We start from the raw sequence: 72,089 nt of genomic DNA on the forward strand, positions 1-72,089 counted from the left end.
ATGATAGGTCGACACGTGGCACGGCCCAACAGTGGCCCATTCCGGTGAAAAAGGCCGGCCCAGTAAAAAAAGCAGGCCGGACCATATAAGGCCTACTTGTGTCAGGTCCATTTAAGCCCATGGCCCATATGAGATGTGCCAATTCGGCTTGTCAACGGCCCGTTAAAGATTTGACACCATTGCAGCTCATCGTCAGTTCGAGCCCGTTAACAGCCCGCAATATATTTGGGCTCAATATTGGCCCGATGAGATTTCTGCCTGTTAACGGCCCATTCAGTGGATGGGCCAATTTTCACGATTTACATCTTTTGGCCTTTTAGCGACCCATTTAAATGTTGGCCTAATTTCCGGCCCGGTGTGTCTTTCAGCTTGTTGACGGCCCATAAATCAGTTGGGCCATTTTGTAGTCAGACCTGATTTTCGGCCTTTTAGCGACCCATTTAAGTGTTGGGCCAATTTCCGGCCCGGTGTGTCTTTCAGCCTAGTGACGGCCCATATATCTATTGGGCCATTTGTAGTCGGACCTGTGTTTTGGCCTTTTAGCGACCCATTTAAGTGTTGGGCCAATTCCCGGCCATGTGTGCCTTTCAGCTTGTTAACGGACCATAAATGAGTTGGGCCATTTGTAGTCGGACCTGAGTTTTGGCCTTTTAACGGCCCATGCCCTTCATGGTCCAATACCAGCCCAGTTTCTCTTTCGGCCTGCTAAAGGCCCACAACACAGTTGGGCCATTTACAATACAACCTGACTTTCGGCCTCTTAGCGGCCCATGCTCTTCATGGTCCAGTACAAGCCCGCTGTCTCTTTCGGCCTGCTAAAGGCCCACACTATAGTTGGGCCATATGTAGCCCGAACTTAGTAACGGCGTGTTAACGGCCCCTGAAATCAATTGGGCCCACCTGTTGCCCGCTTCGATGTCGGCCTATTAACGACCCGGGAGTTAAGAGGGCTGACCATTAACTTTCGGCCTGGTAACGGCCCATTAACTTAATGGGCCCACTAAAGTTCATACATGTCTTTAGGCCAAATTAGATAATTTGAGCCCATTACGACGAGCAATTATGCACAGGACCAAAACCGATCAAGCAAAGGTACGGCATACAGGGAAAAACGTTGCACATACAACATATATTTTTTTGACAGAAAGACTGTAAGGGAACCCCCTACAGTATAATTGGTGCAACAAACCCAAATTGCAAGTACCATGTCTTGAACCTGGGTGGGTAGGAAGGCATCAGCCCCTTCCCACCACTAGGCTATGCCTTAGTCTGCACATACAACATATATTACAGGAAATTACATCCACTGGGCAATCAAAGATTGATGCCAGTGCAAATAAATGAACAGAACCTAACGATCTACAACGTCACAATATGCAACCTCAGCACGGATGACGCCCATAAGCATGTGGGCAAGTTCTTGCTGCTTTGCTACACTGTCTCTGAAAACATTGATCAGTTGTTGTGTCGCACGACTCTGCACCTCTGATTCCTCCACCATTTCCATCATTCCTTCAGCCATTAATTGGTTCACAAACATACATTTTTTCCGTTGCATTCGAGACAGAGGATACTGAACAGATTCAGATGGTGATTTTGGCAGGCTTGTATTATTGATAGTGGAGAGTGTCTCGACCACTGCATCATAACATAAATTAGGAGGGGAACCAAACAGATTAATCATGAGTTATTGGCATATTACCTCGACTAGATTTAATGGAAACAAACAATGGGGTTGCCTTGCTATTTTCAGAGTTTGTCTTCTTATCTTCAGCAGCCTGCACCAAATGAAGACACTAGCATTGCTATCATTGGCCAAGTTAGATAATAGGAAAGCAACATTGGCACAACAAACATTTGGGCAACTAGCCAACACCAAATTAACACAATATGGCACAACTATCATCAGCCAGGTAAGGTAAACGAAAGCAACATTGACACAATGAATGAATGGGCAACCAGAGCAGCACTACAATTTAGTAATGTGCATGATATGAGATAGTACACTCATGCAGCTCAGTATGCAAAACTACCACGCAGTTTTCTTTACAAAAATCAACATTGGCGCCTTTAACATTTTGCTACAACTAAATTTAGATCAGATAAAGGTTGGATTCATGCCGATTAACAAAATACATGCTGATGTAAAAATATAGTGATATACAACTGGTACTTACATCTGCATTGGAGCACAGAGAATTCCTGCAAGAATCTTTCTTCACAGACAATACCAGTGCAAAAATTCTTCTATCTGTTAAGCTTATTTTTTAAAAGAGAGATGGGTTAGAAACATGTAGAAAATATGATCAGCATGGTATAAAATTTCATGATGCAAGGATACGCACACGCTTCTTAGGATGGAGTTGACATATTTTTGCTGGACTGGAGCGGACTAGTTCTTTGGCCACTTGAATCTGCTTATTATCAGTAGGAGTTGGGTTTCTCTATGCTGGAGCAGTATCTATAAAAACTAGAGTTGGTTTCTTATCCCCTGGCATTTTTATCTTTTGCAAAGACCTGGTTTGTAACCCTTCAGATTCTAACATAGTCGTCTTCCCCTTGCATGCCTTGTATAGAAGAATGGTGCTTCAATTATAAAACATGCTAGAGTAGAGAGATGGACTAGGTACTGAAGAATAGAAAGGCATGACATATTGACATGTATTCCCTCCATCCGGAAAAAAATGGATGGGTCTAGGCGTATTTCAGTTCTAGATACATCATTTTTTATCCATTTCGGCAACATGTAATCCGGACGGAGGGAGTATGGTGTAAGAGCTAGGGATACGACAGGACAACACAGTCAAAAAACACTAGTTGAATGTAAAACTGTATGCTAGCGGAATACGTACAGAAAAAACTAAGGCAACATACACGTGTATGATTGGGAAACTAAGATGGTATTGCAACAGAGCACTAGAACAACATTTCAATGTAAAAAACATGGTATGGTAGACAGATGAAGTACATACTGATGAATAACAATGCATAAGATATTCAGAAGCATGATGTCCAAATTAAGCAGATGGCATTGCGATAGAGTAGCATGATAGTACTTGAATTTGAAAACATGTCATCATGAATGGAATAGGTACTTCAAAACAGGAAGGCATGACATATTTACATGCATGATCAGCATGCTAAGCACATGGCATTGCAACAGAGTAGATACACTCCAGGACATTATATGCATGTTGTACCCATATCACGGGCCAAGTTAGAGCAAGGACCTTGTGGGGTGAAGAGGATTCAACATCTTTCTGCAAGTCTTCTGAAGAAGTGCCTTTACATGTTCCATCATATTGGGTATCATTGACATCAAGTTTATTGACCTTTACATTGCTCCGTGAGGTTCTTGTGGATATATCAGTGTGTGCAATTATATCTGACATGCATGGAAGACAACTAGTAGTTAGATTTATGTAATGAGTGCCTGTAGGAGACGACAAAAATAGTAGGACTAGGGTTAACTAGCAACAACAGGTCTCAAAAACTAAAGGGAGAACACAGATGAAAGCTACAGACTATGTATCATTTGTACTCGAGATTAACTAGATGGCACACAAAAGTATTAAAGAACAACATAGGTAATACTAGAAGTGGTATAATACCATAATCACCAGCCTGTGCGATAGCATTGGCTGATGGATGATAACTATGGAACAGCGTTACCTAAAGAACAAGTATCTTAGATGAACTATGGAACAACGTTAACTCCTGAACAAGACCCGCAAGAGATCAGCATGAATATACAGTGAAATGTGATAATCTATTTTCCATGCTTAGATGAATAACAAAGCCATAAATGTTGCACACAAGTAAGATGAGTGTACAACCTATCTGGCCGCCATCCATAGGACTGAGCATCATGTGCTGACTTGTCGATAGCCCTGCAGTTGCTGTGGATGTCCATGTCAGGCACGCGCATTCGATGCAGGGAACTGTTAAGTGGGGACTATAGCTCCCTTCTGTTGTATGCTTCCCTTGTTGGAGCAGCTGTCGGAAGACGGTGTGGCTGAAGATGTAGATAACGCATAATGTTAAGAACGACACATCTCTTTGATCTGAAGAAATACACTAAGAGATCAACAGCAAGGTACGAGAGCAGTCACACGTCTATTGACTAAAGACTAAATTGGGGTCACACGATTTTATTTTATTTTGGTACTGTCCGATCTACGCCGGATGGCTTGATGGCCGTCTTGTGCCTCCTGGCTGACACTATTAGGAATCTTCCACGAAGAGCCAGCGACCAACGGCAGAGCAGCCTGCCTCCATTGTCCGTGACCCCGGCCAAAACCCCGCTCCCCGCTCCACCACACTGTCGTGGTTGCGCGGCCCCCGGGCCAATCCACAAAGACTCCCCTTCATCCAGATCCGGCGACGGCAGTACTTTCAACCCACGCAACTCTAAGATAGCCATCTAAGCGCTGCTTCCATGGCGAACTTGCGGCCCCGCACCCTTAGGTTAGACACCGGCCAACCGGCAGCCTAGGAGGTCCGCCGCCTCAAGGGGTGCTGCTTCCCATTGGGAATCGATTGGCCCAGAATAAAAATTTAGACAACTGACGCCTAAATAAAGTGATTTGAGATGAGGGTGTGACCTATCTGGCGGCATGGTGAAGTAGGCAGGTCCAGCTACCGAGTTGGTGAGGCCGACACAGTTGCGGTGGCGACCGGCGGCAGGGAAACAGCGATGTCGCGACGGTCGACGGTCGACGGCTACGGGGAAGCAGCGCCGGGACTCTGGACGGATCCAAAGTTGGAGCCGCTCCGGCGCCGTGAACAACGGCGGGGGTGAATCGGCTCCGGTACGGTTCACGCGGCCGTCGTCGAGGCAGCTCCAGCAGCACGGAGTAAGAGGCACATGGCCCAGTGCACGACGGCAAATGGACAGCGTCTTCGGCATTAGGGAGGAGGGCGGCTGTGAAATTGGTGCGGTGGCGGCGCCATGGAGGTTATTTGGCGCCCATGAGGTATGAATGTGGGGGAATTGGGAGGGGAGTGGAACCATGTTTTATAGATGCATTTGTTTGAAATGTGAGGGGGATTTATAGTTCTACCCCTGCCTTTAGGCTTCTCGGCTTGGGTCTGTGTACTGAGGGTCGGGGATAGTAGAGTAACTTTGCTTCTCCCAAAATAGTGGGTGGGAGCGATTTCGGGCGAGGAGGGCGTGATTTGAAATATAGTGGGCGCGAGCTATTTCAGGCGCGGAGAGCGTGTTTTGCCGACCATGGTTTATGAATTATTCGGCACATGTCATTTCAGCCAAGGAGAAGGCGCGCTTGGATGAAGTTACGAACCTACCCTCGATGTACAACGGGCCAACTAATGCGTGTCCCGCATAGGACGTTAATTTCGTGTCTCCCATTTATTTGCTTGGGTGAATTCCACAGAGCAGAGGATGTTTAACGGTTCCTTCAAAATTTGGGAGAACGAGCATCCACGTCTACCTTACCAAGTCGATTCGAATCAAATATTGAAATATTAGCTTGCCACTTCTTTTTTAGATGGAGAGATGACGCTCGGGAGTAATGTGTTTTTACATGCTCATTGCTAGCGATTTACTATATGACAAATAGTTGACCCACTCAAAAACGGGAATCAAAACCCAAAACGAAATATCTCGATTCAGTGAAATAGCTCGTTCACCAGGTCAAAATAGTGAACTAAATCCAAAATTGAACACCTCAATCGAGTAGCATGTTGTACAGTATTATAGTACTCCATGAACATGTTGAAAGTCAAATTAATGAACTTGTTTCATATACGCATATATCCATTCATGTGTGGATTGCAGACAACATGTTCTCCAATTTAAGTATTTGAATGCAAGTTTATATCGAAACATGGTTTATATGAGTCTTTGATGCATAAAACGCGACCTGCCCCTCTCCCGGACTCCTGCTCTCTCTCTCTCTCTCTCTCGCCGACAATCTTCAATTCTGTCGCACGCATCCAACACAGAAACCTTGTTGATCCCTCTCGCTTTCTCTCCATCTCTCTCTCTCTCTCTATCTCTCTCTCTCTTTGTGTGTGTGTGGGGGGGTCTTTCTAGTTCGCATGCATATATACTCCATCTATAGGTCTCTCGCACACTATGTATGATTCTAAAGTCCAAGATAGATATCTTGGGTGCACTCATCGTATGCACACAAATTCCTTGGCTCGTTGCCCGTAACTCTCTCACGCACCACTCTATCGTCTCGGAGCTCTTCCCCCCCCCTCTCTCAAACTCTCCATCTACCTGGGTCACACATACACATGCATATCTCACTCCCACTCGATAGGCCCATCTAAAACTCTATCTCTCTCCCTCGTTCTCTCTCCATCTCACACGCACACACACACACAATCTCATGCCTAGCTAGCCAAGTATGATGGTCTTTCACTCAATTTTGTAGGCACACACAGTCCCCCCTATATGTATATGACTAGCTAATCTTAGTCTCCATCACAAACATGTGCATGGTCTATCTCGATTTCTCTCGGGGCATGTTTCTATCGCGCACGCACTGTCACGACCGGTTTTTCAATAAAATATTTATTGAGAGACCGATCCCTTTTACGGACCAGTAAAGAAGAATTCCTTCTCACTGGTAGACAATATCTTGGTCACAGAAGAAAAATACCAGGAGTACTGAATATAATACAAGGTTGAGCGGAGACTGCTCAACAATTTATTACAAGAACGCCGATAAAACATAGCGGCGGATAGGGTGGCATAACTACTAACTCACGATAACAACGGTGGTGGAAATATCACCGCGAAGTGGGTGATATGACTCCTGAAAACTTCAGCTCTTCGAGCGTTGGAGTGAGGCTCGAGGAGACTTATTACGGGTGGCGGAAGCGTTTATAACACAAGTGACCAATATCCAGGATCGCACAGGACTGACTGGGACTCCTCTAGGCGTCGGATGCACTATCAAACTCTTCATCCAAGAGATCGCCATCGTCAACATCTGGACAAAACAACAAGCCAGGTGAGTACTATGAAAGTACTCGCAAGACAGTTCGGACATAAGATATCACAAATGTAAACATGAAGCATATGAACAGAATAACAAGTGCGTTCAGACATAGAGACAAATTGCATGGGGAAAATAACAGAGAAGTCGGCGGTAGTCCTCCCGAAATCCCAAAATAAATACTGGGTGCCAAACGAGGGTCTGAATGACTCCTCGAGAGGAAACTGCAAGAATAATAATACCGGTGCCAAGCGAGGGTCTGAATGACTCCTCGAGAGGAAACTGCAAGAATAGTAATACCGGTGCCAAACGAGGGTCTGAATGACTCCTCGAGAGGAAACTGCAAGAATAATAATGCCGCAGTCGGGCGTCAGGGCGACACCACATAAAGGGCTTATAACAGAAAATAAAAGACAAATATGCCACAGTCGGACGTCTGAGCGACATCACATAAAGGGCTTATATTGTAGCTCAATAATTCAGTAGCTCAAGAACATAAATTATTACAAGTAAGAGACAAATATAAGATTTGTCCATCCGCAGGAATAACGATTAAACTGGGTTTACCACTTGAGCTTGTTCACTGGGATAAATTTCCACGAGGATAGATATGGATATACTGATCATCCTACTTGATCATGGATACGATGACTTGGAAGGATTTGACTCTGCAGAGTTTGTACTTAACCACAGCCAACGGATTCCAGTAGTCACGGGGACTAGTTCCGTTTACGGTGTTTTGGAAGAAACACGTCTAACCAGTACACACCCATTCAACATTCTGAAGCCAGGGATCACCCTCGGCAACGTTCAAGAAAAACCTTGAGATGGGGAGGCTACAACCTCGCGTAGCATGGGATCAAATTTCTATACGCGCGCTCTAAGGGGGTGCCCCCCTCTCGGTCCCAACCGGAAACACCCATGCCCCATGACCGGATGACTGGCTTTAATCCAGGGCCATGGAACCATCATCCCGGCCCCTCTGTTTGGTGTGTACACGGAAAAGGTTACCAACTTACTAAACCGTATCCTGGCAAAAGAAACATGTGGTAGCACGGAAGGGGAAAGAACGATAACGTGACTCCGTCCACGTTAACGTCGGAATTTGTCGGATGACGCAAGGCTGGTATGCTACAACAGTACCACCTTGCTGCCCTTCATGTCACCACATGATTAGGCCATCTCTCACCAGAGATCATCGCAACTTTGGAACATGCGGGTAGTTGCCTCACAAGCAACGAGGTACTCACCGACACTCATATGCCACGCACAAACTTTCATGCAAACATGCAAAACACCTATCATATCAAAGGTTCAAACATGCTTGCCTGGTTAGGAGAAGTCGGAGTCTAGCTCGGCGAAGTTCGCGGCTCCGTCACCTCTTCCGGAACCTACGGTATAGCGAAAAGGCATACTAACGTGAAAACCAACGCGTGCACAAAAGTTGTTCCAAAAAATTTCCAAATAAATCTCAACAAAAAGTAGACAAAATTATAAGACTGTCAGAAAAAGAATCACTCAAAAATCACTTTTTATTAAAAAGTTATAAGGGTTTCTGTCCAGGGACTCATCTGTAATGAAACAGAAAAGTTCCAGGGGTTTAACTGCGAAAACAGAAAACGGTTCGAATAGAAACGCGCAAGCTCAAAGGGAAAACGTATTTGCCCGAAGGTGCCAACAGAAAACGTTTCGAGGGAGAAGAGAATAGAGGCTGACAGGGGGGTCCACATGTCAGGTTGAAAAAGTTCGCCGGCGCCCGAAGATTGCGGTGGTCGCCGGCGTTGAACCACGGCGAGACAGGGAGATCGGAGTGTACCAAGAGCTTCAGCGTGTCCTTCCGCGTCGGTGGGTGGTGGACTCGACCGACGGAGAGCACCACGTCGACGGCGACACTTTCTCCGGCGGACGGCGGCTCGGGTGATGGTGGAGAACTCCGGTGGTGCGCTGCAAACTTCGAATTGAAGCGCGGGTCAGAAGGAGGGATGCACTAGAGGGTTACTGGCAAGAGATGGGAGGCAGAGGTGCACGCACGGGAGTGAATCGAGCTGGATCCCATGGCGGGTCGCGGCGGCCGGAGTTGAGGAAGGAGACCTCCTCGGGGCTCTTCCAGTGGCTAGGCAGGGTCTTGGTGGAGTGCAGAGGTGGTGTGGGTTCGAGTTGAAGCTCGGGGCCTCTATTTATAGGCGGATCGAGGGGGTGGTCTTGAACGGAGAATCTCCGGCGAGCAATTACGGCGAGGCAGTGGATTGGCAGGTGGTTTAGGTGGCCAGGCAGCATCAGTGGGAGTTACTGGTGTCGTTCCCCCGCTAATCCTGGTCGGTCTTGGCGTAATGGCGCCGGTCCACGATGGGGGTGGCCGCACGGGCACGACGGCGGCAGAGAGCGCGCTCCGCGCCCAGCGGTTCACGACGAAGGTGGCAGCGCGCATGGGGGAGTGGAAGGCCACGCGGCGAGCTCCGGTGGCTTGGGCGGCGCTGGGTGGCGCCGTCTGCGCCGCGCCTCTCTCTGGCGGCCGCAAAGCCGCCGCTGGCGTCGGTCACGGGGCGGCGCACCTCCTCCAACACGTCGCCGACATCCGCAAGCGTCCAGGCGCTCATGCGGTGCAGAGGACAAGGGGGAGGGGACAGGGAACACGGCGACGCCGAGGCACTGGCGAGATCGACTACGGACACTGAAGAAACGACAGCAACACTGAACTGTTCTCTGAATCTCTGAACTTGACATTGACAATGCTTTGCAGGTGTTCGACAGAATGATTTGGTGTGAAGAAATTTTTTCCTGTGGATGGGACTTGGTGAGGTGACCTCTCACTGCACCCAGGGGTTGCCTGATTTTTCTCAGAATTTTTGGAGAAAGATTTGAATGAATTTCATCAAATTTGACAAATCTGGTCCAAATTTGCAGCAAGTATAGTTTGAAAAATTTGAACTGAAGACCAGTGGATCTTCATGGATCTTGGTTGAGGGTTCAAAGGACTAGGAAGGGGAATTGGTTTGGGGGCAAAAATCATAACATAAATGGTAGCTCCTTTCCAAATCTGCAAGGGCTAGAATAGAAGGCAGAAATTGTTTTGATAAGATTTAAATGGAAAATAATGATATGGGGAGGTTCAACTTGCTGGATTTGATGCAAATCATGATCCAAAGATGAGGGAAGGTTTTAGGAGAGTGGATTTGCACTAAGGCCATGGCAAGAGAGATTTGTTGAAAGTGGTAAAGGATTATTCCAAAAGCCATAGTGCATTTTCAAAGAGATTTTGAAAAGGCATTTTTCCCAAATGAAAAGCATTTTGGCTTGAGTCCATAAAGAAAAAGCAAGAACCTCCAAGACCAAAAACAAGTCTTGGGTGAATCCAAATAGAACCCCTGCCATAAAAAAATTTGAAAGGGAGGGTTCTTTTGAAGAAAAGTTTTAAATCACCTCCCTCAAGTCAAGTAAATTTTTTGAAAAATCTAGATGAAATTTTGGGTGTCACAACACCTACCCCGTTAGGAAAAATCTCGTCCTCGAGATTTCAGCTGATCTCGAATAGATATGGATATTCTGCCTGGAGAAAATCTTCCCTTTCCCACGTAGCTTCATCCTCAGTGTGGTTGCTCCACTGAACTCTGAAAAACTTTGTCGTTTTCTGACGGTTCCTCCGTTCAGACACTTCCAGTATCTTTACTGGCCGCTCTCTGTAGGTGAGATCTGGTTGCACATCAATGCTCTCGTGAGATACATGCTTCTCCGGGTTACTTACACATTTTCTCAACTGTGAGACGTGGAATACGTCATGTACGTCTGACAGCTCCTTGGGTAGGTCTAGCTGGTAGGCTACCGTGCCTCTTCGTGCAATTATACAGAATGGTCCAATAAATCTCGGGGCTAGCTTCCCCTTAATTTTGAACCGTTGCAGGCCCCTCATAGGAGACACTCATAGGTATACGGAATCACCGGGTTCAAAGCTGACCTCACGATGTTTTTGATCGTAGTAGCTCTTTTGTCGGCTTTGCGCTGTCCTCAGTCTGTCCCTGATCTGCTTAACTTTCTCCTCGGCCTCTTTAAGCATGTCTAGGCCGAAGATACGGCTGTCACCTATTTCTGACCAATTTAGTGGGGTACGACACCTTCGTCCGTACAATGCTTCAAAGGGTGCCATTTGCAAGATGGTTTGGTAACTGTTGTTGTAAGAAAATTCGGCATACGGCAAACTCTCTTCCCAACTGGATCCATAGGTGAGCACACAGGCTCTCAGCATATCTTCTAGGATTTGCTTTACACGTTCCATTTGTCCATCAGTTTGAGGGTGGTACGTTGTACTGAAAGCTAGCTGCGTGCCCAGAGCTTGTTCCAGGTGATCCCAAAATTTGGAGACAAATTGTGTGCCTCGGTCGGATATTATAGTCTTCGGGACTCCATGCAAACAAACTATACAGGAGAGATAAAGTTTGGCCAGTCTTTGTGTGGAGTAGGTAGTCTTCACGGGAATGAAATGAGCAACCTTGGTTAGTCAGTCTGTGATGACCCATATGGCGTCATTTCCGCGTTGTGATCGAGGTAATCCGACAATGAAGTCCATTCCTATTTCATCCCATTTCCACTCCGGTATCCTGTTTGGCTGGAGTAGCCCTGCTGGCTTTTGATGCTCGGCCTTGATGCGCTGACATGAATCGCAACAAGCAATAAATGTGGCTATATCTCTTTTCATAACGTGCCACCAAAATCTTTCCTGAATGTCCTTGTACATTTTGGTTCCTCCAGGGTGGATTGAGTATGGAGCGGTGTGGCTTTCGGTTAAGATCTGTTGCTTGAGTTCTTCAATATTAGGTACGCAAAGTCTGTCCCCGTACCATAATATTCCTTCACGGTCCGTGACGAACTCTGAAGCCTTACCAAGGTTCATTTTCTTCTTTATACCTTCGATGCTGGGATGTCCCTGTTGAGCCTTCTTAATTTGTTCCACTAGGGTGGGTCGCATCTCCAAATTTGATACGGTGCCTTCAGTGACCAACACCATGTTGAGTCTTGCGAACTCCTGCTGAAACTCAGGCCTCAAGTTTTGCGGACTGTCATTGTCCGGGCTGGGGTTTCGACTAAGAGCATCTGCCACTACATTTGCTTTCCCTGGGTGGTAGTGAATGCCGACATCATAGTCCTTGACCAATTCCAACCAGCGTCGTTGGCGTAAATTTAGCTCTGGCTGTGTGAAAATATATTTGAGGCTCTTATGGTCCGTATATATTTCACAGCGATTTCCCAACAGAAAGTGCCTCCACTCCTTTAGTGCATGTATGACTGCTGCTAGCTCCAAGTCATGTGTTGGGTAATTTTCCTCATGTTTTCGCAGCTGCCTGGAGGCATACGCGACAACTTTGCCATCCTGCATTAGTACACATCCGAGGCCCTTCCGAGATGCGTCACAATACACTTCAAAACTCTTGTGTATGTCTGGCACAGTTAAGACCGGTGCGGTTGTCAGCTTCTTCTTGAGTTCTTGGAAGCTTTTCTCGCATGCTTCCGTCCACACAAATTTCTTGTCCTTCTTGAGCAACTGTGTTATTGGTTTTGCCACATTGGAGAATCCTTCAATAAATCTTGTGTAATATCCGGCCATTCCCAGGAAACTCCGCACATCTGTCACGTTGGCGGGCGGCTTCCAGTCAAGTATGGCTTTGACTTTCTCTGGGTCTACGGCCACGCCTTCTTGGTTCAATATATGGCCTAGGAAACCAACCTGCCTTAGCCAAAATTCACACTTGCTAAATTTGGCATACAACTGATGTTTCCTCAATTCTCCCAAAACAATTCAGAGATGCTCAGCATGCTCTTCGGGTGTCCTTGAATATACCAGAATATCGTCAATGAACACCACAACAAATTTGTCCATAAATTTCATAAACACTTTGTTCATGAGGTGGACGAAATATGCGGGGGCGTTCGTTAACCCAAATGGCATTACTGTGAACTCATATAATCCATATCTGGAAGTGAATGCTGTCTTAGGGATATCTTCTGTCCGTACTTTCAATTGGTGATATCCCGATCTCAAATCAATTTTTGAGAACACCTTGGCTTGTGCAAGCTGGTCAAACAAATCGTTTATCCGTGGCATCGGATATTTGTTTTTGATGGTGACCATGTTGAGAGCTCGATAGTCTATACACAATCTCAGTGTCCCATCCTTTTTCTTGGCGAATAATACTGGCGAACCCCATGGTGAGGAGCTGGCTCGAATAAAGCCTTTCTCCAATAATTCCTTTATCTGCTTCTTCAGCTCTACCAGTTCTGAGGGTGCCATTCTATAAGGTTTCTTATAGATGGGAGCAGTGCCAGGTGCTAGTTCGATGCTGAACTCTATCTCTCGGTCTGGTGGCATGCCTGGTAGTTCCTCAGGAAATACGTCAGGAAATTCGCATACCACTGGAACTTTTCTCAGTTCTGAAATGTCCACTTTGTTCAGTTTTGGTTGCTGTGACCGTGGCCTTTTTTTAGCTGTAACCTTTATTGTCTTGCCGTGATGGTGAGTGAGAATCACGGTCCGATTGAAACAGTCAATGAATCCTTTGTTGGTGGTCAACCAGTCCATCCCTAAAATGACATCCAGTCCTTTATTATCCAATACGATGAGATTTGCTTGGAACTGTAGTCCTTCGAACTCAATGACCACTCCTTGGCAGTAATTCTGGGCGATTTGTTTATTTCCGGGAGACTTGATGATCATAGATTTTTCCAAGGGGAGTATCGGAAAACCATGTTGCAAAACAAAACTCTTCGAAATGAACGAATGGGAAGCTCCAGAATCAAACAAAACCATGGCAGGTACTGTGTTGACAGGGAACGTACCAAGCACGATGTCTGGGGCATTCTGCGCTTCTTCCCTGGTCACATGGTTCAGGTGACCCTTCCTGTGGTTGTTGTTGGGATTGAAATTGTTGCGCTTGGGGGCTGGATTGTTTCCACCATTGTTCGGCTTGGGTACCGAGTTCCTTGGTTTTGGGCATTGTTTAGCATAGTGCCCTTCTTCTCCACAAGCATAGCATGTGACCCCTAGACGGTACGTGAACTCTTTGTCCCTGGCATGAAACTGTCTGACGGGCCTTGGATCAGTAGTCGCGGATCTCCTTGCTTCTGTCCTTGGAACCTCAGTCTTGCTTCGGTTGTTGCGAGCAAGAGTCGTCTTGTCCCTCTTTCGCTTACGGATATCTTCCAGACTATGGTGCTCATTCTCCAAGGTAATGGCCTTGTCCACCAGAGTTTTAAAATCCGGGAAGGTGTGTACAATCAGTTGGCATCTTAGTGCTGGTGCCAGGCCGTCCAGGAATTTCTCCATCTTCTTGTTTTCTGTCATATGCTCGTCGTAGGCATCACGAGATAGCTGGGTAAACTGACCGTTGTATTCTGTCACTGACATGCCTCTTTGCTTGAGATCGTCAAATTCTCTCTTCTTGATTTTTATGATGCTCATGGGGATGTGTGCCCCACGAAAGCCCTCCTTGACTCTTCCCAGGTGATGTTGTGTTCACTGGGATGCATGTGTAGGAAGTTTTCCCACCATGCTGCAGCTGCTCCAGTAAGGTAGTGTGGTGCATAAAGCACCTTCTCATGATCTGAACACTGAGCAATAATCAGTTTCCTTTCAATGTCACGGAGCCTATCATCAGCTTCTAGCGGCCTATCGGTGTGAGCAAACGTTGAAGGGCGAGTCTTCTGTAACTTAGATAACTTGGAATGAGGCTGATAGGGTTCACGGTGGTTTCCCATATTGATGACGTGATTCATCATCTCTTGGTGCTGTTGCTGGCTTTGTTCGAAGAGACGGCATACTTGAGACAGGGCTGCTTCGCTGTCCTGTTGACTGGACTGGCCCTGAGTGAAATTGTTGCTAGTCTGTGTCCCATAAACCTCTTCTGGCTGATTGGGCATGGAGCGAGTCCACGGACGAGACATTTTTCCAGTCTGGGGGTATTATTTAGCAAAAACTCATGAGAAGAACTATGTGGCACAAGGAAAATCTTGCAAAGGCAACAATTTAAAAGACCTCACGGTTTTCAAGAAAATATAAACGATTTTGCACGGAGAAAAACTGCTCAACACAAATCTTATACGCGAAAAACAAACACATGATACAGCACTCAGGATGTGCGTACACAATCCTGACATGTTATTCAGACTAGCATACTCCTCCGGAAAGCAGCAAACACACTAATACAAACTAGCGTACAGAGAAACACGTCATACAAGCAGACATAACGCGCGGCTACTCAACGCACTCAGTCGGAGATGGTGACGATGTCCTTTCCCTTGCCGAGGGCAAGACTCAGCGGTGCAGGAGAATCAACCTTCACCTCCTCTCTAGCTGGGTCCTGGCGCATAACACTGCGCTGCGGTGACGGCGCGGGAGCGACAGGCGGTAGTGCAGGTGTGGCAGGCGGTGCAGCTCTGACTGGAGTAGGAGCGATGACTCGGTCGAACTCCTCAGTGGTAGGCAGACGGCGAGCAGTGGCGAAGATGGCCGGTGCATAAGATGCTGAGGATGAGACGAATGTCAGAGGCGGTGCCGTGTGGAGAAGCTCCTTCCTGCAGGCAGGACCGCCCCGGACTAAGTCCATGCGAGCAGCCACAAGATCATCCACGAGGTTGTCGAAGGATTCCTCCAGAGCCTTGAGGTACTCCACGACCATCTCGATGGCTTCATCTCGCTCTCCTCGATGGCAGGCAAATGCATAGTGACAAGTGTATGGCACATGGCATGGGAGGTAGCGGTAGCGACGAGTCTTCATCATAGGAAGAATATCCCGAAGGCAAGCTATCGCCTCACGGGCAGCCATCTGCATGGCATGCCTCTCCGTAGGCATGGCCCTTCCCACAAAACGGAAGTGGCGAGATGCAGAACGTCCTCCCTTGAATTGCACCACGGCTTGGTGCATAGACACGTCATAGCTGAGCTTGTGCTGATAAAGCATGAACTCTGGACGAGTCGCTGGCCCGATCGCGAGCTTGGTGATGGAGACGAGGAGTTTGACAAACCCCTCGGGCACATTCGTGAACACTCGAGTCTCGCAGTTGCTGCCAGCCATCTACAAAAGTAGGAAAAAATTCTGAGTAGTCAAGTCATAAATTTATGATGACCAACAGAAAATTGCTACAATTGCAAAATGCTGAAGAAGCACAAAAGACGCTAATAACCGATTAGCGATCGCACCTAGTGGCTTCCTGCAGTCAGCCTGTCTCTGATACCAAGCTTGTCACGACCGGTTTTTCAATAAAATATTTATTGAGAGACCGATCCCTTTTACGGACCAGTAAAGAAGAATTCCTTCTCACTGGTAGACAATATCTTGGTCACAGAAGAAAAATACCAGGAGTACCGAATATAATACAAGGTTGAGCGGAGACTGCTCAACAATTTATTACAAGAACGCCGATAAAACATAGCAGCGGATAGGGTGGCATAACTACTAACTCACGATAACAACGGTGGTGGAAATATCACCGCGAAGTGGGTGATATGACTCCTGAAAACTACAGCTCTTCGAGCGTCGGAGTGAGGCTCGAGGAGACTTATTACGGGTGGCGGAAGCGTTTATAACACAAGTGACCAATATCCAGGATCTCACAGGACTGACTGGGACTCCTCTAGGCGTCGGACGCACTATCAAACTCTTCATCCAAGAGATCGCCTTCGTCAACATCTGGCCAAAACAACAAGCCAGGTGAGTACTATGAAAGTACTCGCAAGACAGTTCGGACATAAGATATAACAAATGTAAACATGAAGCATATGAACATAATAACAAGTGCGTTCAGACATAGAGTCAATATTGCATGGGGAAAATAACAGAGAAGTTGGGCGGTAGTCCTCCCGAAATCCCAAAATAAATACTGGGTGCCAAACGAGGGTCTGAATGACTCCTCGAGAGGAAACTGCAAGAATAATAATACCGGTGCCAAGCGAGGGTCTGAATGACTCCTCGAGAGGAAACTGCAAGAATAGTAATACCGGTGCCTAACGAGGGTCTGAATGACTCCTCGAGAGGAAACTGCAAGAATAATAATGCCGCAGTCGGGCGTCAGGGCGACACCACATAAAGGGCTTATAACAGAAAATAAAAGACAAATATGCCACAGTCGGACGTCTGAGCGACATCACATAAAGGGCTTATATTGTAGCTCAATAATTCAGTAGCTCGAGAACATAAATTATTACAAGTAAGAGACAAATATAAGATTGGTCCATCCGCAGGAATAACGATTAAACTGGGTTTACTACTTGAGCTTGTTCACTAGGGATAAATTTCCACGAGGATAGATATGGATATACTGATCATCCTACTTGACCATGGATACGATGACTTGGAAGGATTTGACTCTGCAGAGTTTGTACTTAACCACAGCCAACGGATTTAAGTAGTCATGGGGACTAGTTCCGTTTACGGTGTTTTGGAAGAAACACGTCTAACCAGTACACACACATTCAACATTCCGAAGCCAGGGATCACCCTCGGCAACGTTCAAGAAAAACCTTGAGATGGGGAGGCTACAACCTCGCGTAGCATGGGATCAAATTTCTATACGCGCGCTCTAAGGGGGTGCCCCCCTCTCGGTCCCAACCGGAAACACCCATGCCCCTTGACCGGATGACTGGCTTTAATCCAGGGCCATGGAACCATCATCCCGGCCCCTCTATTTGGTGTGTACACGGAAAGAGGTTACCAACTTACTAAACCGTATCCTGGCAAAAGAAACATGTGGTAGCACGGAAGGGGAAAGAACGATAACGTGACTCCGTCCACGTTAACGTCGGAATTTGTCGGATGACGCAAGGCTGGTATGCTACAACAGTACCACCTTGCTGCCCTTCATGTCACCACATGATTAGGCCATCTCTCACCAGAGATCATCGCAACTTTGGAACATGCGGGTAGTTGCCTCACAAGCAACGAGGTACTCACCGACACTCATATGCCACGCACAAACTTTCACGCAAACATGCAAAACACCTATCATATCAAAGGTTCAAACATGCTTGCCTGGTTCGGGGAAGTCGGAGTCTAGCTCGGCGAAGTTCGCGGCTCCGTCACCTCTTCCGGAACCTACGGTATAGCGAAAAGGCATACTAACGTGAAAACCAACGCGTGCACAAAAGTTGTTCCAAAAATTTTCCAAATAAATCTCATAAAAAACTAGACAAAATTATAAGACTGTCAGAAAAAGAATCACTCAAAAATCACTTTTTATTAAAAAGTTATAAGGGTTTCTGTCCAGGGACTCATCTGTAATGAAACAGAAAAGTTCTAGGGGTTTAACTGCGAAAACAGAAAACGGTTCGAATAGAAACGCGCAAGCTCAAAGGGAAAACGTATTTGCCCGAAGGCGCCAACAGAAAACGTTTCGAGGGAGAAGAGAATAGAGGCTGACAGGGGGGTCCACATGTCAGGTTTAAAAAGTTCGCCGGCGCCCGAAGATTGCGGTGGTCGCCGGTGTCGAACCACGGCGAGACAGGGAGATCGAAGTGTACCAAGAGCTTCAGCGTGTCCTTCCGCGTCGGTGGGTGGTGGACTCGTGTAGCGACCAGACCTCAAATGGCCTGTGCTGCTGTGCACCAGTGTCATGCCTGGATCAGTAATGCTGACACGCACAGTACAAATGGAGGATTTATAACAGAGTAGCAATCACACACTTATTACATCGAATATCTCCAAAGAGATTAAGTATGACAAACATGGCTTAAGGCCATCTAATAACGATAACAGCGGAAGACTTGGAAAATAGTGAGTCCATCAACTCCAGCGGCATCACTGAGTATAAGACCACGACCTAAGGCACCTTACTCGTCGTCTGAAAAGTCTGCAACATGAAACGTTGCAGCCCGGAAACGGGTCAGCACATAGAATATGCTGGCAAAGTAACACATAGAGACCAATGAACAATGATAAGGCTATACTATATGCATATATGGCTGGTGGAAAGGCTCTATGGTTACAGTTTTTGCGAAAAGCCAATTTTATCCTACTGCAAAGGAATAAATTTTATTTAACTATCATGGTGGTTGAAACATTGAGAAGGTACCTCCAACTCAATCCCAATTAAGTAACATCATTAACCCAACAAAATTAATTATAAGTATCACGATGATGAGATTCAAATGATAATCCAGGTACTAGATACTCAAGTTGTCCATAACCGGGGACACGGCTAATCATGATCAGTTTGTACACTCTGCAGAGGTTTGTGCACTTTTCCCCACAAGACTCGATCACCTCCGCTTGATTCTCGCACTACATGATGTTTGAGAAACGGATGACCGAGACACAGTCTTTCAGAAACAGTCACTGTCTACTCTGGATGGACCGGTACACCTACTTTCCCCTACATCTGCTAGTCCACCTCTTCAAGAAATCTCACATCTGTCATGGATATCTCTCAAACCCAATCCACGTCTACGCATAGCATGGCAATAATAAAAGCAACGTAGAAGTAACTCCCAAGGGTTTGATAGATAACAGGTGATAGGTACTACCTCAACTACTTCCCAATACCCACAGGTTAATTAGATCCTAATCATGCAATGTGTTTGAGGAAATAGATTTGATGCAATAAAACTGGGTATGGAAGGTACATGATCAAAGTGTTACTTGCCTTGCTGATGATCCACAAAACCTAGCGAGTCGAAGTAACAAGCGGCACACTCCGGGTACTCTATCGCAAACAAACAAGCATACAATCAGTACTCATCTAATGCACAGGTAAAACTCGAAAGAAAGATCCAACCAGAATGTTCAACTTAAGAACTCCGGTTTGCAAAAAGGATCAACTCGAAAGAAACAACGAAAGTCAAACGGCGAAAGAAAGAAACTTCGTTTGCTAATCTGGATCTAGGTCAAATTTTACTGTAGCAAAAACTTGTTTGAGTAGGTTAAACGGAAAGAGAATTTCGAGACGAAACTCTAGGCGCTTGAATCACCTGATTCCGATAAACGAGCGAAAAGTTAAACAGATTCGAAATTCGATCGGAAATCGAATCTGAGAAAATAACGAGACAAATCCGACGAAAAAGAAAAATGGACGAACGGTTAAATAACGGATGTTCGTTAACAGAGAAAAACCGACGAACGCGTTCGTTAAAACGAACGGTTCGGTGAACGCTTGTGAAATAAGAAAACCGAAAAAAACCGATCTAGGGTTTTTTTTACAGAAAACCGGTCAATAGCAAAACGGCCGGCGGCAGCAGTACCTCGGCGGGACTCCGGCGAGGCTCAGGCGGGCGGGGCTCGGGCGGCGGGGTGCGGGGCTCGGGGGCGGCGGCTCCGGCGGCGAGGGACTCCGGCTCGGGGCTCCTGTCGACGGGCGGCGAGGCAAAGGCGGGCGGCGGCGGCGGGCTAGATGCGGCGGCGGCGGGCGGCTCCTCCGGCGGCGATGGTGGCGAAAACGGAGGGGGGTATATATGGAGGGGGGGCTAGGGCGGCTTGGGGAAGGGGGCACCGAGGCGGCGGCGGCGTCGTGGCGCTCCCGGACTCCGGCGGCGCGTGCTCCCGTGCGGGAAGAGGAAGCCGCGAGGCGGGCCGTCGGCTGGGCCTTCGGCCCAGTCGGCGCGGGCGCATATTTTTTTTTAAATAAGTTCCGCGGGAAAAATTGCGTAGAAAAATAAATAAAAATCAGAAAAATATGAAATAAATTTTCCCCGTCTAGTTAGAAAATCTAGAATAGGGTGAACATTTTTAAAATCAATAATAAATATTTTGAAAACATGCATATTTTTAAATGCAATAAAAATTGCAAATAAAATCCGATAAATTCCAAATAATGGTTTTAACATTTTTCCTCCAGTATTTCAATATTTTGGAGAAGTCATATTTTCTCCTCTCGTTTATTTAAAATAAAATGAAATATTTTTCCGGAGGGAAAATAATCAAAAATCCCAATCCTCGTTTGAAAAATCAAAAGAAAATTCGAGAAAATCCCCAACTCTCTCCGAGGGTCCTTGAGTTGCTTAGGATGTATCGAGGATTTGTCAAAATGCAATAAAACATGATATGCAATGATGATCTATGTATAACATTCCAAATTGAAAATTTGGGATGTTACAAACCTACCCCCCTTAAGATGAATCTCGCCCTCGAGATTCGGGTTGGCTAGAAAACAGGTGGGAGTGGTTTTTCCGTAGATCTTCCTCTCGCTCCCAGGTGGCCTCATCCTCTGTGTGGTGACTCCACTGAACTTTGCAAAACTTGATAACCTTGCTGCGAGTAACTCGGCTGGCATACTCGAGATCTTAACTGGCTTCTCCTCATAAGTCAAATCACTTTCCAACTGAATCGCTTCTAGTGGCACAGTATCTCTCAGTGTTATCTCAGCCATCTCTGCGTGGCACTTCTTCAACTGCGAAACATGGAATACATCATGAACTTCAGACAATCCTTCGGGCAATTCCAGCTTGTAGGCAACTTCTCCCATACGTTTCAACACTCTGTATGGTCTGATAAAACGAGGCGCTAACTTTCCCTTGACTCCAAAGCGCTTCACTCCTCGTAGTGGTGATACTCGAAGATACACTCTGTCTCCGATTTCGTGAACGGTCTCCTTGCGTTTAGAATCAGCATAACTCTTCTGCCTGGACTGGGCTACCTTGAGCCTATCGCGAATCAACTTCACTTTCTGTTTAGACTCCTTAATCAAATCTGGTCCAAACAACTGACGGTCTCCAACTTCATCCCATAACAACGGTGTTCTACACCTCTTTCCGTACAAAGCTTCGAAAGGGGCCATCTTCAAACTGGTTTGATAACTGTTGTTATAAGAAAACTCCGCATATGGCAAATTGTCGTCCCAACTTGATCCATAATCCAGCGCACACGCTCTCAACATGTCCTCCAAAATCTGGTTGACTCTCTCGGTCTGTCCATCTGTCTGCGGGTGAAATGTTGTACTAAATTCCAGCCTGGTTCCCAATGTTTCATGTAACTGCTTCCAAAACTTCGAGGTAAATTGGGTTCCTCTGTCTGATACAATGGTCCTCGGAACTCCATGCAAACATACTATCCTGGTCATGTATATCTTTGCCAACTTAGCACTGGTGTAAGTGGTCTTAACTGGAATGAAATGAGCCACTTTCGTCAAACGGTCGACTACAACCCATATCGAGTCATAGCCTGCACGGGTCCTGGGTAATCCTGTGATAAAATCCATGCCTATTTTATCCCACTTCCATTCGGGTATCGGCAATGGCTGTAGCAATCCTGCTGGCTTCTGATGCTCTGCCTTCACTCTCTGACATACATCACAAACTGCTACAAACTCCGCAATATCCTTCTTCATTCCGGTCCACCAGAAAGTATTCTTCAAATCCAAATACATCTTGGTATTCCCTGGGTGAATCGAGTATGGTGAATCATGGGCTTCTTGCAAAACCAACTTCCTGATCTCCGGATCATTTGGCACATATACACGGTCCTCGTACCATAAGGTATCGTGCTCATCCTCACGAAATCCCTTGGCTTTTCCTTTGCTCATCTTCTCCTTTATCTCTTCAATCTCCTTGTCTGTCTTCTGAGCTTCTCTGATCCTTTCCATCAAGGTAGACTGAATCTCCAATGTCGCTAAATAGCCTCTAGGGACTATCTCCAAACATAGCTCGCGAAGGTCCTCGGCTAACTTCTGAGGTAACTCTCCTGTCATGATGGTGTTGACATGACTCTTGCGGCTCAACGCGTCTGCTACTACGTTAGCCTTTCCGGGGTGATAATGCAATCTCATATCATAGTCTTTGATGAGCTCCAACCATCTCCTCTATCTGAGGTTTAACTCCTTCTGCGTGAAAATGTACTTCAAACTCTTGTGATCTGTGTACACCTCACAATGGTTTCCGATGAGAAAATGTCTCCATGTCTTCAATGCATGCACCACGGCTGCTAATTCCAAATCATGCGTAGCATAATTCTTCTCATGGGGTTTAAGTTGTCGTGAAGCATACGAAACAACTCTTCCTTCCTGCATAAGCACTGCTCCAAGTCCTTGACGAGAAGCGTCGCAATAAACTTCATAGTCCTTGCGTTGATCTGGCAGAATCAACACTGGTGATGTAACCAATCGTTTCTTCAACTCCTGGAAACTAGCTTCACATTCCTCAGTCCAATTAAATTTGGTGTCCTTCTTGAATAGTTCAGTCATGGGCTTAGCAATCCTTGAGAAATTCTCGATAAATCTCCGGTAGTATCCTGCGAGTCCAAGAAAACTCCGGATTTCTCCAACTGTAGTGGGCGATTCCCAACTTGTCACTGTGTCAACCTTGGCAGGGTCTACTGCTATTCCTTCTCCAGAAATAACATGTCCAAGGAATCCAACTTTCTTCAACCAAAACTCACATTTGCTGAACTTGGCATATAACTGATGTTCCCTAAGCTTCTCAAGTACCAATCATAAATGCTCCTCATGCTCTTATTCATCCTTGGAAAAGATTAAAATATCATCAATGAACACCACGACGAACTTATCCAAAAACTCCATAAACACTTTGTTCATCAGGTTCATGAAATAGGCCGGTGCGTTAGTCAGTCCAAATGACATAACGGTATACTCATACAATCCATATCTGGTGGTAAATGCCGTCTTGGGTATATCCTGCTCTCGAATCTTTAACTGATGGTATCCTGATCGTAGATCGATCTTGGAAAATACTTTAGCTCCTTGCAGGCGGTCAAACAAATCATTGATCATCGGCAGTGGGTACTTGTTTTTGATGGTCACTTCATTCAATCCTCGGTAATCGACAACCATCCTTAGTGATCCATCTTTCTTCTCTACTAGAAGTACTGGTGATCCCCAAGGTGACGAACTTGGGCGAATATAGCCTTTATCCAGTAACTCCTTGATTTGCTTCTTAATTTCCTCCAAATCTAATGCGGCCATCCTGTACGGTCTCTTAGATATTGGCCCTGTGCCTGGCAAAAGTTCAATCAAAAACTCAATGTCTCTATCTGGTGGCATGCCTGGCAACTCTTCTGGAAATACATCCAGATAATCCTTCACCACTGGTACTTCCTCCTGTACAACTCCTGATAAGGAATTCACTTGAGTCCTATTCGGCATATGCCTGGATACATACTTGATCCTCTTTCCTTCCGGGGTGGTAAGCAAAATAGTCTTGCTGGCACAATCGATGTTTCCTCCATACAACGATAGCCAATCCATTCCCAAAATCACATCCAAACCTTGCGATTCCAAAACAATGAGGTCTGAGGGGAAAACATGCCTTCCAATGGCCAACGGTATCTTAAAACATCCTTGGGTGGCCATATACTCTGCTCCTGGCGAGGTTACTAACATGGGGCTTTTGAGAACTTGGGTGGACATCTTAAACTTGTTTACGAATCCCCTTGATATGTATGAATGCGATGCACCAGTATCGAAAAGAACAGTTGCAGTAAATGACTTAACCAAAAACTTACCTATTACTGCATCAGGCTAAGCTTCAATCTCCTCCACGCTCACGTGGTTCACATGTCCTTTGTTGAACGGGTTCGGCTTCTTCCCAGAGCTTCCATTGCCGTTTCCATTTTGGGCTTCGGGACAATCAGTTGCATAATGTCCCGTCTTCTAGCACTTGAAACAAGTAATGTGACTTAGATCTCTCTTGGTTGGGGTAGATGGGTTGGTGCGGTTCTGTCCATTTCCTCCTCCATTCCCATTACCATTCTTGGAGCCATTATGGTTGTGCGAACTACCTCCTCCATGGGTATGCTGAAACTGTCCTCCCGGCTTCGGGGTAAATCGTGGCTTCTGCTGGGCTCCAGAATTATACTTCCCTTGTCCATACTTCGTCTTGCGGTTTTCAATCTGCTGTTGCTTCCCTTCTATTATGAGAGCTCTATCTACCAGCTCTTGGTAGTTGTTGAAAGTTGCTACCATCAACTGCATACTCAGCTCATCATTCAATCCTTCCAGAAACTTCTCCTGCTTGGCTGCATCCGTAGCAACGTCATCTGGTGCATAACGTGCTAACTTACTAAAATCTTCCACATACTGGCCTACGGTGCGTCCTCCTTGGCGTAGGTTGCGAAACTCACGCTTCTTCATAGCCATAGCTCCTGTTGAAACATGACCTGTACGGAAAGCTTGCTGAAACTGGTCCCATGTGACAGTGTCAATAGGGTGTGTGGCTGTATAATTCTCCCACCATGATGCTGCGGGTCCATCAAGCTGATGTGCGGCAAAATGCACTCTTTCCGCGTCTGTGCATCCTGCAGTGGTCAACTCCCTTCCAACATTGCGGAGCCAATCATCTGCTACAATCGGCTCGGTGCTACTGGAAAACACCGGCGGGTTTCGCCTTAAGAAACGGGCTAAGTGGTCAACAGGTGGTGGCGGCGGTGGATTGTTGTTGTTGTTGTTGCCTTGGTTCTGAACTAACACTTGCATCAAAGCATTCTGTTGCTGAATCAACTGGGTGATGTCTGGCGGGAAAACGAATCCGGGGTCGCGTCTCGGAGGCATCTAATAGGTTTAGAAAAGATGAGAATTAAGAATAGAATGAGGTCTAGAGAGAAAACACTACCCATATGCTCATGAGACAAATTCAATCAATATCACTCAATCAATCCAAACAAGGCAAAACAATCGATCTAACTAGCGTTACAAAGTGCTTGAGCTATACTACTTAATGGGGGGAAACTACTACTGATATGGTAGTCTACTAAAAATTCTGATCCGTTGAAGACTCCATGATGTCTGCTCCAGCTTCATCAATCCATTCCTCTTCACTTGGTTCCGAGTCGGTGTCGTCGATGATGATGTAGTTATCCGGACAAGTGCATTCGTCGACTTCTGCTTTTGGCACTGGATTTCTCACGAATGCTCCAATCTTATTCTCCAGGTCGTCAATCTTCCCTAGTAGTGCGTTGATTTCCTCCAGATAATCTTCGCGTGTAGTCTTGAGTTCTTCTTGGAGTTCCTTGATCTTCGTGAATGCCTTCTTCAGTTCTTCCTTGTCCGTGCACATCTGGTTCTCCTGGCGTCGAATATGTTGGTTCTGCTCCTGGATGAAAGCTGTAATTGATCCATCCTTCTTGGTCTTGATCATCTCCCATTGCGCGTCTCGACGTCCACAAATTTGATAAATTGTATCCTTAAGCTCCTGGTGATAGACTTCTCCAATGCGTCCCATGGCGATGTGCGTGGCCATGCTCTTCCCTAAACTCCAAGTTGGTGCTTCGAAAACCAATCTTATGGGTTCCGTAATTGGCGCAAACGTTCTTCCTGGAATGATAACTTGAATCTTCCAGCTCTCCTCTTCAGGTAATGTAGCGTTGTAGGTTCCAGTGACGCTTGGTATTCCTATGTTCAAGTACTTGGTGACTTCCTTCAAGTGTCGTCCAAATGGCGTGTCTTCATCTGGTTGCATGAACTTGCTCCTCGCATTCGCCATTCCTAAAAGAGTAGAAAGTGGAGAGGGGTCAGAAATGAGAAGAGAGAAGTTTTCTAGGGCTTAAGCTTAGTGGTCGTGTCCTATAGTCAGCGTGTGCTCTGATACCAACTTTGTAGCGACCAGACCTCAAATGGCCTGTGCTGCTGTGCACCAGTGTCATCCCTGGATCAGTAATGCTGACACGCACAGTACAAATGGAGGATTTATAACAGAGTAGCAATCACACACTTATTACATCGAATATCTCCAAAGAGATTAAGTATGATAAACATGGCTTAAGGCCATCTAATAACGATAACAGCGGAAGACTTGGAAGATAAGTGAGTCCATCAACTCCAGCGGCATCACTGAGTATAAGACCACGACCTAAGGCACCTTACTCGTCGTCTGAAAAGTCTGCAACATGAAATGTTGCAGCCCGGAAACGGGTCAGCACATAGAATATGCTGGCAAAGTAACACATAGAGAGCAATGAACAATGATAAGGCTATACTATATGCATATATGGCTGGTGGAAAGGCTCTATGGTTACAGTTTTTGCGAAAAGCCAATTTTATCCTACTGCAAAGGAATAAATTTTATTTAACTATCATGGTGGTTGAAACATTGAGAAGGTACCTCCAACTCAATCCCAATTAAGTAACATCATTAACCCAACAAAATTAATTATAAGTATCACGATGATGAGATTCAAATGATAATCCAGGTACTAGATACTCAAGTTGTCCATAACCGGGGACACGGCTAATCATGATCAGTTTGTACACTCTGCAGAGGTTTGTGCACTTTTCCCCACAAGACTCGATCGCCTCCGCTTGATTCTCGCACTACATGATGTTTGAGAAACGGATGACCGAGACACAGTCTTTCAGAAACAGTCACTCTCTACTCTGGATGGACCGGTACACCTACTTTCCCCTACATCTGCTAGTCCACCTCTTCAAGAGATCCTGTAACCTACTCAGCTATGCTAGAGCCCATAATAGCTTGCGGCTGCACACGGAAGTTTCTAGCATGAATAATCTTATGATCCCTTTGAGCCTGGGTGGCGGACCTTATACATACAGACAACACTGGGTTCTCCAGGTGCCTCAATCCACCCAGATGTGAGTTTTAGTTGCCACCTTAAGTTGAACCATTATTAAACAATCTCACATCTGTTATGGATATCTCTCAAACCCAATCCACGTCTACGCATAGCATGGCAATAATAAAAGCAACGTAGAAGTAACTCCCAAGGGTTTGATAGATAACAGGTGATAGGTACTACCTCAACTACTTCCCAATACCCACAGGTTAATTAGATCCTAATCATGCAATGTGTTTGAGGAAATAGATCTAATGCAATAAAACTGGGTATGGAAGGTACATGATCAAAGTGTTACTTGCCTTGCTGATGATCCGCAAAACCTAGCGAGTCGAAGTAACAAGCGGCACACTCCGGGTACTCTATCGCAAACAAACAAGCATACAACCAGTACTCATCTAATGCACAGGTAAAACTCGAAAGAAAGATCCAACCAGAAAGTTCAACTTAAGAACTCCGGTTTGCAAAAAGAATCAACTCGAAAGAAACAACGAAAGTCAAACGGCGAAAGAAAGAAACTTCGTTTGCTAATCTGGATCTTGGTCAAATTTTACTGTAGCAAAAACTTGTTTGAGTAGGTTAAACGGAAAGAGAATTTCGAGACGAAACTCTAGGCGCTTGAATCACCTGATTCCGATAAACGAGCGAAAAGTTAAACAGATTCGAAAATTCGATCGGAAATCAAATCTGAGAAAATAACGAGAAAAATCCAACGAAAAAGAAAAACGGACGAACGGTTAAATAACAGACGTTCGTTAACAGAGAAAAACCGACGAACGCGTTCGTTAAAACGAACGGTTCGGTGAACGCTCGTGAAATAAGAAAACCAAAAAAAACCGATCTAGGGTTTTTTTACAGAAAACCGGTCAATAGCAAAACGGCCGGCGGCAGCAGTACCTCGGCGGGACTCCGGCGAGGCTCCGGCGGGCGGGGCTCGGGCGGTGGGGTGCGGGGCTCAGGGGCGGCGGCTCCGGCGGCGAGGGGCTCCGGCTCGGGGCTCCCGGCGACGGGCGGCGAGGCAAAGGCGGGCGGCGGCGGCGGGCTAGATGCGGCGGCAGCGGGCGGCTCCTCCGGCGGCGATGGTGGCGAAAACGGAGGGGGGGTATATATGGAGGGGGGCTAGGGCGGCTTGGGGAAGGGGGCACCGAGGCGGCGGCGGCGTCGTGGCGCTCCCGGACTCCGGCGGCGCGTGCTCCCGTGCGGGAAGAGGAAGCCGCGAGGCGGGCCGTCGGCTGGGCCTTTGGCCCAGTGGGCGCGGGCGCATATTTTTTTTAAATAAGTTCCGCGGGAAAAATTGCGTAGAAAAATAAATAAAAATCAGAAAAATATGAAATAAATTTTTCCCGTCTAGTTAGAAAATCTAGAATAGGGTGAACATTTTTAAAATCAAAAATAAATATTTTGAAAACATGCATATTTTTAAATGCAATAAAAATTGCAAATAAAATCCGATAAATTCCAAATAATGGTTTTAACATTTTTCCTACAGTATTTCAATATTTTGGAGAAGTCATATTTTCTCCTCTCGTTTATTTAAAATAAAATGAAATATTTTTCCGGAGGGAAAATAATCAAAAATCCCAATCCTCGTTTGAAAAATCAAAAGAAAATTCGAGAAAATCCCCAACTCTCTCCGAGGGTCCTTGAGTTGCTTAGGATGTATCGAGGATTTGTCAAAATGCAATAAAACATGATATGCAAATGATGATCTATGTATAACATTCCAAATTGAAAATTTGGGATGTTACAACTCGACCGACGGAGAGCACCACGTCGACGGCGACACTTTCTCCGGCGGACGACGGCTCGGGTGATGGTGGAGAACTCCGGTGGTGCGCTGCAAACTTCGAATTGAAGCGCGGGTCAGAAGGAGGGATGCACTAGAGGGCTACTGGCAAGAGATGGGAGGCAGAGGTGCACCCACGGGAGTGAATCGAGCTGGATCCCGTGGCGGGTCGCGGCGGCCGGAGTTGAGGAAGGAGACCTCCTCGGGGCTCTTCCAGTGGCTAGGCAGGGTCTTGGTGGAGTGCAGAGGTGGTGTGGGTTCGAGTTGAAGCTCGGGGCCTCTATTTATAGGCGGATCGAGGGGGTGGCCGTGAACGGAGAATCTCCGGCGAGCAATTACGGCGAGGCAGTGGATTGGCAGGTGGTTTAGGTGGCCAGGCAGCATCAGTGGGAGTTACTGGTGTCGTTCCCCCGCTAATCCTGGTCGGTCTTGGCGTAATGGCGCCGGTCCACGGTGGGGGTGGCCGCACGGGCACGACGGCGGCAGAGAGCGTGCTCCGCGCCCAGCGGTTCACGACGAAGGTGGCAGTGCGCATGGGGGAGTGGAAGGCCACGCGGCGAGCTCCGGTGGCTTGGGCGGCGCTGGGTGGCGCCGTCTGCGCCGCGCCTCTCTCTGGCTGCCGCAAAGCCGCCGCTGGCGTCGGTCACGGGGCGGCGCACCTCCTCCAGCACGTCGCAGACGTCCGCAAGCATCCAGGCGCTCGTGCGGTGCAGAGGACAAGGGGGAGGGGACAGGGAACACGGCGACGCCGAGGCACTGGCGAGATCGACTACGGACACTGAAGAAACGACAGCAACACTGAACTGTTCTCTGAATCTCTGAACTTGACATTGACAATGCTCTGCAGGTGTTCGACAGAATGATTTGGTGTGAAGAAAATTTTTCCTAGGGCTGGGACTTGGTTAGGTGACCTCTCACTGCACCCAGGGGTTGCCTAATTTTTCTCAGAATTTTTGGAGAAAGATTTGAATGAATTTCATCAAATTTGACAAATCTGGTCCAAACTTGCAGCAAGTATAGTTTGAAAAATTTGAACTGAAGACCAGTGGATCTTCATGGATCTTGGTTGAGGGTTCAAAGGACTAGGAAGGGGAATTGGTTTGGGGGCAAAAATCATAACAGAAATGGTAGCTCCTTTGCAAATCTCCAAGGGCTAGAATAGAAGGCAGAAATTGTTTTGATAAGATTTAAATGGAAAATAATCATATGGGGAGGTTCAACTTGCTGGATTTGATGCAAATCATGATCCAAAGATGAGGGAAGGTTTTAGGAGAGTGGATTTGCACTAAGGCCATGGCAAGAGAGATTTGTTGAAAGTGGTAAAGGATTATTCCAAAAGCCATAATGCATTTTCAAAGAGATTTTCAAAAGGCATTTTTCCCAAATGAAAAGCATTTTGGCTTGAGTCCAAAAAGAAAAAGCAAGAACCTCCAAGACCAAAAAAAAGTCTTGGGTGAATCCAAATAGAACCCTTGCCATAAAAAAATTTGAAAGGGAGGGTTCTTTTGAAGAAAAGTTTTAAGTCACCTCCCTCAAGTCAAGTAAAAATTGTGAAAAATCCAGATGAAATTTTGGGTGTCACACGCACCTCCCTCGATCTCCCACCCATATAGTCCCCTCATGATCTCGAGGGGGTCTCTCTATCACAAACACACCCTATAGTCCCCTCATGATCTCGATCTCCATGTGTCCCTCTCGACCTTTGTTCCTTGTTGGCCAGACCTCTATTGGACATGTGCTATAGGGGTGTCTCTCTCCGTTGCAAACAATCACACACTAGCTATCTCCGTGTATCTCCTCGCCTCGCTTTTCTATCTCGGAGATGCATGCGTGATATGTTTGCCTAAGAAACGAAAAAACACACACTCTCTCTGATTTATCGTTTGTTGTCACTTTCTCTTTCACACACATACTCTTTTTGCACACTTACTCGTTCTCCTTCACACGCACTTGATCTCTCTCGACTTAGGCACTCTCCTCGGTCCATAGCATATTGATTTATTGAAAAGACAAACATCACAAAGTTTGACCATGTATGTGGAGAAAAACAATTACATCTAGAACGGCAAACATATACCATTAGATTCACCATGAGAAGTAGTTTTGTATGATGTATCTTTGGTATTGAAGATATAAATAACATTTGTGTAAACCTGATCAAAGTTTCCAAAGTTCGACTTCTCAAAAAATTACATGCACTGCATCATCGAGCGGATGGAATATCTCTTTCCCCCTCTCAGCTATCCGACGCACCACTCAGCCTTATCGGGGCTCCTCAATCTCTCTCAAACTTTATATCTCCCTGGTTCACACATTCACATGTCTCGCTCGCGCTATACATATAGACCCATCCAACACTCCTCGCCCTTGTTCTCTCTCTATGTGACACGCACCCTCCTAATAAGTACCATAATCCCTCACTCCATCATAGGCGCAAGCACTCCCCCCACCACCCCATAAGTATGATTATCTCTCACTAGCCATCAGGAACACACGTATTGTCTCCTTCCATCCATACATCTTTCTCGATATCTCTCGGGGTATCTTCTATCACGCACACACCTTGTCACTCGACCTCCCACCCATGTAGTCCCATCACGATCTCCAGGGGATCTCTCTATGACAAACATACACTCTCTCCTCCCCATGTCGGCATTCTCTCCTCTTGTTTGTCTTGCTCTCTCGGTTGCAAACAACCACACACTATCTTCTCACCTTGCTTCTGTTGTCGAAGATGCATGTGTGATATGTTTGCATAAGACACATACGTTTTTTCTCGACTTTTATCGAGTGTTGTCCATGTCTCTTTCACACATGCACACACACTTTTTTCACTCACTCTTTCTATTTCACACACACACACTCTCTCTCTCTAGTTAGGGACTCTCTCACATCCATAAGCATATGGATGTTTTGAAAAGTCAAACCTCAGAAAAGTTTGACCAGGTATACGTGGAGAAAAACATTTACATCTGGAACGATCATTATATTCATCACAACATGTACTTACTTCATACTATCATTTATCTTTCATATTGTAGATGTAAGTAATTTCTTTATAAACTTGGTCAAAGTTTATAAAGTTTGACTTTTAAAAAAATGTTGGAACTACATTGTCGAACGGAGGGAGTAGCTCTTTCTCTCTCTCTCTGTCTCTGCTATCTCTCACGGGCCTCCCCTCTCACATGAACACTCAATACCAACGGATTATACGCTCACTGTGTCAGCGTATAGCTCCATATATTGTTTAGTTGACCGGTCAACCAGTCCACATGCTGCCTTGTCAGCTCGTGTTCTGTATCTTCGTGTGCTGGCCCATGTGGCAGTGGGTGAAAATAAGTAAACTAGAGGCCCATCTGACACGCGGTGAAGTAAACAAAGTTGAAGCCACTTGGGGTAGGACCCTGCACGCTAGTAAATTGAGGGTGCATTGAGGACACACTTCTTCCGTGTGGAGGATGCACTCGCGCACAATTCACCACTGCGCAGCGGCATGAACAGAAGGACGCATTCGCGCACACCCAGCACACAACACACACCAGCACACGTGTACACCGGCGTCACCGCCAGTTGAGATGGACGGCGAGGCAGCCAACAAGCGGAGGCGGCTCGAGCCAAAACCGCATCCGGCGAGCCTGGACTACATCAGCAGCCTCCCCGACGACATGCTGCTCGTCATCATTGGCCTCCTCCCCACCAAATCTGTCGTGCGGACCGCCCTGCTCTCCCGGCGGTGGCGCCCCCTCTGGCGCCGCGTCCCCCTCAACCTCGCCGTCGACAGCAGCCTCTGCGACTAGGATTGCAAACGCATGGTCGCAGTGTCCAAGATCCTTTCATCGCACCCTGGGCCAGCCAGACGCCTTGACATCCGCATGTTCATTACCAACTGCAAGGTCCACCCCAAGTACGACGAGTGGTTCTTATCCCCCGCCCTAGATCAGCTTGAGGAGCTCAGCTTTGAAGCTGGACGATGTCGCTCTCTGCCGCCGTCCGCGCTCCGCCTCGCGCCAACGCTGCGCCGCGCCAGCTTCAGCTCCTGCTATCTTCCCCAGATTAATGTCGCGCCCGCCGTTCTTCTCCCGCAACTCAAGCAGCTTGACCTCTTCGACGTTCTCATCTCGAAGAAGGCTATGGAGCACCCGCTCCGCAGTTGTACTGCACTCGAGTACCTTCGTCTTGAGCAGATCCACGGGTTCATTAGCCTCCACATCACCTCGACGAATCTCCGATGGATTTATGTGTCTTGCTTGCCCCGCAACAAGACATCAATTGGGAAGAGATCACTCCAGCTGTTCCACGTTATGGTCATTGAGAATGTGCCTTTCCTTGAGAGATTGCTTGTATCGGATCTAGAAGGTCCAACAAAAATCAGGGTCATTGACGCGCCGAAATTGACGGCGTTGGTGCACTCGTCTGCCAAATTCTCCAAACTCTTTATTGGATCCGTAATCGTTCAGGTACATCACTCATCTTCTTCTCCGTCTTCTTGAAATTAAAATTTTTAAATTTCTTCTTTATGTATTTACGATCGTCTTCCAGAAAATGATTACCACAAGCTTGACCCAGTCTTTGCGCGCAGTGAAGATCTTGGCAATAAAATCTATCGGCCCAATCTGGATCAAGTTGTTGGATTCCTTACATGCTTTCCATGCACGGAGAAGCTACTCATCGAGGTGAAACTTCTTTCCTATTAGTAAATGGTAATCACAACGTAGCTCAATTTTTTCGTAATTTTCCCAAATTACGATGACAAGTGTAGTGTTCAAAACTGCATCTACGCACTGCACCGAAAGAAATGTTTGTAGTATTTTTTCTCACGTGATCACCTCCATCATTTTGTTGTTGTACTACTCTAGTAACTCTATGGTTACCCTAAGAGGAAGCACTACCTCCGTCCTGGTTTACTCTTCCTATTTTGTAGTATCAAAATTTGACCATAGATTTAACTGACAAAATGTTAATGCATGTCACTAAGAACTATATCATTGGATTCGTATTTGAACATAATTTCAAACGGTGTAATTTTTAGTGACATGCATTGTCATTTTCTTACATAAATATATGGTCAAAAATTTATACTAAATAAGAGGTAGTACAAAAGTGGCCTATAACAGCCCTCCACTATGTAGGCCAAAACACGTGCCAAATTCACTTGTGATGCATTTGGCATCGATGCCCCTCCATTGCTCACCTGGTGCCCCAGTCTGCATCACCTACTTTGCTCCGGTGCCAAATTAACTCACGCAATGAAAAAACACTTGCGTGGGAGAGAGAGAGGACTGAGGCAATAAAAAAACACTTGTTTGGGAGAGTGAGAGGCTGGTGTAGTTGGTTTGATTGATTTGTGTATACATGTGGGTCTATGTGCACAGCGGTGCCAACTCTCTCACATCACGAGAGCGGTGCCAAAATCTTTTGATTTGACATCGATGCGTATTATGTGTCATACTTTTGTGAAATATGGCATCGGCCACATAGTGGAAGGCAACAAATGCTGAAGCTCTTCACGTACTCCTAGGTAAATGAGAGGAAAGAGAAAGAGAGAGAGAGTAAAAAAATATCACTAGCCAGCCAACCCTATCGTATGAGCGAATGATATTGGTACCTCTTGATGACACGGCAATCTTATACATCCAGCTGCTTTAATATGTTCTCTTCTTTTGCTGATAAAAAAAGACCCGAATGTGAAAAATGTGCTGCACTATAACAATCTCATCGAATGCCTTGATCTCCATCTTACAGAAATTGATTTGATCGACTACCGAGGCAGCACATATGAGATTAAATTGGCCAGGTTCTTTGTTTTGGAGGCAAGTATGCTCAAGGTAATGAGGTTTGGCGTTCTCTGGCGCAACAATGACTGGCGTGTTGATCACCGCAAGCATCTAAGCCTAAATGACAAAGTCTCCGCAGAAGCTGAATTTGTTTTTGAAACATCAAGTGGCCAGAGACTCGAAAACTTATTTGCCCATTAGTGGCTTGTGAGGGCGGTGGATTTTAGTTCGTACGATAATGCTGCATCCACCTAAAGTAACGAAAGTTCTTACGTAAACTTCCTAGTAATTCCCTCTTTGTAGGTGCAACATTACTCCTAACATGTGTAATATCAGTTTGAAACTTGTAATATTGCCGTGTCCTATTCCTGCGTTTTCAAAATCCTGCGAATCAAACAGGTCCTGAGTTGGTGATGATGTTGTGCCTGCCATCTTTCACCAATAGCTGTCGGATCTAGATCTGACGCATACAAACCAAACTTCTCTAGTTTTGCAAAAAGATGCCCGCACTAGTTCCCTATTTACAAACAACTCCTTGTCTCTCACAATCAGCCTTATCTCCTCCCCACCACATCTAGAAGGCCATGGAAAAATCTGGGGCGATGGCCGCTGCCGGCGCCGTCCAACCCCCAATCTTGGTGTTCCGTGCAATGCACGGGCATCTACGCACGGGAAATTATGTCAAACACGGCTAGTTGTAATCAGGCTAGGTCTACAGCCATGATGATAGTGATTGCAGACGGTGAGGCTGACTATGGTATGTCGAACATGGCGCCTATACTCAGGTGTCATCTCCGGCGTAGGGTCTTGTCACTTCACTGTGAGGAGCAGCACGTAATAATTTCACCAACGGGTAGAATAGTGCTACTACATTGGTAGCACTACTACTAGTACTAGCACCACCGTCTGGATTTAGTAGTACTACCACGTCCATCTGGATTTAGTATTTGACTAGCGATATCTAGTAATGCATGTCACAAAAAATGTACTACTCCCTCTGTAAATTAATACATGGTGTATTGTTTTATTCCTATCGGCGAGATAACTTAATCTCTTTTTGCTACTTAATAGGATTACATGCAATGAACTAACCACTGCATGTGATGTTTGCTAGTCTCAAGTCATTGAAAGCATGCACAGCCCACATCTCTCATTGGTTGATATGTCACGAAATAAGAAACAAGGAGGGAGTTAATGTACTGTGCCTAAGTGTTTTGGGAATATTTGGTTTTCGTAAGGTGACTTACACAACATTTTTGGTTACATGCATTAACATTTTATTAGTTAAATCAAAGGTCAAAACTTGGCGCAAAATGCAATGCGGACCAATAAACCAGTAAACATCAAAGTTCTCTCGTTTGGCCCCAACTAGAGGTCCGGTGAGATGACTATACTGCACCGGCACGGAGGGGGACGCAGCTTCATTGACTTACTGCACCTGCCTTTGGGTGTATGACACGTGGGCCCAACGGGTGGCTGGCCAACCTGTCATACAACCAAAGGCAGGTGCAGTAGAGGGGCGAGGAGTAGATGGCCAACACACACGTGAATTCAACGCAGTCTGCACTTCTCATATAAAGGCTCCCGCCAGTCCAATCTACGAAATCCTACGCACCTACGCACCCAAGGGCAAGAGTGATCACACCAATCGCAAGATCAGTTGACTAGAAGCTAGACCCATGGAGGCGATGAGCGCGAGCATCAGCCGGCTGTGTGAGATGGTCAACGATGCCGGCCTGCGGCTCGGCACCGAGGAACGTCTCCAGGTAGTGCTTCAGGACGCCAGGGCGAGGGGCCGCTTGGACGACAGCTTCGTCTCCTTGTTCGACGAGGTCCTCGTCGGCTTCCTCGACAAGTTCACCATCGTCGAGAACCTCGCGGATGACCTTGACGTACGCCTCCAGCCCACGCGCCCAGCCTCTGTGATGCCTGCCACCCTCAACGGCCTCTATGATGACAACCTCTTCGACGCACTGGTGGCCCTGCGACTGCCCGCCATCGCGCCGGAGAATGTCCACCTCGAGGTCGCGCTCGCCGTGCAGCGCCTGGCGCAGCAAGACACCATCGGCATAATCACCCACGTCTACGCACAAATCATCCACAAGGACTACTACATGCAAGAGGAGGAAGATAGGACACTGGCCTTCTTGGACCACAGGGCAACCTTGGACGGCATTGTTCAGAAGCACGTTGAGCTTGCCGCCAATGTCGCTGCTCCTCACACATCGGTTGGTGACCCGGTGCACTAAGGTGTGAGGATGTCGTTGATGGATCCGTATGTATCTTTATCTTTCCTTCAAATCCATGTAGTAGTATATGGTACTACTAGTAATTATCTTACCTTTCACATCAACTTTTTTGTAAGTACTCCATGCATGAACCGCGCCAGAACCAAACTTCTCACTACCCTAGGGAAAATCGTTATTTATATCTATTGGTCGCGCCATGGAGCAGAACCAAATTTTACAAGTTACAAGTTCAAAAGGAAAAGCCTGTCGTGTTCGCGTCGCACCCCCACACGGTTGGTCCGGCACGCCGCTCAAAGGGGAATGCGTGTTGTGTTGCATTTTCACTTACAAGTCGGACAGCAGTTGAGCAAACCGACTATCGGCAAACCCACCCCACCCACTGCGCGATGGCTGAGAAAACATGAGGGAGAAGAGATGGCTGTAGCATGGACTCCAAGAAAATTGGTGTCGGATGGGACTCGTGTGGGGTGGCGTGTGCCGTACTGCTAAACATGAATGCTAGTTATGGCCCATGCCACCCCACTATATCGAGGTGCTGGTTACGTACAAATTTCCTAGAGTCCGTGCTCAGCCCTCCTCTATCTCTCTTCTCAGCCAGCCAGTAGACGCGCGGAGCCCATCGTCTGTTTGCTCATATGCGGTCCGACATGTCAGTGCAAATGCAAGAGGACCCACTAAACCTGCACATCTTTCACCTCAACGTGCTGGTGATGAAAAAAAAATCCAATAAAGATCTTCGGTGGCCGCTTTTGGAGTTACTCAAGAGTAGTAAGATTCTATTTACAGTTTAACCCAAGATGCACATAACGTGGCTTCAACTACCACTATATTTTCTTGCATGACATGACCTAGATGCTGGATGTCCCACGTGTCGGCAAAAGGAGGGAGAACTCAACCAAATCTTCGGTTGTGCTCTCGGATTAGACTAGTTGTGCGAACTAAAATTTTATTGTGTAGAATGGATGCAAGTTTTGGTATTGGGAAGAAGAGTACAACGATATATTGATAGAGCACAATTTAGTAGATGTTCTAGCACTTTTAGCTAGCATAGAGGCTAGAGATGAGACTAGTGCACTTGTTGATAGAATAGAGGCTAGACACGTCTACTTCTTTACACTCGAAGAAGAAAGAATCACGCAAGATCGAGCCTCCACAGATCAACAATGAATGCATCAAGAAGGCACTAATCCAACTTACAGGAGCAGTTATGGAAGTTGGATATCTTCTAAAATGTATTCTTGTGGTTCTTGTTTTCTTTGGTCTTGCTTTTCTAGTCAAAATTTTGGTGATGTATTTCCATGTACCAAAAAATAATTGATGAAAAAAATATATGTGGTTGCAAAGCAAAATATACGCGGTCGGGATGCGTCCGCGCGTTCGGCGCACAGCCACCGCATCCGAGAAATGGCCCGGACACGACCCCATTGCCCTACCCAAACGGGCAGAATCCGGGAAAAACGGAGGTCCGTTTGGGGCCGTGCATTGGAGTTGGCCTTACAAGTGGGACCACAGTTGAGGAAACCGACTATCGGCAAACCCCCACCTCGCCCACCGCGCGATGGCTGAGTTAGAGAAACGACGAGGTTGAAGAGATTGATGTAGGACGGACTCCAAGAAATATGGTGTCAGATGGAAGTCGTGCTGGTGGCGTGTGTCGTACTCCTGGACGTGAATGCTTGTTGTAGCCCATGCCACCCTACTACTCCTACTACTTATAGTAGTAGTATCGAGGATTCAAGGTGCTGGTTACGTACAACGAACACATTAACATATGGCCCACCTCACACTGTGGCCAAATTTCCTGGAGTCTGTGCTAGGTTAAAAAGTGTTCTTTGTGAGGATGGGTGGCTGGTCTCAAGTTTAAAACTTGTTGTATTATGTACGTAGACGTAGAGATAGTGCAGCATGTGAAGCTAGTACAAATAGTGTACTATTGTTGATTGGCCTCATCCGATAACCTGTTGCAATGCACGTACAATTATGTATTCGGAAAATATTTTTTTGCCTCGTCGCAGCACCCACTCAGAGAAGCGACTCGAAAGCCGTTCATAAATTTAGTAAGTTTATCACAGGCATATCGTTTTATTACATACAACAGGTCATCAACCGACAACGACAACAAGGATACATTATAAATACTAAAGTTGTCATCACACAACAAATAACAAGCAATGAAATGAACTTCAAGTCAACCAATCCTCGGCGTTGGAAACGCTTGCTTTGAACCACAAGCGATTCTCTAGGAAGAGCCAGCTACTGTCAGTCTCGAGACCAACGCAGGACTGATCATCCAGGCTGAAGCGGCCTACTATATCATGACCAGGGTAGGGAACCACCGCAATGTCCGACGTATAGATACAGTTGCTTCTCATAAATAGTAGTAACGTTGTGTCAATAGCAGTTAGATCACCTTTCACCATCATTGGATAGTTTTGTCCAAGGAAGAGCGAGTTTGCTCCAAGACTATCAAATCTGTACCAGGGAGAAGGTGTTGGCGCTAGCACACTAGTATCCATCCTGAATACCATGCAACGGGTGTTGGAATAGGTCCGGAGAGTGCGACCATGGGAGACAACACCTGGTCCCTCAGTAGTAACATCAACAGTGGGCTGTATACAGACAAGAAGGGGTGATCCATCGGAATTAGTTGCCAGCCGCCAGTGAGCATATGGGCCCTGCTCGTCCTCATGCTCGTGATCATCACCATCGTCATCTCCCCCTTGGTTATAAAAAATTTCCAGTATAGGTGGTGGAATGTTCACAGGACCTTGGAAACACAACAAGAAGGTTAATTAGTAGAGAAGGGAAACTTGCTAACTCGCATGCATGTGGATGAAACAATTATAATTATGGTGGAAGACAAACGTACCGAAACTACGAGGATCCCATGCAAAAACAGTGCCACGAGTGGTGGAAGCAAACACAAGACCCTCGTATTCAATTGCATCACAGTACACATCCGTGTATAGAAACTAATTTTTGAGCAATATCCATCCAGTCGAACCACGAAGGACGGCAACAAGCTTGTCGAAGGTAGCAGCAACTTGATAGTCCTTGTAATTCCAAGAACGGTTGGCAACTCAACAAATTGCTATCTTCCATAGAAGACAGTCACCATGATAGTATTTGAACGTACGTAGATCATCTGTGTGCTCAACCTCAGGGCACTCGGAGATTTTTGGAAGTGGAATCCGCCGACGAGTGTACACATTCACAAGGTCCCACTCGCATTTGTACCCAACACTACTAGGAAAAAGGCTATAGATAATATGGACACTAATGGCGCACCACACATGTGGTGCGCCATTACTATATACTAATGACGCACCATGTGTTGGTACGCCATTAGTGTCCAAATAGTAATGGCGCACCACATCCACGGTGCGCCACTACTAACAATTTTTTTTTCAAAACTAGTAATGGCGCACCAGGGATAGTGCGCCATTAGTAGTTTAACTAGTAATGGCGCACCAGGGATAGTGCGCCATTAGTAGTTTAACTAGTAATGGCGCACCACACCCTCGGTGCGCCACTACTAACAATTTTTTTTCAAAACTAGTAATGGCGCACAAGGGGACAGTGCGCCATTACTAGTTTTAACTAGTAATGGCGCACCACACCCTCGGTGCGCCACTACTAACAATTTTTTTAATTTTTTTTCAAAGTTAGTAATGGCGCACCGTGGGTGTGGTGCCCCATTACTAGTTAAACTAGTAATGGTGCACCACACCCACGGTGCGCCATTACTAACTTTGCCCAAAAATTCCACCAAATGCACCCCCCCGTGGACCGCCTTTTCAGTTTTAGAAAGAATAATAGAAAATGATGGAAATGTCAATAAAATAAAATAAAATAAGTTTCCCATGTGATATGTGGTCTAGTTGTTGGGAAAATTTACAAATATGAATTTCGACTTTATTTGCAAAATCTCTCTCGAATTTGTAAAATGGGCATAACTTTTGCATACAAACTCGGATTAAAAAGTTTTTTATATGAAAAATCATCTACTCGAAAAGATACATCCGAATTCAATCGGGGGAACCCCGTTGAACATTTTTAGAATCCCCAAAAACCTAACAGAAAAAAAGATATGGGACTTTTAAGATGTCGAGGGGAAAAATGGAAAAAATTCAAACTTACTAGTGGCGCACCATTTGCTAGGTGCGCCACTAGTAACAGAAAAAAATCGTTTCAATTTTTTTGAAAAAATGTTCAAAATATGATACGTAATATGAACAGAAGTTTGAAATATTTTTTCAAAATTTCATCACACTCATGAACATGAACAAAGTCCTAGACATCAACAAGGTTTAATAGGATTGATATGCTAGATATATCAACAAGTGCCTGTTATGTGAGCTGGTGCTAGGGTTGGATAGAACTCTGAAGTTTAGCGTGCTTGGACTGGAGTAGTGTGAGGATGGGTGACCTTTCGGGAAGTTTGACCACGGAGTGCGATTTGACTTGAGATTAAGCATATTGACCTGAGATTAAGCCATAGTGACCCGAGATTAAGAAAAAAGCGAAAAAAATTGAAAAATTTCAAAAAAATATTTCTAAAAAATATTTGAAAAAAATGTTAGTAATGGCCCACTTCTATGTGGTGCGCCATTACTAAGTCAGATAGTAATGGCGCACCGTGTGATGTACTAATGGCACACTGCCTGGTGCGCCATTAGTATACCAGATATTAATGGTGCACCTGTGGTGCGCCATTAGTAAGAAATTATAATGGCGTGATGCTAGTGGCGCACCTGTAGTGCGCCATTAGTAGACAAAACAGGTGCGCCACTAGCAGGCCTTTTCCTAGTAGTGCAATATAAATAACCAGATCTCCATTTGCGCTAGCCCAGGCCTTACCCTGAAGCGATGGCATCTTGACATCACACGTATCGTTATCAAGCGGCATCAACTTGCACAAGGCGAGGCCTCTGTCGTCCGCGCCCATGCGAACAAGCTTATAGCGAAGAAGATAAGGGAGATCAAACCGCTCCTTGACCCTTGGGTTCCTTGTAATGATGTTATTAGTTGAGTCGAGAATGGTCTTGAACGAACCTGCCATGCTAGTCGAGGTGATGACGTCGCACCGATCAATGAGTTCCCCCACCACGTCATCTTTCAGATCGGGGCAAGAATAACGGGGTCGTTCCCGGCTTGTTCCCTCCATGGAGAATACGATCAAACAATGGCAGAAGGAAGGGTGAAAGAAAATGGAGGAGGGAGGAAGAGCGTGCGACAGCAGTTCCAAATCGAGAGGGAAAGGCGAAGAGTCGGTGGACGGTTGCCAGTTTGCCACGGTACACGAAGAGGCGCCTCGGCCTACACGTCCTTTTGGAAATTGTACAAAAGGACTCGCCGTCGTCTCACTGACATGTTTGAACGGGACCACATGTCAACGAAACATGGTGTGTAATTTCTCGTGCAAAATGCGATCTGGCCGCGTTGGCCCGAGGTGCTGCATTAGTTATCGACCTTTATTTTTTTAACATACAATCTGAGTGGATAGCTCCTGTGGTCATCACACGTGAGCGGATATATAGGTGGGCTAGGTGGGCAGGCGGCAACAATCTAAGTGCTAAAAGAGTTGATCTCGAAAAAAGAGTTGATCCAATGCTTGGTTTTGTTTGGATTTTCCAACTATGACCATTGGATAGAGTGAATCAATGGCTTACGTTCAAAGTTATTCTCATACTATAGAATGGTATAGGAACATGGAGAGATTTGGTTCATTTTATATCGCTGAATAATATAAAATATTATGAGTGCAGACGCTCCACCCCGAGGTTTGTAGCTCCTTCTCGGTCGTCGGGAATCTATGTTCTTCCACTCTTTCGTTTAAGACATGAGCTTTGTTCATCCTGTTGCCGACACGCGGGACATCTATATGGCTCCATTTTACAAAATCATACTATATGCCTCCATGACACGCGGGACATCTAGCATCAAGGTGGCGTGTCATGCAAGAAAATGGAGATATGCAGTGCGTAAGTGAGTCGTGCACTTCGATGGCACCTAGTACTACGCAATATTTTTTCTCCTCGATGGCACGTGAATAGTGCACGTACTCAATGACAGAGCACGGGATGGTAGCCATGGACATGGTCGGCCCTTTTTGAAGAGAGTACTAATAAATGTTTAACTTTGATGTGTCCCGTCAACTCGCAGAACGACGAGAAGCTTTCTTACTACGCCTTCTCCCTCGCCAACGCGTGCGCGGTGGCTCGCAGCACGAGGAGAAACTTTTGCTTACAAGCGGTGGACGTGCAGCAGTTCATTTGGTGTCAGATTGCCAGAAGTAGTACCATCATTATTGTTCCACTTCCGGAAGAGGAGAAGAGCCAAGCGCAAGGTCACCTACTAACCTAGTATAGTACTACTATAGCCAAAGCTGGTCCACCTTTTTAGAGCATGGTTAATTAATATAGGCGGCTCTTGCGGTGGCACATCATTTAGAGCAAGTACTCTCTTCGTAGGATCAAAGGAAGTGAAATAAAAGTTGGAGTGGATGCTAGATTGCCAATTAAAACATGATTACATAGGAAAAAAATCCTATAGCATTCTATCCTATGAATCAAACGACCAACGTAGGAAAATTATGAGGGGGGTCTCTCCAATAGTGTTCCTCGGCTCGTACCTAGCATCACGGTGGTCGAACTTGGAGTCATTCATCTGGTACACGTGGCATCTCAGATCTGGTACTCCAATATTAGGTTGGCTCTATGTGATGTGGCAACTTCATATACTAACCGGATGCTGGCTATACTACTACGGTACTCACACTCCAAGAGTGACTCGAAAACCATTCATAAATTGAGTCTATGACACGCATTTGCAAATGTACCATTCATTACATACAACAAGTCATCAACACACAACGACAACGATGATACATGTTGGATTATAGATTATTTCCAACAAAACATTCTAGTAAATACTGAAGTTTTCATCACACAACAAATAACAAGCAATGAAATGAACTTCAACTCAACCAATCATTGGCATTGGAAACACTTGCTTTGAACCATAGGTGCTCTGGGAAGGGCCAGCTATTGTCAATATCGAGAGCAACGCAGGACTGATCATCTAGGCTGAAGCGGCAGATATCTGGAGAAGGGTAGGGAACCACCGCAATGTCCGAGGTATAGATACAGTTGCTTCTCATAAATGGTAGTAACGCTGTGTCAACAACAGCTGGATCGCCTTTAACCATCATTGGATAGTTTGGTCCAAGGAAGAGCGAGTTTGCTCCAAGACTACCAATACTGTACCAGGGAGAAGGTGTTGGCGCTAGCACACTAGTATCCATCCCGAATACCCTGCAACGGGTGTTGGAATTGGTCCGGAGAGGGCGACCATGGGAGACAACACCTGCTACCTCAGTAGTAACAATCACAGTGCACTGTATACAGACGGGAAGTGGTGATCCAGGAATTAGTTGCCAGGCGCCACTGAGTATATAAGTTCTGCTCGTGATCATCACCATCGTCATCTCCCCCTTGGTTATAAAAAATTTCAAGTATAGGTGGTGGAATGTTCACAGGACCTTGGAAACACAAGAAGAAGGTTAATTAGTAAAGGGAAACTTGCTAACCCGCATGCATGTGGATGAAACAATTATAATTATGGTGGAAGACAAACATACCGAAACTACGAGGATCCCATGCAAAAACAGTGCCACTAGTGGTGGCAGCAAACACAAGACCCTCGTATTAAATGGCATCATAGTACTCATCCGTGTACAGAAACTGATTTTTGAGCAATATCCATCCAGTCGAACCACAAAGGACGGCAACAAGCTTGTCGAAGATAGCAACAACTTGATAGTTCTTGTAATTCCAAGAGTGGTTGGGAACTCGACAAATTGCTATCTTCCATAGACGACAGTCACCATGATCGTATTGGAACGTACGTAGATCATCTGTGTGCTCAACCTCACGGCACTCGGAGATTTTTGGAAGTGGAATCCGCTGACGAGTGTACACATTCAAAAGTTCCCACTCGCAATTGTACCCAATATAAACAACCCAATCTCCATTTGCGCCAGCCCAGGCCTTACCCTGAAGCGATGGCATCTTGACATCACACGTATCATTGTCAAGCGGCATCAACTTGCACAAGGCGAGGCCTCCGTCGTCCGCACCGATGCGAACAGGCTTATAGCGAAGAAGATAAGGGAGGTCAAACCACTCCTGGACCCTTGGGTTCCTTGTAATGATGTTATTAGTTGAGTCGAGAATGGTCTTGAACGAACCTGCCATGCTAGCCGAGGTGATGACGTCGCATCGATCAATGAGTTCCCCCACCACATCGTCTTTCAGATCGGGGCAAGAATAACGGGGTCGTTTCCGGCTTGTTCCCTCCATGGAGAAGACGATCGAACAATGGCAGAAGGAAGGTTGAAGGCAAATGGAGGAGGGAGCAAGAGCGTGCGACCACAGTTCCAAATCGAGAGGGAAAGGCGAAGAGTCGGTGGACGGTTGCCAGTTTGCCACGGTACACGAAGAGGCGCCCCGGCCTACACGTCCTTTCGGAAATTGTACAAAAGGACTCGCCGTCGTCTCACTGACATGTTGGAACGGGACCACATGTCAACGAAACATGGTGTGTAATTTCTCGTGCAAAATGCGATCTGGTCGCGTTGGCCCGAGGTGCCGCATTAGTTATCGAGCTTTATTTTTTTAATGGCGTGCCGTTCAGTTTTGAGGAGAAAATATAAACTGATACTGTTTGCAGAGAAAATATAAACTACTCTACCAGTACTCCACCTCTAGTACTAGTAGTATAAAAAAGATATATAGGCTGGAGCTTCAGAGCTTTCTTGCTAAGGGCTGCCCACTTGCTTCTCACACTATCACCCTCTCTCCAGATCTAAAAATACGGCCTCTCTCCCTCATCACCGGTGGTGACAGATCCGCCGAGGAAGAAAAGGACGTGCAGTGTTGACACACTCGTCATCGGCGAGCGAGGTCATGCACTGACGACAAGGCCGTCCTCTCAGACCTAGCGCTCGCGCGGGATGGCCTCCGTCCCCAGGCTCGCTGCCGTAGTGCATGCGGAGGACGACGACCACGAGCGAATCCACTTCCCGCTGACCCTCAAGTATGCTACCTCTTTTTGAACCATACCCTTGTTCTATTGCCCCATCTGGCACGTCGCTGCATGTGGATCTTTTTCCACTCCACCATCTTCCCAATTTGCTATCCTCTGCTCTACTAATCATGCAGACGAAAACCTTAATTTGCACTATTAAAGGAAACCCTACTTCATGCAGACTAATCCATGTATGGGTTGAATAAGGAAAGGAAGCGAGACTGTATTGTCCAAGAGAGTAGGCATCGAACCTGCATCTAGGTTGAAAAGGGGAAATCAGTAGCTAGGGAACGAGTCTCGTGTCTCTTTGTTGAAGAAGGGTAGAAAGGCATGACAACGCAATAGATAATGATCAGGTCGATCGGTTTGTTGTCCTCACATAGGAAAAAGGTGGCTAAACAGGAAAAAATGGGACGTAATCCACATATGCTGCCTGGATATTTGTTCCTCTGGGCAACCATACCTCCCTCACCACCCTATGTGTCCGTGGAGGTACATCGTACTGGTGCGCCCACTGTCCGAATGGGCCTCCCATGATCTTATTATCACTTTTTTGCTGTTAATATAACGCCAGCAGTCAAGTCAAGCAATGCTACTGCTAAAGTGATGCCACATTTAACTAATGCCGCACTCAGTCTAATGCCACCGATAAATTTAAGCAATGCCATTTAATGTCACTGGATTATTTCCGGGTTAGCTGTTGATTGTAGATGTATTAAAGATTTTTTAGCTAAGGCATTCTAATGCTGTTGCACAGCCAGTATACCAACGATGAAACTTGTTACTACCTTCAGATTTTTGCACTGTTAATGCTTATAGATTACATACCTCACTTTCATGAGATAAGTTAATTTTTTTGTACAGTGTCACCAAAATGCCAAGGTGCTGATGTCATTTTATTTTGGTTAAACTGCACAAAAAATTATGAAGACAAGAGGAAAGGTCAAGAGTGGGCACCTCCTCCTCTGGCTGTTCTCTTGATTCGTTCGATCAAGTTTTTATGTTTGATCGATTATCAAGATTGGGATAGCAATTTTTACGGTCTCCCCGAGTTCGAAATGATATTTACCTTGGAGGTACATGGTTTGCAATTTTTTTATACTGTCTTAGTTAATAATGCTAGTTACCTTCAGACTTTTGTATTTGGTTTAATGCTCATGCACAGCTAGTATACAATGCTAAAACGTGTTACCTTTACATTTTGTATTGTTAATTATTATAGAAATCTTCTAGTGCTAGAGTTTATTGAAATCTGTTCAGTAAAACCATTGTACTATACCCTGTAATAAAATAACTACTCTACTATTGCACTAGCCACTGGATTAGTGTATATTTGTAGTATTTGAAATTTTGAATGGTGTTGCATTAGCATATGGACATAAATAAAGTGTGGCAAGCTTTCCCAGATATGTGCTCAAGAAAACTACTACTTGTTTTTCTAAATACTAGACGTTTGGGTACTTTAAATTGAACCGCGAAAACATCTTATATTAAGGAACAGAGGGTGTAGAGTTCACTCAAATTATCCCGGTAAAGCTAGTCACACCTTTGTTAAAATTAATGTTCTTTATGTTATCGGAGGAGGTCTGTAAGTTTGTCTCTAATGCATGTCGACTACATACCTGACATCATGATGTAATGTTAAGTCATTTCCTTTTGTACAGTGTCACTGAATTGTCAAGGCGGTGATGACATTTTATTTTAGTTGAACTGCACAAAATATGCTTAGAAGAAGAGGAAAATCAGGAATCGATCATTCTTTCAGAAAGAACTATATATGCCTTTCTGACATCAGCCGCTGTTGCCTTATTTATTCCTTCAAACAGGTGGTTAGAAACATTCTTGCTACCTTTTCCCATTAAGAAATTGGAATGCTTATATTTGCGAGTCTATGCTTCAACTAGTGCCACTTCTATAGTAATCACACTTTCAATATCTATGCAAATAAGGATGCTCGATTTTAGCGGAACTACACAAAAAGTCCAACTGGTTCAACATTAGGAGCATGTTTTCTTCCAAACCTTTATATCCAATTGGTGGCACTATGACCTGTTCATTACGAAAGTACATGGTTTGCTACTATCTTGCTACTGTTTTTGTACTATCATTAGATAGTAATACTAGTGGTTTGCATGTGAATTTATTGGCAGAGTAGACATACATTGGAGGTGCAGGACAGGATTCAATGATTGGATGCTCAATTTCGGTTGTATCGATTTCACCTCTTCCATCATTGCGAACATGAATATCCTTGGTCTGATGAAGAATAGGCGCTATATTTCTACTCTGAACCAGCAAATCAATTCAGTATGAAATTGTCCAGGGCAAAACATGACTGTATCAAATTGTCCAGTGCAAAACATGACAGATGCTAAGCGGAAGAGACATGTTTAAACCGAAAATACAAGGTGGGGTATATGTTTACTAGCTTCTTGATATTTGTGCAGACAGAGATGTCTGCCCGTTGCTATTTGGCAAACACACAAAGTGACCGCAATTTTGGTTGAACTGCACAAGAGAATAGTATCGTCACTCCATGCAGTGCCATTTGAAAATAGACACAGGAAGATTGGATAGTCACTTCATGGACTGCAGAAAAGTAGTACTATACTATTTATTGGCCAACACTAGGTGCTTCATTGCTTTGGTCTGATTATACAATGGGCATCATTTTGCCTAAGTTAAAGTTTGTATTCCGAAAATAGTCTCGCCGTGTGATCGAGAGAGGACCAAATCATATTGCAGTGGATGTTCCTCCATCATGTGTGGTTTATTCTCATGGTTCCAGCTGTTGGTGAAACTACTTAGGTTTGCAAGAGGAATTGTAGACTTCACAAACAAATTTGTTTTTCAGTCTGTACTGAATGTGCCAAGAGAAGCATCCATGTTAGTAGGCATAACACACTACTAGGAAAAGGGCTATAGATGGAATGGCCACTAATGGCGCACCAGACATGTGGTGCGCCATTGCTATGTAGCAGTGGCGCACCATGTGCTGGTGCGCCATTAGTGTGAAAGACACTAATGGTGCGCCAGACACACGGTGCGCCATTAGTAACATTTTTTTTATTTTTCCAAATATACTAATGGCGCACCAGGGCACAGTGCGCCATTACTAGTTCTAACTAGTAATGGCGCACCAGCCACATAGTGCGCCACTACTATATTTTTTTATTTTTTACTTTTTTTGCAAAACTACTAATGGCGCACCAGGGAACACTAGTAATGGAGCACTATTCCACGGTGCGGCATTAGTGTATATTTCATGGACACTTGATCTCGATCCCCCTCCATCTCGATCGCTATCCCACCTCGCCAGATCCGGTCCCCCTCGCCGCCGAGGACCCCCCGCACCCTCTACCCCGCTCCACCGGCCGCCGCCGCCGACCCCCCGCACCCTCCCCCGCTCCACGGCCGCCGACGACCCACCGCACCCTTCCCTGCTCCACTGCCGCCGACGACCCACCGCACCCTCCCCCGCTCCACCGCCGCCGACGACCCACCGCACCCTAGCTCCCCTGCTCCACCGCCGCCGATGACCCACGGCACCCTCCCCGGCCCGCTCCACCGCCGCCGACGACCCCCCGCACCCTCCCCGGCCCGCTCCACCGCCGCCGCCGACTCCCCGCACCCTCCCCGGCCCGCTCCACCGTCACAAATGAATGCAACTAAAATTGCAAAAAAACAAATTTGATTATATTTTCAAATAACAAATTTGATGATATTTTCAAATAATAAATTTGATGATATTTTTTCATATTCATAAATATTTTCAACTAACAAATTTGATGATATTTTTTAAAAAATTATTATTGTTTTTGTAAAAAATTATTACTGTTTCATATTCATATTCATTTTCTAAAAAATTATTATATGCAATAAAAAATAATAATAAAAAAATTACTTATGGCGCACCTCTGGCTGGTGCGCCATTGCTATATAATTTTTTTTACTAATGGCGCACCCATCGTGGGTGCGCCATTGCTATGTAAAAAAAACATTCTAATGGCGCACCGCTCCGGGGTGCGGCATTAGTAAGTTTCCCCCCCTAGCTAATTCCTCCCTCTCCCTCGCCAGTCCACCTGCGCGCTCACCGGCCTGACCCACGACCCCGCCGCCCCGACCACCGCCGCCCCCGCGCCCCCCCACCACTGCAGCTCCCCCGCGCCGCCGCCCCCGCGCCCCCACCATTGCAGCTCCCCCGCGCCGCCGCCCCCGCGTCTACCCGCCGCCGCATCTCGTCTTCCACGCGCCAAATCGAGCGGCGGCCACCTAAATCCTTCCTGACCCGCCGACGTCCACCTCGACCTCCCCCTCCCCTCCATTCCCTCCTGACTCCTGAGGGACCATGTTTCTGTCCTGTTAATCAAGAGTGCTACTCCATCTAACTATCATGAGGAATTATGGTGAATTTGACTTGCAATGCCAGTACTACACCTGACAATTTGCAATGCCAGTGTGAATTTGCAGTGCAATAAAATTGCCAGGTCTGCACAATTGTTGTTCTAGTTACTTTCGAAACAAGGAGAGCTTTGATGTTGACTAGCATGCTGATAATTTATGAGAAATTAAAGTTTCTCAGATATGCCAGCAAGAAAATTCCTGTTGTTAAATTCACTGAAAATTCAGTTAATTTGGCTTACTGAAAACCTTACTGAAACTAAATTCAGTTAGCTGGGTCATCTTCCACTTGAGAGGCTGGAATGATATCAGTGTCAATTATTTGCTATGATATGATGCAGCAGTAGTAGTAGTATATTGTGCTTAGGGCATGAATCATATGCAGCAGTAGTAGTAGTATTTTGTGATGAGGTTGGAGATTATGACCCCCAAACTAAATCTCCTAGGACCACAAATCATACCATCTCATCCATATAAGAAGCTTGAACAACACCTTAACAATGAGGCACTACTAATTGGGCTGATGTTTCCTCCCCAAAAGAAGGCATCTGTGTTGCTTCTCAACCCTGGTGCCTTGCAGGTGAGATCACCTGCTTTACAGCTTTCTCTTGCTGTATAGGAAAGGTATTTTGCAGTGCTCAAGCAAAGTGAGGATAGTTTTTGCACAATAGCTGAATGTAACTGAATTTTTGAACACATGAATTGTAGATAGTTCCAGTTAACTAAGATTGGCAGAATATCTTGTTTCAAATATAGCCTATGCATGTCTTGTTTTCTGGTTATGGATATTGTATAGTACTGCATATCTTGTTTTTTTGTAATATAATGCTTACCAAAGGTTTCAATATTTTGCTGTTACCATTGTTCTTTGAGCATAATTCTTTTTCATTTCCTACTATCCTTATTCTAATTCTCTTAAATTGCTATGTTGTGTGTAACAGAATTAGATCTTGGATCTGCTAGTGGACTTTGGGAGTTTGTTAGCCAGCTTGGTGACTCCGGATTTTTTTCTGTGATCTGTGGCTGGCATCTAGACAGCACACACATACATACAGAGGCACATAAATTTTGAAGCTGGAAATAAACTGCCAAAACTGAAAGAAATTGGAGTGTTGAAGATATGCTAGTGCTGAATTTTAGTAGTAGACTAAAATAAATTTTAGAATGACTGAATATATGCAGCCTGCAGTAGTGTAGCTGTACCAAAATCACATCTGCCCTAATGTATGCAGTCATGTTTTTATGCCATTCTGACTTATCCACTAGGACTTCTCTCCTGTGATGTCTGTTTTGTTTTTGCAAAAACCCATTCAATAGTGTGGGACTGTGGATCATTAGCAAGGAAACCGTGCTTTAGTTCAGACTTCAGAGATATTTGCCTTTGCTTCAATAGGTAGTTTGCTCACAGTCTAAGTTGAGCTGATTTTGTTGGGTGACCTATTAGATCTGGAATGGAAGCTCACATAAGTTGAGCTGCTTTTTGTCCATATGAAAGCAGAGGACCATATGGTCTGTGGCCTTTTCATCCATATGAAAGTAGAGGCACATTGTGGTGCTAGTTTGCTGGGTTTTGTCTTTGACCATCGTGTCATGATGATTTTGCAGGTACCCCGAGAGGCCCTTGAGTTTGCCGGAATGCCGATTAACTTCCGTTCCGGCAAATTCGGGTACTCCATATGTCCTATTTTCAGCAAAGGTCATGCTGAAATTTTCCGTGAATTTTAGCATGACTTTGCTAAAAATAGGACATATGGGGCACTTCCGACTAATGCATGGGCCGGGGTATCTTAGTACTTAATTAAGTAGGATCAACTGCCTCTTGTTTTATACATATAGAAGTGTGATATCTAGTCATAGTTATTACTAATGTCAGTTGCTCGTCATCGATAAACCCTAATCTGGTAGGATGACCTACTAAAAAAGCCCATACCACATATTCTATTTGGATGGCCCTGCTAACCCTTGACCATAAATACTTGAGATGGATGTAGCAGGCTTAAAGATAGAAATGTTTTAGGCCAACTTCACTGGGCCTGGCTGAAAATGCACAAGCCTGCATGAATAACAATATTCTATTGTAAAGCTAAATTGCTCAAACCAGTTCGAAGGGCGTGTTTTCACCACACTGTGGATTATCTTATTGGACCCAACAGAGATGATGTAGTTTTGAATTATGAACATAGGAAATGTCGTCATCTGACGACGAAAGTCTCCCGGGGGAGTGCGACTGGTGCCTCACCTAGACGATGATCGGCGCTTCAGCATTAAGCTCGAGGAGACCTTCGAAGTTGAAATGGTACGCAACGACGACAAGTGTTTTTTTATAATTAAGCATGACTTCAACTATTTCAACGTGTAATTTCATCTTTTACAATTTGAGTATAGTTTATCCCATGCCATGCAAGACGCTATGTCTTGGAGAGGATGGATTTTCAAGATCATGAAAATTTGGAAATGAAGAAAAATTCACCTAAGGACACATCATGATGTGGATTTTGAAGTAAATCTGTATAATGCTGAGAGCGTAACCCATTTTGGTTGCAAAAATTGGGAAGCATTTTGCAAGATGTATGGTTTTGATGAGGGTATGCTTGTCACCATGGATCTTGGTGATCTAGGCATCGACGAAGACAATATGGACATTTGGGTCCTTGTTGATACGCCTCCAGTTCTACCGCTATGTGAGTTTCTCAAACATAGTTAATTATTAACTAGTCTATATTGTTTACTTAAAAATAGTTGACAACTTATTTCCATTGACAACTTACTTTGATTGTTCAAAAAATGTGGGGAAAATGGTAGACAAAACCCACTACACCGATGGCTATCAGGAGAAAAATCATCTGGTCGGATTTTGTACTGATCTTGAGAATTACAATATCTACAATCAAACTCCTCAACATTATGGTCAATACATGCCACTAGTGCACCTGTTGAACTACGGTAACTACCATGGAGATACCCTGGTAAGATTTTTTACTATTACGACATCCGTGCATCTTTTGCATACTTCTAAAACTAGTACATCATTGCTAACTATGAAGTTATTACTATGTTTTTCAGCAGAGAATCCCAGAGGATTGTGTGCCTCATTTGATGTATCAGAATGGCAGCCTTCATGTTTTGAACTTATATCCAGGTCATCCTACGAATCTCAACTGTCCATACCGGATTTCTAGAAGAAGTGGAGACATGCTAACCAGAGAATGGAAAAAATGTATGGACAGTCGTAAGGAGGTTCTTGGAAGCAAAAGGAAGCGCCGCGCAAGAATTGGAGACAGGATGATCTCCATTCTCCATAATGGAGAGTCAGGGTCTATATTGTTTTATGCTATTTTACCTTAAATAGGGTATTTAGGTCCTGCCTAATACTGATGATCATGTGCTAAGAACAATTAAGTAGGGTTGGTTCGATGACTATCAGGATGATGATCGTATGACTTGTTATTAATAACGAGTAGAAGTTGTATGATGATGATTAGTAGGACTTGTTAGGATTAGTATTACTTTCGACAAACTCACTACTCGCGGTCTCGAGACTTGTAATGTTCTATCTTTGTTCGGTCTTTTGAATTCGGAGACTAATATGATGAATTGTATTCGGAGACTAATCTTCTATTGTATTCGATGAATCTCCTGTTGCTGTGTGGTGCTGTTTATACTGTCCAATAATATATTTTGTAATCTGTGCAAATATCAGAAAAGAAAAAATCCCTAATATACATACTAATGGCGCATCACCACAACGTGTGCCATTAGTATGCCAAAGGATACTAATGGCGCATCACCCAGCAGTGCGCCATTAGTATGGCAAAGCACATGGGTAAATATGCCCCCCTGGGAGGCATACTAATGGCGCACCATGGCCTATACTAATGGCACACTGCCTGGTGTGCCATTAGTATACCAGATACTAATGGCGCACCAGTGGTGCGCCATTAGTAAAAAATACTAGTGGCATGGTACTAGTGGCGCACCAGTAGTGCGCCATTAGTAAAAATACTAGTGGCATGGTACTAGTGGCGCACCAGTAGTGGGCCATTAGTAGCCAAAACCGGTGCGCCACTAGTAGGCCTTTTCCTAGTAGTGACAGATGTTTTTTCTAGATCTTTGCTTTTGGAGCTACATATTTGTATATTATCTGTGAATCATTGAGATGCATTAACATGTTGATCTTATGTATGGGAATCGTACTAGTTGGTTTTAGTTGCGACGCAAGATCTGAAGTGGCTGATCTTTGCTTTTGGAGCTACATATTTGTATATGATCTGTGAATCATTGAGATGCATTAACAGTTCCTTATTTCTGTTCGCTTAGTGTTTACAAGTTACTGATCGATCACTAGCTAGCCTACTAATGCACTCCTTGCAATTTTAGTTGCGACGCAAGATCCGAAGTGGCAGTTTTTTGAATAAAAATGCCTACCTCTAAAGAAACTAACAAGCTGCTCTGATGAAAATGCCATGCGAATCTGAAGAAACTGCCATCAAAAACGTTCGCAAATACCTTATCTCCCAGCTAAAGTTCATCAACTAATGCCCTCGGCTGCGACTCGTTGCATGCTGCTCCGTGTAGTGGCTGCGAGCGATTTTGAGTGCCTGCATGCAGCCGGCCATAATTAAGGCAGCTAACTGATGCAAAAAAAGATGAGCTTTAATTGTTGCGGGCCTTTTAAATCCGTCGCATCATTATTGACAAGGAGGGAGATGATTCGAGTGCACTCGTTTGACCGTCATGCCGGCTTACGACCCAGCACGGACGGGACGGGACGACACAGTCATAATTCCAGTTTCTCTAGTTTTCCACGGCAAGCTGGCCGGCTAAGCCATGCCTGCTTAATTATGCATTGAATTCCGATGACCGTCGCGCTACCTTCCGCCTATAAGTACTGTTTCCCGGCCTTCTCCGGTGGCACCGTGACCCAACTCGCCCTATCGTCATAAGCCCCCGCCGGCCTGACGTCGCTCGCCACTTATCCTCGCTCTCGCCACGTCCGCCATGCCCCCGCCTGTCTGCGATAGGCGAGGCCGGAGGCGGTCACCGCCGGAACTAGTGTTAGGTTTTTCACCGGAGGGCAGAAGGAGGGAGGAGGCATTCTATCGGTCTTTAGATGCCTATGCAGAGATCGAGGACTTGTTGGAGCGCGACCGCCTGGCGGAGGAGCAGGAGTTGTTGGAGCGCGACCGCTTGGTGGAGCAGCGTATCACCGATTTGCATTGCCAGCGGGACATGGAGCAGCAGCGCACCGACGCTCTGAGTCGCGAGCAGAGTGCCCGCAACTGGGCCGACTACATGGAGGCCTGCGCCTGGCAAATAGCCCTGGAGGCTGTCGGGCACGCACGCATTCGCGACGCAGATTTTTACTACCAGCTCGTCAAGTGGGTTTCCCGCATAGTGTCACGACCGGTTTTCCAATAAAAATATTTATTGAGAAAACGATCCCTTTTACAGACCAGCAAACCTTCTCACTGGTAGACAATATCTTGATCACAGAAGAGAAAACCAGGAGTACTAAATATAATACAAGGTTGAGCGGAGACTGCTCAACAATTTATTACAACACGCCGATATTACACATAAAGGCGGATAGGGAGGCATAACTACTGACTCAGGATAAAAGCGGTGGTGGAAATATCACAGTGAAGTGGGTGACATGACTCCTGAATCTAACAGCTCTTCGAGCGTCGAAGTGAAGCTCGAGGATACTTATTGTGGGTGGCGGAAGCGAATATAATACAAGTGACCAATATCCAGGATCGCACGGGACTGACTGGGATTCCTCTAGGCGTCGGACTCACTATCGAACTCTTCATCCATGAGATCGCCTTCGTCAACATCTGGCCAAATCAACAAGCCAGGTGAGTACTATGAAAGTACGCGCAAGACAGTCCGGACATAAGATATAACAAATGTAAACATGATGCATATGAACAGATTAACAAGCGCACTCAGACAATGAGATAGCAATGCATGGAAAAACAAAAGGGAAGTCGGGCGGTAGTCCTCCCGAAATCCCAAAGTAATACTGAGGGCCAATCGAGTGTCTGAAAGACTCCTCGAAAGGGTAAAAATGAAACAACAATGCCGCAGTCGGGCGTCAAGGCGACACCACATAAAGGGCTTATAATAGAATATAAAAGACAGTGCGTGCCACAGTCGGACGTCTGAAGCGACATCACATAAAGGGCTTATATTGAAAATAAATGACAAGAGTTCCACAGTCAGACGTCTGAGCGACATCACATAAAGGGCTTATATCAAAATTAAATAACGGACATGCCACAGTCGGACGTCTGAGCGACATCACATAAAGGGCTTATATTGAAAGTAAATGACATGAGTGCCACAGTCGGACGTCTGAGCGACATCACATAAAGGGCTTATGTCAAAAGTAAAAGGACAAGAGCGCCACAGTCGAATGTCTGAGCGACATCACATAAAGGGCTTATATTTCACAGCTCAATAATTCAGTAGCTCAAGAATTTAATTCAGTTCGCGAAAATATTCAAGTACGAGATAAAATAAAGGTTAGTCCATCCACAGGAATAACAATTCAAACGGGTATACCACTTAAGCTTGTTCACCGGGGATTTACCACGAGGACTGACATAGATATGGATATACTGGCCATGGTCCTTGATCACGGACACGATGACTCGGAAGGATTTGACTCTGCAGAGTTTGTACTTTAACCACAGCCAACGGATTTCAGTAGTCACAAGGACTAATTCCGTTTACGGTGTTTTAGGAGAAACACATCTAACCAGTACACACCCATTCAACATTCCGATGCCAGGAATCACCCTCGGCAATGTCCAAGAAAAACCTTGAGACGGCGAGGCTACAACCACGCGTAGCATGGGATCAAATTTATATACGCGCGCTCTAAGGGGTGCCCCCGTCTCGGTCCCAACCGGAAACACCCATGCCCCCTGACCGGATGACTGGCTTTAATCCAGGGCCATGGAACCCTCATCCCGGCCCCTCTATTTGGTGTGTACAAGGAAAGAGGTTAACAACTTACTAAACCGTATTCTTTGCAGAAAACATGTGGCAGCACGAAAGGGGAAGAACGGTAACGTGACTCAGTCCACGTTAATGTCGGAGTTTAACGGATGACGTAAGGTTGGCATGCTACAACAATACCACCTCACTACCTTTCATGTCACCACATGATCAGGTCATCTCTCGTCAAAGATCACGATAACTTCGGAACACACCGTCAGTTGCCTTGCATGCAACGAGATACTCACCGACGCTCATATGCCATGCACAACCATTCAAGCAAACATGCAAAACACCTATCATATTAAAGGTTCAAACATGCTTGCCTGGTTCGGAGAAGTCGGAGTCTAGCTCGGCGAAGTTCGCTGCTCCGTCACCTCCTCCAGAACCTACGGTATAGCGAAAACGTACACTAACGTGAAAATCGTATCGTGCATAAAAATTGTTCCAAAAATTTTCCAAATAAATACTATAAAAAACTAGACAAAATTATAAGACTAACAGAAAAAGAATCAATCAAAAATCATCTTTTATTTAAAAGTTATAAGGGTTTTAGTCCAGGGACTGATTTGTGATGAAACAGAAAAGAACCGGGGACTTGTTTGAGAAAATAGAAAACGGTTCGGAATAAAAGGCGCCAGCCCAAAGGGAAAACGCATTTGCCCGAAGGCGCCAACAGAAAACGGTTCGAGGGGGAGGAAGAAGAGAGGCTGACGGGGGGGGGGGTCCACACGTCTGGTTTAAAAACTCCAGCGACGCTCGCCGGCGCCCGAAGGCTGCGGTGGTTGCCGGCATCGAACAATGGCGAGGCAGGGAGATCGGAGGGTACCAAGAGTTTCGGGGTGTCCTTCCGCATCGGTGGGTGGTGCACTTGGTCGTTGGAGAGCACCACGACGACGGCGACACTTTCTCCGGCGGACGGTGGTTCGGGCGATGGTGGAGAGCTCCGGTGGGCGCTGCAAACTCGAAATTGAAGCGCGGGTCAGCAGAGTGGATGCATAAGGAAGCTACTGGCAAGAGATGAGGGGTAGAGGTGCACGCACGGGAGCGAATCGAGCTGGGTCCCGTGGCGGGTCGAGGCGGCCGGAGTTGGGGAAGAAGGCTCCCTCGGGGCTCTTCCAGTGGCTTGGCGTGGAATTGGTGGAGTGCAGAGGTGGTGTGGGTTCAAGTTTGAGCTCGGGGCCTCTATTGATAGGCGATCCGAGAGGGTGGCCGTGAATGGGATTGCTCCGGCGAGCGATTACGGCGAGGCAGGGGTCGGGCAGGGAGTTTAAGTGGTCAGGCAACATCAGGGAGGTTCACTGGTGCCGTTCCCCCGCTAAACCTCGGTCGGGCTTGGCGTAATGCGCCGATCATCGACGGGGCGGCCGTACGGGCATGGCGGTGGCAGAGAGCGCTCTCCGCGCCTAGCAGTTCACGACGAAGGGTGGCAGCGTGCATGGGGGAGTGGATGGCCACGCGGCAGCCTCGGGTGGCTTGGGCGGCGCTGGGCGGCGCCGTCCATGCTGCGCCTCTCTCTGGCAGCCGCAAAGCCGCTGCTGTCGTCGCTCACGGGGTGGCGCACCTCCTCCTGCTCGTCGCCGACGCCCGCAAGACTCCAGGAGCTCGTGCGGCGCAGGGATAAGAAGGAGGGGACAGGGAGCAAGGCGCCACCGCGGTACTGGCGAGATCGACGTCGGGCTCTGAACAAAACGACAGCAGTTTACTAAAACTGTTTCTCTGAACTTTCTGAACATGATAGCAACAGTGCCAGTAAGGTGTTCAACGAAATGATTTGGCATGAAGAAATTTTTTTCTGGAGCTGGGACTTGGTGAGGTGACCTCTCAATGCACCCAGAGGCTGCCTGAATTTTCTCAGAGTTTTAGGAGGAGAATTCAAATGAATTTCATCAAATTTGGCAAATAAGGTCCAAACTTGCAGCAAGTACAATTTGAAATATTTGAACTGAAGACCAGTGGATCTTCATGGATCCTGGTTGAGGTCTCAAAGGAATAGCTAGGGAAACTTGTTTGGATGCCAAACTCAAAGTAGAAATGGTAGTTCCTTTGTAAATCTCCAAGAGCTAGAATGGAGGGCAGAAAATATTTTTGATAAGAATTAAATGGAAGAAAAACTATAGGGAGGTTCCACTTGCTGGATTTGAAGTATATCAAGATCCAAAGATGGGGAAAGGCTTTTGAGAGGGGATTTCCACTTGGGTCATGGCAAGAGGGATTTTTGAAAGGGGGAGAAAAACACTCCAAATGCCATAGGGCTATTTTTAAAATATTTTTAAAAATATTTTTCCAAATGAAAAACGATTGGATTTGAGTCCACATAAGCTGGAAAAACCTCCGAGGCAAAAATCATGTCTTGGGTGAATCCAAAACAAAACACTTGTCGTAAAAGAAAATATTTTGAGAGGGAAAGTTCTTTTAGAAGAAAATTTAAATACCCTCCTCAAATCAAATAAAAGATTTTGATAAAACCAAAAATAAAATTTTGGGTGTCACAACACCTACCCCCTTAGGAAAAATCTCGTCCCCGAGATTTCTGCTGATCCTCAAATAGATATGGATACTCTGCCTGGAGAAAATCTTCCCTTTCCCATGTAGCTTCATCCTCGGTGTGGTTGCTCCATTGAACCTTGAAATTTTTTGTTGTTTTCTGTCGGGTCCTCCGTTCAGACTCTTCCAATATCTTTACTGGCCGTTCTTTGTAGGTGAGATCTGGTTGCACATCAATGCTCTCATGAGATACATGCTTTTCTGGGTTACTCACACATTTCCTCAACTGTGAGACGTGGAACACGTCATGGACGTTTGACAGCTCCTTGGGTAGGTCTAGTTGGTAGGCTACTGTGCCTCTTCGCGCAATCACACAGAATGGTCCAACAAATCTTGGGGCTAGCTTCCCCTTAATTTTGAACCGTTGTAGGCCGCTCATAGGGGATACTCGTAGGTATACGTAATCACCGGGTTCAAAGCTGACCTCACGATGTTTTCGATCGTAGTAGCTCTTTTGTCGGCTTTGAGCTGTCTTGAGTCTGTCCCTGATCTGTTTAACTTTCTCTTCGGCCTCCTTGAGCATGTCTGGGCCGAAGATACGACTGTCACCCGTTTCTGACCAATTTAGTGGGGTACGACACCTCCGTCCGTACAATGCTTCAAATGGTGCCATTTGTAAGCTGGCTTGGTAACTGTTGTTGTAAGCAAACTCGGCATATGGCAAACTTTCTTCCCAGCTGGATCCATAGGTGAGCACACAGGCTCTCAGCATGTCCTCTAGGATTTGGTTTACGCGTTCCGTTTGACCATCCGTCTGGGGGTGGTACGCTGTACTGAATGCTAGTTGCGTGCCCAGAGCTTGTTGTAAGTGATCCCAGAATTTAGAGACAAATTGAGTGCCTCGGTCGGATATTATAGTCTTTGGGACTCCATGCAAACAAACTATACGGGAGAGATATAGCTTGGCTAGCCTTTGAGTGGAGTAGGTCGTCTTCACGGGAATGAAATGTGCTACCTTGGTTAGCCTATCTGTGATGACCCATATGGCGTCATTTCCGCGTTGAGATCGAGGTAGTCCGACGATGAAGTCCATTCCAATTTCATCCCATTTCCACTCAGGTATCCGGTTTGGCTGGAGTAGCCCTGCTGGCTTTTGATGCTCGGCTTTAATGCGCTGACATGAATCGCAACAAGCAATAAATGCGGCTATATCCCTTTTCATACCATGCCACCAAAATCTTTCCTGAATGTCTTTGTACATTTTGGTTCCTCCAGGGTGGATCGAATATGGAGCGGTGTGGCTTTCGGTTAGGATTTGTTGCTTGAGTTCCTCAATGTTTGGTACGCAAAGTCTGTTCCCGTACAATAATATTCCTTCATTGTCTGTGACGAACTCTGAAGCCTTGCCTAGGCTCATTTTTCTCTTTATACCTTCGATGCTGGGATGTCCCTGCTGAGCTTTCTTAATTTGTTCCATTAGGGTGGGATGTATCTCCAGATTTGATACGTTGCCCTCAGAAACTAACACCATGTTGAGTCTAGCGAACTCCTGCTGAAACTCAGGCCTCAAGTTCTGTGGACTGTCGTTGCCCGGGCTGGGGTTCCGACTAAGAGCATCTGCCACTACATTGGCCTTCCCTGGATGATAGTGAATACCGACATCATAGTCCTTGACCAATTCCAACCAGCGTCGCTGCCGTAAATTTAGCTCTGGTTGTGTGAAAATATATTTGAGGCTCTTATGGTCCGTATATATTTCACAACGATTTCCCGACAGAAAGTGCCTCCATTCCTTGAGTGCATGGATGACCGCTGCTAGCTCCAAGTCATGAGTTGGATAATTTTCCTCATGCTTCCGTAGCTGCCTGGAAGCATATGCGACAACTTTGCCATCCTGCTTCAGCACGCATCCGAGGCCCTTCCGGGACGCGTCACAATACACTTCAAAACTCTTGTGTATGTCTGGCACAGTCAAAACTGGTGCTGTTGTTAGTTTCTTCTTGAGTTCTTGGAAGCTTTTCTCGCATGCTTCCGTCCATACAAATTTCTTGTCTTTCTTGAGCAACTGGGTCATTGGTTTTGCCACAGTGGAGAATCCTTCAATAAATCTCCGGTAATATCCAGCCATTCCAAGGAAACTCCGCACATCTGTCACGTTGGCTGGTGGTTTCCAGTCAAGTATGGTTTTGACTTTTTCTGGGTCTACGGCCACGCCTTCTTGGGTAAATATATGGCCTAGAAAACCAACTTGTCTTAGCCAAAATTCACACTTGCTAAATTTGGCGTACAATTGATGTTTCCTTAATTCTCCCAAAACAATTCTGAGATGTTCGACATGTTCTTCTGGTGTCCTTGAATATACCAGAATGTTGTCAATGAACACCACAACAAATTTGTCCATGAATTTCATAAACACTTTGTTCATGAGGTCGACGAAATATGCGGGGGCGTTCGTCAGTCCAAACGGCATCACTGTGAACTCATATAACCCGTATCTGGAGGTGAATGCTGTCTTAGGGATATCTTCTGTCCGTACTTTTAATTGATGATATCCCGATCTTAAATCAATCTTTGAGAACACCTTGGCTTGCACGAGCTGATCAAACAAATCATTTATCAGTGGCATCGGATATTTGTTTTTGATGGTGACCATATTGAGAGCTCGATAGTCTATGCATAATCTCAGTGTCCCATCCTTTTTCTTGGCAAATAATACTGGCGAACCCCAAGGTGAGGAGCTGGCTCGAATAAATTCTTTGTCCAGCAACTCCTTTATCTGCTTCTTCAATTCTACCAATTCTGAGGGTGCCATTCTATAAGGTTTCTTATAGATGGGAGTGGTGCCAGGTGCTAGTTCAATGCTGAACTCTATTTCTCGGTCTGGTGGCATGCCTGGTAGTTCTTCGGGGAATACGTCGGGAAATTCGCACACCACTGGAACTTTTCTCAATTCTGAAATATCCACTTTGTTCAGCTTTGGTTGCTGTGACCGTGGTCTCTCTTGAGCTGTAACCTTTATTGTCTTGCCGTGATGATGAGTGAGAATCACAGTCCGATTGAAACAGTCAATAAATCCTTTGTTGGTGGTCAACCAGTCCATCCCTAGGATGACATCCAGTCCTTTATTTTCCAACACGATGAGATTAGCCTGAAACTTTAGTCCTTCGAACTCAATGATCACTCCTTGGCAGTAACTCTGAGCAATCTTCTTATTTCCGGGGGACTTGATGATCATAGATTTTTCCAAAGGAAGTATCGGAAAACCATGTTGCAAAACAAAACTCTTCGAAATGAACGAGTGAGAAGCTCCAGAATCAAACAAAATCGTGGCAGGTACTGTGTTGACAGGGAACGTACCGAGCACGATGTCTGGGGCATTCTGGGCTTCTTCCCTAGTCACATGGTTCAGGTGACCCTTCCGGTGATTGTTGTTGGGATTGAAATTGTTGCGCTTGGGGGCTGGATTATTTCCACCATTATTCGGCTTGGGGGCCGAGTTCCTTGGTTTTGGGCACTGTTTGGCATAGTGCCCTTCTTCACCACAAGCATAGCAAGTGACCCCTGGACGGTACGTGAAGTCCTTGTCTCTGGAATGAAACTGTCTGGTTGGCCTTAGATCAGTCGTCATGGGTTTTCTCGCTTCATTCCTCGGAACCTCAGTCTTGCTTCGATTGTTGCGAGCAAGAGTCGTCTTGTCCCTTTTCCGCTTACGGATATCCTCCAGACTGCGGTGCTCATTCTCCAAGGTAATGGCCTTGTCAACCAGAGTTTTGAAATCTGGGAAAGTGTGTACGACCAGTTGGCATCTTAATGCTGGCGCCAGGCCGTCCAGAAATTTTTCCATCCTTTTGTTCTCACTCATATGTTCATCGTAGGCATAACGAGATAGCTGGGTAAACTGACCATTGTATTCTGTCACTGACATGCCTCTTTGCTTGAGGTCATCAAATTCTCTTTTCTTGATTTTTATGATGCTCCTGGGGATGTGTGCCCCACGAAAGCCTTCCTTAAACTCTTCCCAGGTGATTTTGTGTTCACTGGGATGCATGTGTAGGAAGTTTTCCCACCATGTTGCAGCTGCTCCAGTGAGGTAGTGAGGTGCATAGAGCACCTTCTCCTGATCAGAACATTGAGCAATAATCAACTTTCTTTCGATGTCACGAATCCAATCATCGGCTTCAAGCGGCCTATCAGTGTGAGCAAACGTTGAAGGGCGCGTCTTCTGCAGTTCAGACAGCTTGGAGTGTGGTTGGTATGGCTCATGGTGATTCCCCATATTGATGATGTGATTCATCATCTCTTGGTGCTGTTGCTGGCTTTATTCGAAGAGGCGACATACTTGAGATAAGGCTGCCTCACTGTCCTGTTGACTAGACTGTCCCTGAGTAAAGTTGTTGCTGGTCTGTGTTCCATAAACTTCTTCTGGTTGATTGGGCATGGAACGAGTCCACGGACGAGACATTTTACACGCTGGGGTATTATTTTGCAAAAAACATGAGAAGAACTGTGTGGCACAAGGAAAATCTTGCAAAGACAAAATTTTAAAAGACCTCAAGATTTTCCGAGAAAATATTTTGACTGCGCACGGAGAAGGACTGCTTAGCACATATCTTACACGCGAAACGCAAACATACGATACAACACTCAGGATGTGCGCACACATTCCTGACATGTTATTTAGACTAGCACACTCCTCCGGAACGCAGCGCAAACAACTACTACAAACTTAAGTACATAAAACATAACACACATGCAGGCACAACGCGCGGCTACTAAGCACGCTCAGTCGGAGATGGTGAAGATGTCCTTCCCCTTGCCGAGGGTAAGACCCAGCGGTGCAGGAGACTCAACCTCCACCTCCTCCCTAGTAGGCTCCAGGCGCGTAGTACTGCACTAAGGTGATGGCGCGGTTGCGACAGGCGGCAGTGCGGGTGTGGCAGGCGGTGCAGCTCTGACTGGAGTAGGAGCGATGACTCCGTCGAACTCCTCAGTGGTAGGCAGACGGCGAGCAGTGGCCAAAATGGCCGGTGAATAAGATGCCGAGGACGAGACGAAAGTCAGTGGCGGTGCCATGTGGAAAAGCTCCTTCCTGCTGGCAGGACCGCCCCGAACTAAGTCCATGCGGGCAGCCACAAGATCGTCCATGAGGTTGTCGAAAGATTCCTCCAGAGCTTTGAGGTACTCGATAAGCATCTCGATAGCTTCATCCCGCTCCCCCCTATGGCAGGCGAATGCATAGTGACAAGTATATGGCACATGGCATGGGAGGTAGCGGTAGCGACGAGTCTTCATCATAGGAAGGATATCCCGAAGGCGAGCTATCGCCTCACGGGCGGCCATCTGCATGGCATGCCTCTCCGTAGGCATGGCCCTTCCCACAAAACGGAAGTGGCGAGACGTAGAACGTCCTCCCTTGAATTGCACCACGGCTTGGTGCATAGACACGTCGTCGCTGAGCTTGTGCTGGTAAAGCGTGAACTCCGGACGCGTCGCTGGCCCGATTGCGAGCTTGGTGATGGAGACGAGGAGTTTGACAAACCCCTCGGTCACGTGAGTGAACACCCGAGTCTCGCAGTCGTTGCCAGCCATCTACAAAAGTAGGCAAAAATTCTGAGTAGTCATGTCATAAATTTATGATGACCAACAGAAAATAGCTACATTTGCAAAAATGCTGAAAAAGCACTAAAGACGCTAATAACCGATTAGAGATCACACCTAGTGGCTTCCTACAGTCAGCCTGGCTCTGATACCAAGCTTTTCATGACCGGTTTTCCAATAAAAATATTTATTGAGAAAACGATCCCTTTTATGGACCAGCAGAGAAGGATCCTTCTCACTGTTAGACAATATCTTGATCACAGAAGAGAAAACTAGGAGTACTAAATATAATACAAGGTTGAGCGGAGACTGCTCAACAATTTATTACAACACGCCGATATTACACATAAAGGCGGATAGGGTGGCATAACTACTGACTCAGGATAAAAGCGGTGGTGGAAATATCACAGTGAAGTGGGTGACATGACTCCTGAGTCTAACAGCTCTTCGAGCGTCGGAGTGAAGCTCGAGGATACTTATTGTGGGTGGCGGAAGCGAATATAATACAAGTGACCAATATCCAGGATCGCACGGAACTGACTGGGATTCCTCTAGGCGTCGGACTCATTATCGAACTCTTCATCCATGAGATCGCCTTCGTCAACATCTGGCCAAATCAACAAGCCAGGTGAGTACTATGGACGTACTCGCAAGACAGTTCGGACATAAGATACAACAAATGTAAACATGATGCATATGAACAGATTAACAAGCGCACTCAGACAATGAGATAGCAATGCATGGAAAACAAAAGGGAAGTCGGGCGGTAGTCCTCCCGAAATCCCAAAGTAATACTGAGGGCCAATCGAGTGTCTGAAAGACTCCTCAGAAGGGTAAAAATGAAATAACAATGCCGCAGTCGGGCGTCAAGGCGACACCACATAAAGGGCTTAAAATAAAATATAAAAGACAGTGCGTGCCACAGTCGGACGTCTGAAGCGACATCACATAAAGGCCTTATATTGAAAATAAATGACAAGAGTGCCACAGTCGGACGTCTGAGCGACATCACATAAAGGGCTTATATTGAAAGTAAATGACATGAGTGCCATAGTCGGACGTCTGAGCGACATCACATAAAGGGCTTATATCAAAAGTAAAAGGACAAGAGCGCCACAGTCGGACGTCTGAGCGACATCACATAAAGGGCTTATATTTCACAACTCAATAATTCAGTAGCTCATGAATTTAATTCAGTTCGCGGAAATATTCGAGTACGAAATAAAATAAAGGTTAGTCCATCCACAGGAATAACAATTCAAACGGGTATACCACTTAAGCTTGTTCACCGGGGATTTACCACGAGGATTGACATATATATGGATATACTGGCCATGGTCCTTGATCATGGACATGATGACTCAGAAGGATTTGACTCTGCAGAGTTTGTACTTTAACCACAGCCAACGGATTTCAGTAGTCACAAGGACTAGTTCCGTTTACGGTGTTTTAAGAGAAACACATCTAACCAGTACACACCCATTCAACATTCCGATGCCAGGAATCACCCTCGGCAACGTTCAAGAAAAACCTTGAGACGGGGAGGCTACAACCTCGCGTAGAATGGGATCAAATTTATATACGCGCGCTCTAAGGGGTGCCCCCCTCTCGGTCCCAACCGGAAACACCCATGCCCCCTGACCGGATGACTGGCTTTAATCCAGGGCCATGGAACCCTCATCCCGGCCCCTCTATTTGGTGTGTACAAGGAAAGAGGTTAACAACTTACTAAACCGTATTCTTTGCAGAAAACATGTGGCAGCACGAAAGGGGAAGAACGGTAACGTGACTCAGTCCACGTTAATGTCGGAGTTTAACGGATGACGTAAGGTTGGCATGCTACAACAATACCACCTCACTACCTTTCATGTCACCACATGATGAGGTTATCTCTCGTCAAAGATCACGATAACTTCGGAACACACCGTCAGTTGCCTTGCATGCAACGAGATACTCACCGACGCTCATATGCCATGCACAACCATTCAAGCAAACATGCAAAACACCTATCATATTAAAGGTTCAAACATGCTTGCCTGGTTCGGAGAAGTCGGAGTCTAGCTCGGCGAAGTTCGCGGCTCCGTCACCTCCTCCGGAACCTACGGTATAGCGAAAACGTACACTAACGTGAAAATCGTATCGTGCATAAAAATTGTTCCAAAAATTTTCCAAATAAATACTATAAAAAACTAGACAAAATTATAAGACTAACAGAAAAAGAATCAATCAAAAATCATCTTTTATTTAAAAGTTATAAGGGTTTTAGTCCAGGGACTGATTTGTGATGAAACAGAAAAGAACCGGGGACTTGTTTGAGAAAATAGAAAACGGTTTGGAATAAAAGGCGCCAGCCCAAAGGGAAAACGCATTTGCCCGAAGGCGCCAACAGAAAACGGTTCGAGGGGGAGGAAGAAGAGAGGCTGACGGGGGGGGGTCCACACGTCAGGTTTAAAAACTCCAGCGACGCTCGCCGGCGCCCGAAGGCTGTGGCGGTCGCCGGCGTCGAACCACGGTGAGGCAGGGAGATCGGAGGGTACCAAGAGTTTCAGGGTGTCCTTCCGCGTCGGTGGGTGGTGGACTTGGTCGTCGGAGAGCACCACGTCGACGGCGACACTTTCTCCGGCGGACGGTGGTTCGGGCGATGGTGGAGAACTCCGGTGGGCTGCAAACTCCAAACTGAAGCGCGGGTCAGCAGAGTGGATGCATAAGGAAGCTACTGGCAAGAGATGAGGGGTAGAGGTGCACGCACGGGACCGAATCGAGCTGGGTCCCGTGGCGGGTCGAGGCGGCCGGAGTTGGGGATGAAGGCTCCCTCGGGGCTCTTCCAGTGGCTTGGCGTGGTATTGGTGGAGTGCAGAGGTGGTGTGGGTTCGAGTTTGAGCTCGGGGCCTCTATTTATAGGAGATCCGAGGGGGTGGCCGTGAACGGGATTGCTCCGGCGAGCGATTACGGCGAGGCAGGGGTTGGGCAGGGAGTTTAAGTGGTCAGGCAACATCAGGGAGGTTCACTGGTGCCGTTCCCCCGCTAAACCTCGGTCGGGCTTGGCGTAATGCACCGATCATCGACGGGGCGGCCGTACGGGCACGACGGCAGCAGAGAGCGCGCTCCGCGCCTAGCAGTTCACGACGAAGGGTGGCAGCGCGCACGGGGGAGTGGATGGCCACGCGGCGGCCTCGGGTGGCTTGGGCGGCGCTGGGCGGCGCCGTCCACGCTGCGCCTCTCTGGCAGCCGCAAAGCCGCTGCTGCCATCGCTCATGGGGTGGCGCACCTCCTCCTGCTCGTCGCCGATGTCCGCAAGACTCCAGGAGCTCGTGCGGCGCAGGGATAAGAAGGAGGGGACAGGGAGCAAGGCGCCACCGCGGTACTGGCGAGATCGACGTCGGGCTCTGAAGAAAACGACAGTAGTTTACTGAAACTGTTTCTCTGAACTTTCTGAACATGATAGCAACAGTGTCAGTCAGGTGTTCGACGAAATGATTTGGCATGAAGAAAAAAAATTCTGGAGCTGGGACTTGGTGAGGTGACCTCTCAATGCACTCAGAGGCTGCCTGAATTTTCTCAGATTTTTAGGAGGAGAATTCAAAAGAATTTCATCAAATTTGGCAAATAAGGTCCAAACTTGCAGCAAGTACAATTTGAAATATTTGAACTGAAGACCAGTGGATCTTCATGGATCCTGGTTGATGGCTCAAAGGACTAGCTAGGGAAACTTGTTTGGAGGCCAAACTCAAAGTAGAAATGGTAGTTCCTTTGTAAATCTCCAAGAGCTAGAATGGAGGGCAAAAAATATTTTTGATAAGAATTAAATGGAAGAAAAATTATATGGAGGTTCCACTTGCTGGATTTGAAGTATATCAAGATCCAAAGATGGGGAAAGGCTTTTGAGAGGGGATTTCCACTTGGGTCATGGCAAGAGGGATTTTCGAAAGGGGGAGAAAAACACTCCAAATGCCATAGGGCTATTTTTAAAAATATTTTTCCAAATGAAAAACAATTGGATTTGAGTCCACATAAGATGGAAAAACCTCCAAGGCCAAAATCAAGTCTTGGGTGAATCCAAAACAAAACACTTGTCATAAAAGAAAATATTTTGAGAGGGAAAGTTCTTCTAGAAGAAAATTTAAATACCCTCCTCAAATCAAATAAAAGATTTTGATAAAACCAAAAATAAAATTTTCGGTGTCACACATAGAAGCCGAAGCTTCGGTGGACCACGCCGGCATGGAAAGGGCCAACACTCGCGAGCAACGCGCCCTATCGCACCTCTGCAAGTCCGAGGTGAGGAGGAGGACGTCGGTGCCGGCGTTTAGCGTGTACCGCAGATGGCGGCCGGCATCGTCTAGTTGGCTAAGAGTAAGTTAGTACTTGTACGCTACTAGAGTATTAGTGGTAGTAGATTGCTAACTTGGCTATGATGATTGTCAACGTGGAAGTTCAGTACTCTATATGTGGATCAGATCTGTTACTTTGCTCTGAATGCTGAACTTTCCGTTTGAACGTATGGAATGGGCTGTTATTTTTTTAAATGGGTTGAATTTGTCCTCCACGGGTTTAGAGGCAGACTTGTGGGCCCACCAAGTTGACGCGTACACAATCAAGAGATGATTGTACGTGGAGAGGATGACAGCAGGGACCCGCCAAGGTGATGGCAGTACGCAAGCAAGTGCCTCCTTATTTTAAGCCAATAAAAAAATGGCTCCTCATAATGGATTTCTGACATCTGGGTCCCATGCCATTGTCAACGTAGTCAATAAACGAGAGAATTGCACAACGAACGGCTGACACCAGGGACCCAGCAGCTCGCCTAGTTATTCTTGTTTTGGATCAATTTGGTAAATATCACTCCAAATCTGGTGTTTCTGAGAAATGCCACTGCAATTTCCAAACTTTGAAAAATGCCATTTCCAGTGGCATCCTTTGAAGTTTGGAGTGGCGTTTTTCAAAGTTTGCAAATTGCAGTGGCGTTTTCCGAAAGTTTGCAAAAATTGCAGTGGCATTTTTCAAAGTTTGGAAATTGCAGTGGCATTTTTATGAATCACCATAATTGGAGTGGCATTTATCTAATTTGTTTTTCAGACGGAAGCAGGGTGTCAACTGGGCTGTGCGGGGCACTCTGGCCTTTCTAGACAGCCTTCTCTTTTATGTTTACCACAGACCAACCCAGTAGTTTTCTTTTTCTTTCTGAAAATGGCTAGCCCAGTTTTTTTGTGATTTGCCTAGTAAGTCACTTTGTCAGGCCTGTTGGTCCGGAAGCCTTTCAAGATGAGGAGAGCTTCATTCGGCTGGCCGAGAAAATGGCCTATCAGTAATGAGAAATGGGCTGTACATTTTTAAAACACATCAAAACGACAATTAGTTTGAAATTCCTTTTTTTTCATTTTGAGATTTTAAATTGCATTAATTTTTATGCGTGGACAATTTGTTGGACTTTATATTGATATACATTTATTTTTAAAATCAGTTTGAATGTGACTCAAAATTTCAGGATTAAAAACAGTTCGGACCGCACCGAAATATGCAAAATTTCGTATAATTTTTTAACCGTGGCCACAATATGGGCTGTAATGCTAGCAAAAAGAATATGGGCTCCAAAAAAACCTTAAGAATTAGCAAATGGGCTATAAATTATTAGAAATAATGGCAGATGGGCTGTATGCTATTTTCCACAGATTTGAGGCTTTCCTAAAGAAAAGGTTGACACACAAGCAGTGACTGTTGGATGTCCATCCAACGACCTTCGTGTTTCTTCAATCTCTGCTCTTCCTGCTCCAGCCGCTCAAACAAGCGCCGGCGGGACTGCCTGCTCCCTCCTCCCCGTGGCCGGCTGTGCTACCGCGCAGGCCTCACCGCCCCACCGTACTCCCATCACTGGCCTAGCCATCCCTCTACTCACCCACACCCGTTGTTATTCTCCGGCGATGGTAGACGAACCAGTAAACCCTTGTACTCCCCTCCGCGTGGGAAACAACTGCCGAGTCTACCCTGGCTCCGTGTCGTTCCTTTCCTAGGCCTCGCCGTCATCCACCGCCCTGGTGCTCTCGGTGGTCAACGTGGTCAACGACCGACATGCATCTGAAGTGGACTGTACGTGGAGAGGCTGACAGCTGGGTCCATGGTCGCACGCAAGGAAATGACTCCTTATTACGCGCAAAATAATGATTCCTACACCTGACATCTGGGACCCACCGAAAGGGCCTCTGTATTTCGTGAAAAAATGTTACTGCCGCTGGCAGCTCGGA

Source organism: Aegilops tauschii, chromosome 3 (genome assembly GCF_002575655.3).
Source record: "Aegilops tauschii subsp. strangulata cultivar AL8/78 chromosome 3, Aet v6.0, whole genome shotgun sequence".
Classification (NCBI taxonomy): domain Eukaryota; kingdom Viridiplantae; phylum Streptophyta; class Magnoliopsida; order Poales; family Poaceae; genus Aegilops; species Aegilops tauschii.